Source organism: Dendrobium catenatum, unplaced genomic scaffold (assembly GCF_001605985.2).
Source record: "Dendrobium catenatum unplaced genomic scaffold, ASM160598v2 fragScaff_scaffold_621, whole genome shotgun sequence".
In the NCBI taxonomy this organism is placed as follows: Eukaryota; Viridiplantae; Streptophyta; class Magnoliopsida; order Asparagales; family Orchidaceae; genus Dendrobium; species Dendrobium catenatum.
Window position 1 is genome coordinate 26,266,445 of NW_021319083.1, and position 54,379 is coordinate 26,320,823.

The 54,379-nt window shown below is 34.6% G+C and overlaps 3 protein-coding genes and 2 long non-coding RNA genes across 6 annotated transcripts; all 5 read left to right on the top strand.

Moving 5' to 3' along the window:
* The first annotated feature begins 570 nt into the window (after positions 1–570).
* On the top strand, positions 571–4,807 carry LOC110102162 (putative disease resistance protein RGA4). The gene is made up of 3 exons (XM_028695022.1): positions 571–941; positions 1,169–1,474; positions 1,641–4,807. Exons 1-3 carry the CDS (start codon positions 645–647, stop codon positions 4,746–4,748), a joined length of 3,711 nt encoding a protein of 1,236 aa, XP_028550855.1. The 5' UTR covers positions 571–644; the 3' UTR covers positions 4,749–4,807.
* An 8,853-nt stretch (positions 4,808–13,660) lies between these two features.
* On the top strand, positions 13,661–17,062 carry LOC110102159. 2 transcript variants are annotated; one of them, XR_003700894.1, is made up of 3 exons: positions 13,661–14,171; positions 14,211–14,491; positions 16,651–17,062. It is a non-coding gene; the product is annotated as an uncharacterized LOC110102159 (long non-coding RNA). The 2 variants fall into 2 exon arrangements; XR_003700893.1 differs by having other exon boundaries at positions 13,661–14,491.
* A 4,103-nt stretch (positions 17,063–21,165) lies between these two features.
* Positions 21,166–21,909, top strand: LOC114579692. Its single transcript, XR_003700775.1, has 3 exons — positions 21,166–21,329; positions 21,423–21,551; positions 21,824–21,909. It is a non-coding gene; the product is annotated as an uncharacterized LOC114579692 (long non-coding RNA).
* An 812-nt stretch (positions 21,910–22,721) lies between these two features.
* Positions 22,722–24,409, top strand: LOC110102160 (disease resistance protein RGA2-like). The gene has a single exon (XM_028695023.1). It carries the CDS (start codon positions 22,722–22,724, stop codon positions 24,321–24,323), a length of 1,602 nt encoding a protein of 533 aa, XP_028550856.1. The 3' UTR covers positions 24,324–24,409.
* A 17,653-nt stretch (positions 24,410–42,062) lies between these two features.
* Positions 42,063–45,040, top strand: LOC110102164 (putative disease resistance protein RGA3). The gene is made up of 2 exons (XM_028695024.1): positions 42,063–44,772; positions 44,926–45,040. The coding sequence occupies exons 1-2, from the start codon at positions 42,194–42,196 to the stop codon at positions 45,038–45,040; spliced, it is 2,694 nt and encodes an 897-aa protein (XP_028550857.1). The 5' UTR covers positions 42,063–42,193.
* Positions 45,041–54,379: the final 9,339 nt, after the last annotated feature.

Here is a 54,379-nt window from a genome sequence, read left to right on the forward strand (position 1 = left end):
ATTAATTTATTACGATATTTTTTTAGAATTATTAAATATTCATAATATAATGAATGGCTAGGATAATATTTGAAGAATTAAAATGAATGGCCAAGATTGTGTAGGGGTGGAAACTCAAGCCCCTTTTATAATAGTAGTATAGATAGTATAGATATAGATTTATTTGCTTAATTGAAATATTATTATGTGTTTAAATATACTAATCAGTTTTATCTTTGTAATTTATTGCATTTAATAGGGGGTGAAAATATAATTAATGATTAAAACGTTCATAAATTTTAAAATTAATTTAAAATGAGATATACATAAAGAGCATTAAATTATATAAACATTATTTTCTTGAATTATTAATTATTTATATCATAATGGATAGCCAAGATAATTTAAGAAGAAATAAAATGAATGGCCAAGATTTACTAGGGAAGGAAATTCATGCCCTTTTTATAATAATAGTATAGATAATATAGATATTATAGATATATAGATATAATATAATTTAATCAGAATGTGATCCTGATCAAGTTCATTTATTTATTTTCTTATCAAATTTGAATCAAATATACTATCCAATCTGCATCTCTTCCAATCTCCTTTTTTTCTTACTCTTCAGTTGTTCTGCTCTACATTGATCGTCGAAGATTGCCATGGCGGATATGTTTCTTGATCCAATCATGGAGAAGCTCATCAGCGCTGGCTTCCGTTACCTGAAAGATCAAGTCAGATGGCAGAAACGCACGAACAAGGAGCTGGAAAAGCTGAAAGAGATTCTCCCCCAGATCCAAGCAGTCGTCTGCTTTGCTTCCAGCCAAGAGCAGATCACAGAAGAATATCCGGATCTTAACAAATGGCTATGGCAGCTACGTGATGCCATTGATGATGCAGATGACGTGTTTGATGAGCTGGAGTACATGGAACTTGAAAAACAGCTGACCAAATACATAATAATCTAATCTCCATCGATCTGATAGGCGGCAGCTACATCTTCGCGGCAGCTTCGTGTTCCCATCAAAGTCAAGTCAACTTACCGACTACGACGAAGCTTCATCTTCTCTCTCAGTTAATCTCCGTTTACTTGACTTAAGCTGCACGAGACCATTTCCCGCTGGAGTTCTTTCTCTTCCGAGATCTGTTTCTCCTACTGTTCAGTTGCTCTACCCTCTCAACCTAGATCGTCGGTGCCATGGCGGAATTAGCTGTAGGTCCAATCATGAAAAAGATCATCGACACTTGCTCTGTTTTCCTTGGTAACGATTACCTTAAAGATTACGTTAAAGATTACCTAAAAGATCAATTCAGATGGCAGACAGGCATGAAGGAGGAGCTTGAAAGGCTGCAAGTGAACCACCCCAAGATCCAAGCTGTCGTCTTTGCGGCTAACCGAGCACAAATCAGCGATCAGAACCCCGATCTCAAGGACCCGGCTCTCAACAAATGGATATGGCAACTGCGAGATGCTATTGATGAGGCAGATGATGTGCTCGATGAGTTTGAGTACATGAAGCATAAATAACAGCTCACCAAAAACACGGAAGGAACAAAGGTGCGTTCGGCCACCTGCAGGAGCTTCCTATTTGATTCTGCTCGCGAATATATTTACTTATTTATTTATTTGATAATATATTTCTAATTAATTTGACCAGAAACGAAAGGTCACAAGCTTCCTATTCGAAAGAGCTCGTAAAATTCTCAAAATTGGCGAACGTGGTCTCAAAATGGATCCCAACTTGAAGCGGCTGGAGGAGGCTGTGCGGAAACTTGATAAAGTTTCGGCTGATGTTACTACTTTCCTTCATCTTTTAGACAGCGCGAAGCAGGAACAGAAGGCGCACGAGGTTGATTTCTACAAAACACGTGAAACAGGATATTTGCCTAACAATGATCTCATCGGGCGGCGCAAGGAGAAGGAGCTTGTTATGGAGTGGCTGAGGAATCCATCAAATGAGCCTCGGGAAACTGATTTGTACAGAAACATTTCTCTTCTATCTATAGCGGGCCATGGTGGTATGGGGAAGACAACTCTCTTACAACATGTCTATAACGATGAAATCACACAGGAATTTGATCTTAAAATGTGGGTTTGTGTTTCCGACAACTTTGATGTGAAAAAAGTCATTGCAGATATGTTGGAATGTCTTAAGAATGAGAGGCCCCGTTTGGAAACACTTGGGGCACTTCAAAGGCGTCTCGAGGAGGAGGTGATGTCCAAAAAGTTCTTACTTGTGCTGGATGATATTTGGGAGCAGGATGCGGAGAAGGATAAAATCAAATGGGAGGATGTGCTCGCCCCTCTAGCTTCTGGGGGTTTTGGCAGTAAGATTCTGCTAACAACTCGAACGGACTCAGTTGCACTAATGTTTGCAAAGGTAATTAAAAATAAGAAGGAAATAGTTAAATTACAGGGCCTAGAGGAAGATGAGTGTTTGCATCTCCTCAACTCTCATGCATTTGCTGGCGTAGAAAACCCCCCTGATGATCATAAAAAATTAAGAGCCATTGCTGGAGAGATAGTTAAAAAGCTTTTAGGATCTCCATTGGCAGCTAAAGTCATTGGTGGTATTCTGAATGACAACTTAGATGAAAGGCATTGGAGGACAGTTCTAGAAAGTAATTTATTGAGTCAGAATTCTATCCATTCCATCTTAAGACTGAGCTATATAGTTCTGTCAAATCATCTACAAAATTGTTTTGCAATTTGTTGTATGTTCCCACACGATCATAAGTTTGATAAAGATGATTTAGTCCGAATGTGGATTGCATTGGGTTTCATTCAGCCGTCTCAAGGAATGATTATGGAGGATATCGGAATAAGGTATTTTGATGTTTTAGTCAAAAAAGCTTTATTTGACAAGGTCGGATATGGCTACAAGGTCGGATATTACTACAAGATGCATGATTTAATATATGAGTCAGCATCTAATTTTTTTGCACAGGAATGTGGTAAACTTGTGAATGATGAAGAATCATCTCTCAAAATTTATGAGACTATTCGACACTTGTCTGTTCAAACTATAAATCTAGACATCATAAGAAAGATTGAGAAGTTTAAACATTTGCATTCTCTTTTCTTGTTCTATGAATATTTTAATAAGGATCTTTGGAGTGCACTTATTGAAATATTCAAAGCACCAAGAAGCCTACGTTTATTATACGTATATGCTCCAGGCTTCAAAATGTTACCTCAGGAGATAATGTTACCTCAGGAGATTGGAAATTTGATACATCTTCGATACTTAAATATTAATGCTTTTGCTTTGATTGGGCTACCAAGATCTCTAAGTAATCTATATCACTTGCAATACATAATCTGTGATGGATGGGTGTCAAGCAAATCTGAAGTGGATGGTTTTTTACCAAGTGACTTTAATAACTTTTCTAACTTGCGTTACATGAGATTACCCAACAATTATATTTCATTGATATATGGGATTGGGAAGCTAAAGTATCTTCAAGAACTGAATAAGTTTGGTCTTAGAGATATGAGTGGTTATAGAATTGGGGAGCTGGAGAATATGAATGATCTTTGCAAATTAGGAATCAATTGCCTTGAAAATGTTAAAGATGCCGAGAAGGCTTGTAGTGCCAAATTATGTGAAAAGAGGAGGCTCACAGATTTGACCTTATGTTGGAGTTGGAGTCACACTGATTCGAGGAACACCGACTTAGATGAGAACGTGCTCGACAACCTTCAGCCACCAAAATGTCTAAGGAATCTGAGCATAGAGAGATACATAGGTGCAAGGTCTGCGATATGGATGAACAATGTCAATCCGATCTTCAATCTAGAGAAAATCAATTTGACAGGTTGCATGGAGTGGGAAACTCTTCCACCTTTTGGGCAACTTCCCTTCCTCAAGTCACTGGAACTTTTTAAAATGCCGAAAGTAAAATGGCTCGAAAGTAAATTTAATGGGAATTATAAATGCCATGCCTTTCCATTGCTAGAGAAGTTATATATTGAGAGATTAGAAGCATTAGAGGATTGGTTTGAGGCAGGAATAGCTCCTGAAGATGGATCTTTGTTTCCTTGCTTAATTGAATTGAAGCTAAATTACTGCCCGAAGTTGAAAGAGTTGCCCTGTTTGCCTACTAAGCTCAAGAGCTTGAGGATAGAATTTATGGAGTGGAAGACTTTGAATTTTTGTAGCAATTCAAATCCTATTCCCCTTGAAACATTAGAGGTCTCTCGCTGTCCTAACATTACATCTCTTCCTCTGGCTGATGAAATAGCAAGACTTGCAGCACTAAGATACTTGACAATTAGAGATTGCCCCAATCTGATCTCACTGGGAAGATATCGAGAAGTGGAGACCACTAATAATTGTCATCTCATACTCAACAATCTCAGTATAAGTGATCCATCGGTGTTGCTAATGGATCCATTGAGAAGTATCGCCTCCTTAAAAGAGCTGAGTATTGAGTATAATGATAAGCTGGTTTCATTTCCAAATGAGGCGGAGCAGTGGCTTCTGAAAGTTAGGCCTTCTCTTTCTGAGCTGGAATTTAGATGGCTGAAATCCTTAGAGTCTCTCCCTTCCTCCTTGGAAAGCTTATCTTCACTTCAGAAACTATCTATTGGTTATGATGTTCCTATGCTTCGGGAATTACCGAACCTTCCTCCCTCTTTGAAAAGTCTAGAAATTTTGGGGGGATGTCATCCAGAGTTGAAGGAGCGCTATCGAGAGGATGGAGGCGCCAATCGCCACAAGATTGCTCACATTCCGAATATCCATATTTCTACCGGATATTAGGTCCAACTACTTCAATGAAAATTTCAAAATACAAAAGCAAACTTCTTTTCTTCTTATCTTAATAATTTGTTTGATATATATGAAATGTGAAGAATACAAGGGCAGCATGAACCAGTTTGTATCAATGATATCGATGTCCTCAATTTTATTTATATATCACTTGGTGGTCCTTTTATATATATATATATTCTTTTTTAATATTTCGTTATATATGTAGCTCGATTTTCGATTTTAATCATTTTTTAGAATGGCTAAAGTTGGTCTGATATAGGGATTTAATCTTAAAAAGCTGCAGGTTAAGCTGTTAAGTGATATACAATATATTATAAGCTATCAACATCATGATCAGTTGGCTCACTGATCCGCTTTGGTTGTACTCAAAATAGAATATTGCTTTTCGGAGACCTTACCTTGAAGCCGTTGGATGAATGTCCCAAAAAAAAAAGCCGTTGGATGCTCTGCTGCCAACTGCGTCAGCACCATTGAGTGCTTAACGGCTTCTGAGTATTTTTGCACACTACTGATTACTCTAATATACCCATTATATATTCTGCATACATTTTGTAATTCGGAGAGCGATGAATGCAATGGTTCACCTTTCCTCTCTTCTGCTTTCTCTACTTTCTGTATTGATCTATAGGCTTTGATGGCTACGCATGAGGTGGTTCCATCTGTTGCTTGGCCTGTGATGCCTACTGTTCAAGTTGTTTCGGCTCCCTCCGTGGAATAGCTTGTCGATGTTTCAGTTGCTCTACTTTCTTCCAATGCCTTTTATACACGTGGGCGTCATATCGGGGAAAAGTGTTAAGATGCAAATTAATTGGCTTGAAAGCTCTTTATTAATTGGCTTGATGAAGAGGAAGTGTTTGAACAACATGATGTTATGCGAGATACTATCTTTCGAGTGGATAAACGTATAAAAAGGAAATCCAAAAAATAGCTATTTTTGGTGGTTGCTTGGCGGTTGCTGACTTGGCTTATTTATTTATTTTTTTAGTTTTATGTGGCTACTTACCGTTTAGATTTTCCTGGATGTGTTTGTTTCTCGTTAGGTTGATTTGTGCTTATGGGGGTTGGCTTTACGGTTGCAGCTATCATTTTTGGGCTATGATGTGGCATTTGTCTCACCATTTGGATCTATGGCTTGTTGGCAACCTTTGGGGGTGCATCTTCTTGTTCTTTTGGTGGCCTTATTTCGGTGTTGACTGTTATTTGACTTTTTGGTGGACTTTTGCTCTTTTCTCCCTCTAGATGGTCCGTGCCTGACATCTGAGTGGTTGGAAGCTTATGCTAAAAACTGAGCCCGATTGGCGATTTTGCATTCTTTATCTTCAAGGCTCTTAGTTATACTCTCTCTTGATTCACTCTCTTTGTGTTTGTTGGGTCTTACATATATCATTGCTCTTTTGATGGAATAAAATTTTATTTTCATGAAAAAAAAAAACTAATATACGTTGGTAGATAACTTTCAATTTTTTGTAAATTATAACTTTTTGATTTCGCTTAAATTTCTTATATTCTCTTATTTAAAATATTTTTATGATTAATTTTTTAATTTATTTTCTTAGATAAAATTACAATTATTAACTTGGCTGTTGATAATACGTACAACATGGAGAAGAAGATATATATATTGAACATAATTGATTGCAAATTTTATTTTATTTTTTAATTACAAACTTGTTATTTATAATGTAAGATATTAATTATATTGTTGGATGTTAAATTTTATACTTAATTATTTATTGTAATTAAATTTTTTAAGAACAAATTATTTTATTTTTATGAGTTATTTAAAAAAATTAAAATATAATATTTTTTAACTATTTCAATTTAATTAAAACTGAACACAAACCATATGAAAACAAATGAATAATAAACAAGCATAATATTCATGAATAATTTAGAGCATGTGCCATACTCTTAACAAATAAAATTTTGAAGTAATCAAATACCAACAAATAATGAGCTCGTCAAATTAGCTCGGCTCATTTACAACCCTATAACCCATTTAATTCATTTTATTATTTGTTGATGTTTAGGGCTATAATGTAAACTAAATTGAGTTTAATACTATATTGATCAAATCAATTCATTTATTTTCTTATCAAATTCAAGTACAGTTTATACATTCCTTGAATCTTAAATCTTTTACAAACTTAATAAGTTTTCTTTTCAATTCAAATCATAATTAAGGCTCAATTAATTATATACTTGATACTATTAATTTAAATATATAACTCAATTATTTAACATGGTCAAATTTATAAATTTTAATAAAAATTAGTGCAATTCATTAAGTATTATTTAATCTAATGGATAAAAATATAAATATTAATAAAAAATAATTCATATCTATCTATCCAACTATTTATTTGATATTTTCATTTCATATATAAATATCAAAATATAAATAACTTTTAAAACTTATAAATTATAAAAAAATTAATATTATAACATAAAAAATAAATCAACAAATAAATAATCAATTATCATTTTATATTTTTCTTATTAAACTATTTATTAAATATCAAACTAGCATATTCATGAATATAAATAATCAAGCTTCAATCTCTTTATTATATGAAAAATTTTCAAATATTTATTCAAATTTATTTAATTTTATAAATAAAAAAATATTCTAGGAATAAAAATCAAATTAATCATAAAATACATATATATTTGCACAGCCATATAAATACTACACTGTTTATCATTCAAAGTCTAAAATACTAAATTAAAAACTTGGAGGATTTTAACATTTTTCTATCCCATTATATATGCAAAGTTATAGTTCTCACAAACATTACAACCGATCTTGAAGTTTGATAGATTTCAAAATCTTTGACTTTGGATTAAAATTAGTGTTATAAATGATATCATAGGATTATACTAATCCGAGTCTAAGGAGTGGCAAAGTTGAGAGAGAGAGAGAGAGAGAGAAGCTATGAGGAGAGAGAGTTCTTATACTCATAAGTTCAACATATTTTAGCACTCAAATATACCTATGAGCATCATCTTATGTACTGAGAATAAACAGAATAATTTTTATGACATTGTGTTTTGATGTCGTTAAAAATAAGTTCTAATAGCATGTTGTGAAGAGCATATTTATGAGAAATGTTTTCTACATCTACTCAAATTAACATATTCAATATCAATTCAACATAAATGTAAACGAAATAACGTTTAAGTGAAAGAGGCAGAATAGCGTTAATAGAGCTGTTGGGGTTGTTGGCATTTTATTGTCAAGTATATCCACTTTCTATGGAGTTCAGCTATTTGAGTATCCTCTTTCACATTTCTACTGTGTACAAAATTGGTGGAAGTTAAGAAGAAGGGAGATAGACGATGTGGAAGCAAGCTTTTTTATCTAAGGAAGAGTTGAAGGAGAGGAGCTTGGACTTAACAACAAGACAACCTTTTGTCAGATTACATAGGATCTCATGGTCTGTGAAGACAAGAAAGTTTTAATTTGATGGCAAAAGCAGAAAAAATATTCATTAAGGCTTTGTTTGGGACGGCTTTTTTATTACTTTCTAAAACGGAGTTTAAATACAAATTTTTTAATTTTTGTATTAAAACTCCATTTTAGAAAGCAATAAAAAAACCGTCCCAAACGAAGCCTAAAGCTAATATATCCTTACAAGAGGAAAAGTCCTTACTTCTTAGTATGATGTATGCTCTGCAGAACACAAAATAATATTGCTATAGAGATTATATAAAATGAAAAAAAATTATGTTGATTAAATATTGGTCATAATAGGTCTGAATATTATTAGATTTGTTTTGAAATTAGTAAAATATATAAATTATTTGTATATTTGCTTAAGGTTTCAATTAGGGGTTAGTTTAATTTGTTGACATATGTTATGTAATGCCCATAATATTAATAGAAGTAAGATGATTTTTTTCAATACATCTATAACAAATAATATTTTAAGTATATTTCTTTTATTAGACTGATATCTAATTAACAACCTATGTAATCACTATGAAAAATAAGATTATAATCATCATTCATCTTTTTAAATACCAATCTCAATGTTTTCCCCAGAGGATATTAATGCTATTTAATTTGAATAGAATTGTTATATGAATAAGTCTATAATTCAAGCAACATTGAATCAAACCATCATAAGATAATGGCTAATTGATTTCTATCTTGCAGATGATATATAATAGCTTGAAGGATACCATAAAGAATATATAATGAGAAGAAGAACTACCATAAAGAATGCTTCTGAGAGCCCATCTCTTTTCAAAACTTTTGCTACCATTACTACCATCACAATGCAACTCTCAAGCAATTAGGAAGCAAACAAAATGAAGAAGGAAGGCTCAACAACTAGTGTGGTTAAATTCATGACAATTCACTGTGCAAATGCTTATCTAGATATTAAGTTGAAAATTTCAATAAGAATAATTTAGTCTCATCATGAAAAATATTCAACCGTGAAGCTTCAATGCATTCAAAAAGTTAATTTGCACCCTTTTATTGTTGAAGATGAGTGAAACTATTGGATTAATATTATGTATATAATCAATCTTTATCTACTCTTATATTGACGAGAGAGAGTTTTATGTATTAGATATTATATTCTTACAAATGTGTCTACTTTTAATTATCTTAAGAATATTTGAGTGAGCTCGACAAAGAGTTTTATATTAGTTAACAAAACATAATCATACAATTCAATACAGAAAATGGTAAAAAACATTAAAGCAACAAGTTAAAGATTATACATACATTGCTGAAATATATAGATTATTTGCCAGATTTACATAACCACATTCTTTTGTTTGGTATCAAAAGGGAAGATTATTGAGAAGACAAAAGTATGGAAATAAGTTGAAGAGCCTAAAAGAGAAAAAGAAATATTTAGAGCGTAGTCTAGGAAATTGGAAGAATGATATGTAAGACACAAATACAAACATGAATAAATGTATACGAAGAGTTTAGATTTGATGAACACAGTATCTTTTGAAAATAAAATAGTGAAAATTTGAGGCAGGTTGAGATTGTTCAATAAATAATAGGAAAAATGCTAATAAGTTGAATGAATGAAATTACAAGAAAAGGATTAGTAAGATATAAGGGGATTAAAGAAAACATGAGCAATTGTTGTGCAAAAATATTTCAATAATTTTTTTTTTAAAACCTCATGTAGTATTTAACAGAGATACATAGAGATTAAGAGTACAAAAAGATAATTATAAATGATTTAGCTTATGGATGCAAGCTCAGGCTCATAGTTAGATCTAAGTTTAGAAAGAACCTCAATCAAATAGATATAGAATAATATTTCTTTTATTAGGATTAGTTTTGTTTAAATTAGGTATAATAACCCATTAGAATAATCTAATTTTTAAATTTAAGTTATGGGATAAGATTTTGTTTGAGTATGAATTAGATGATATGATTTGTTTTAGAATAATCTATTTCATGCTATGGTGTGCTTATTCGGACATGATACAACCCAACATAAAATAAATTAATTATTGAAAATATATGACACAAATATGAGAGATTATTCTATGTGGACACCGGATGGGAGAACCGTCTGGTACCCGCTTGGTACTGAGCTCGATACCAAGCGCGGTACACTTTTGGGGTGACATGGCGTATTTTTGTTGGTCTCTGGACGATGTCCCAACTCTGCACAGAATAAAATTTTCACAAATAGACATGTGACCATTTCCAGCTAGAATTCTTTTTCGTTGTTCATATATCTTCACGAAACGATCGGATTACAAAGGAACCATTGAGATGAAGAATGTCAGAATTTCTCTTATCTTTTCCAAGGATCATCCTAAGCCTTTAGGGGTTGTTTGGTAAAAGTAGGATTTAACTTAGTAGGATTTAGTAAACCTTGTAAATCTAGGATTTGATAAATTATGGATACATTAATTCTTGAAAACTGTTTGGTAAAATAGTTGTTAAATCCCATTAAATCCTATGAAACTATTTGGCAATATAATCCTAAATTTAAGACAGACTATAACTGCTTTCTTCCTCTACTTCTTCCGTAGCGTTGATACAAAGGAGATTTCCAAAAAGTTCTTATTTGTGCTAGATGACATTTGGGAGGATGAGGAAGATCGGGACCAAAGTAAATGGGAGCATGTGCTTGCTCCTCTAGCTTTTGGGGGTAGTGATAGTAAGATTATGGTAACAACTCGAACGGACTCAGTTGCACTGATGCTTGCAAAGGTAATTAAAAAGAAGAAGGAAATAGTTAAATTAGAGGGCCTAGAGGAAGATGAGTGTTTGCAGCTCCTCAACTCTCATGCATTTGCTGGTGTAGAGAACCCTCCTGATGATCATAAAAAAATTAAGAACCATTGCGGGAGAGAGAGAAAAATCTTTCAGTTAATATATAGTTAATACACATCCAAGACTCAGCTAACATATAGTTAGTACACAATGAGTATTGGCACGTGTCGTCATTTGATCGGAGTTCAGATGTAATTCTAAGTCTAGTGTCCACACGTAATAACTTATCCATTCGGCGACTTTCCTTCTTGTCGAATTGGATGTCGCTAAAGTCTTCTTCGTCTCCTTCGACATTCTTTATGTCGAATCGGAAGTCATGAAAGTTAGCCATTCTTTATGTTGGATCGGACATAGTGACTGGAGCTCGCTCATTGTGAAGGTGACTATCGTTCTCCCTTTCGCACACTTCTTCAGCTAAATCCCATAAATCCGCCAACCTCGAGGATTTAGTAAATCCAAGATTTATCCCAAAAAAGAGCAAATGGAGGATCATGAGACCGTGAGATTTACTGCTGCTTAAATCTTGTTTGGTCAAATCTTGCATAAATTTTATTATCGAACAACCCCTAAATGTAGAGAATATGTAAATGAATTGTGCTTTTTAACATCAATTAATGTCATGTTACAAAAATATGTGGCTCATATCTTTTAGAAAGATTAATATTATTTGTTAGTTTGACATAATCACATTCTCTTAAAGGTGACTCGTAGCTTACCCATTTAATAATGCCATGACTTGCTTGACTCAAAATGCAATCTTCTTGAACAATATCCTTAGGGGCTCTTTGGCAACCAGTAGGATTTAACTTAGTACAATTTACTAAATCTTGTAAAATTTGGATTAGTAAATCTTGAGACTGTTAAATTCTAAAAAGTTATTTGGTATGACATATTTAAATCCTAATAGATCATGAGAAACTATTTGACAACTTAATCTAGAATTTAATGCGGTTGGTTCATTTAGAAATTAAATTTAATGTGCCTTGAATTTAAATTTCGTGTTAACTACAAGTTACTTATTACTTTTAATTTTCATTAGCTTTAATAAGTTATAATGTTAAATATTATAATTAGAAGCTAGCTTAATTATTACTAATCATCAAATAAATTATTTAGGTGTTAATTATAAAATTACTTATTATATTACTTATTATATTACTAATCATCTAATTATATTTTTAAATCATAATTAACTAGTTAATCTTTTTTTAAGTTATAAGTTATTTAAGTAATACCCATATTTATGATTTAATTAATTTTTTAAGTATTAAAATAATTCAATGATAATTATACTACTAATAACTATAATAACCAATGAATTATAAAAATTAATTAAACTAATTTAATGCCAATCGTACTTCTACTTTTTAATTTAAAAATTAAATTATTTAAGTATAGTATTAATTATTTCATTAATCTAATTAATTATAATATTTAAATTATATCAAATAATGCTAGTTTGAATTAATTTATAATTTAGGAGGTCGTAGGGTTTGCTTTTCATCTCGTGCTTCGTTACTTTTCCTCATCATCATTTCTCATTTCTTGGTGTCTGCTTCACTTGCGCGTGCTGTGTGGGCTTAACACGACGGGGAGCTAGTTCATTGCTTTTCCTCCTTCAAAGGCGTCGAATCGGTAGTCACAACAAAAGCTCCCTCAGTGCGTAGGTAATAATATTTGCCTTCTCCTTCCTTCTGGCTCACAAGCTTGTAAATCCCTTAATTCGTAAATTCGTCGAACAAAGAGATTTAATAAATCTAGGATTTATGAGGGATTTATATTTACAGTATGCTATAAAAACTATTTAGCATAATTTACCGTAAATCCGGCACAAATCATGCTACAAATTTAACAACCAAACATTCCCTTAGGGATTGTTTGGCAACAAGTAGGATTTAGTAAATCCTGTAAATTAGGATTTAGTAAATCCTAAAAGGGTTAAATCCTAAAAATTGTTTGGTATGTCAAATGTTAAATCCTATTAAATCTTGAGAAATTACTTGGTAACATATTGCAGTATTTATGTTAGTTAGAGAAAGGGTGTTCATATTTGTTTCATATTCGGTTCATGTTTGAATCGTTTAATGCTTATCGAGCATTAAACAAAGAAGTTTTAATGAGCTATGTTCATGAACATATTTAACAAACAAACATTAAATTTGTTTGGTTCGCTTGGTTTGCTTGCAGCCCTAATTTAGATCAATTAAGTAAAACTTATACATACATCATATATGCAAGACTCCAACACAAACCTCTTGGCCTTTAATTTACGTAAATTATATTAATTAAGTTAATCAATAATAACTTAGGAGTTATTTGGTATGCAGAAATGGGAGGGTAACATTCAAAGTTTATAAGTTAATCTATTAGACTTTTTAGTTTATTATTTATTTTATTCATAATATATTATATTTAATTTACATTGCATTTTTTTTGTTCATTCAACCAAACAGCCATCTTGTCGTCCTTGCTGTTCGGCTTCGATGCTTCGCAGGTGTAGAGGTTGCCCGCGTCGCTTCTTCGGCTACTTCATGGCTGTTCGACTTCGCTCGATGACTTTCCGTTCCTTTCGGATCGGAAGTTATGACATTTTGATCGGAAGCAACAACAGGAGCTCGCTGGCTGTGAAGGTAACTTTCTTCTTTTGGCGCGCTTCTTCGCCCAAATCCCATAAATCCGCCGAACCGAGGGATTTAGTAAATCTCAAATTTATGCCGTAAATCCCTAAATCCAGGATTTATAGAATCCCGGGATTTAACGCGCGCTGTAAAACCATTTGGCTGGATTTAGCGTAAATCCGACTTAAATTCAGGAATAAATCCGATACGAAGCAGCCCCTAAATGTTTTTGCTAATTCATCTGGGCTTCATACAAACCAGGTAAAAGGTTATATTTTGTTTTTTTTTAATCACTTATTCCTTCCCTGCTATTTGTATTCTGTTAAACATCCTCACCCCTCTAAAAAATTCACCTATCTTGGCCTCCCGATTTCTTCTTACAGGTTGATTTCCTCTGACTTTCAGACTCTTACTCAAAAAATGTCTGGATTATTAGATGGTTTGGAAGCTCGTCTTTTGTCTTTTGCTGGAAGATTTCAGTTCTTAAGTTTTACTATCTATAACACTGTTGCTTATTGGTTAAGAGGGGTTATTATATCTAAAGCTGGGATTAAATTCATAAACAAGGTATGTTCCAGATTTTTTTCATGGTGATTCTTCGGGGGAAAAATTACATATCCTCTTTTGGAATGATACTTGTAAAACCAGATGGTTTGCGGGTCTGGGTGTACCGACAATTCCTGCTTTGTGTCATGGCTTTGGCTGCTCTTTAATATGGTGTATAATTAATGGGAAGAATCTCTTGTATTATGGACTGAAGCTCAAGTACAAATCCCCTTGGAAGCATCCTCATGATAGAGCTTCCATATATTGGAAGCTTCTTTTCTCAGTGGCCTTGAAGATTAAAGGTTTGATTTCCTTCTCAATTGTGTAAAATAGCAAATTGTCTGGAAAATTCCTCTTCATTTTCTTCTGACTATCAAAAACGCTATCTCCAATATTAGCATCTCTGAACATGGCTCCTCTACTATCTACTGGTTGGGATCTTCTAATCCTACTTTTAAAAACTTCTACTTGAATTTTTTTGATGAGTCTCAGAAGGTTGCTTGTTGCATGTTGTTTGCTGGCAATATTCTTCTTGTTGATAAAACTAGAGAGGGAGTTGAAGGTAAACTTGAGTTATGGAGGTCAACCTTAGTGTTTAAAGGTTTTTGTAAGAGGTCTAAAACCGAATATATGTAGTGTAATTTTAGTAGTCATAGATCTATTGAGGGGGTTGCAACTTTGAGAAATCAAGTCATTTTATAAGAGTACATATTTTAGATATATTGGGTATGTTGTTCAAAGTGATGGTGAAATAGATGGGGGATATTTTTAGTAGAATTCTTGTTGGATGGTTGAAGTGGAGGAATGAATCTAGCTTATTGTGTAATAGAAAAGTACCTCCTCAAACTTAAAAAAAAAAAATCTATAAGATGGTGGTAAGACCTGCAATGCTTTATGACGTATAATGTGGTCATTAAAAGAGAATCATAATATTAAGTTATGTGTTGCAAAGATGAAAATGCTCAGGTGGATGAGTAACATTACTTTTAGAGATATGATACCAAACGAGCATGTACGTGAAAATGTTGGATTAGATTTTTGTAGCATATAAGATTAGAGAGAGTTGCTTTAAGTGGTTTGGTCACATAAAATGGTGTTCTTCCAATAACTCGATTAGGAGAATAGATCTGTTAGATTTAACTTATGTTAATAAAGGTAGGTGTATACCTAAAAAGACTTGGTTAGAAAAATATTATAAATGACCTTTTTTATTAAATTTAAATGAGAGTTTGACTCTTAATAGGACACAATGGAGAAAAAAGGATTCATGTTGCTGATCCCATATAGTGGGATCTATGATGCACCGACACTTCTCCTCAAAGAAGCGTGTAGTGTCCAACATGACACGTGTCTAACACTCCTTCAACACATGTCGGACACGCCGAAAATGTGTCCGATTAAAAAATATTAAATACAAATTGGGCGCGCATGTCAAACACTTTTATCTAATACATTTTATGATCTTTTTTAAATATAGTTTCTTGTATTTAAAATATTTACTTATTTAAAATATAAAAATTAAATTTCTTATTTCTTATCCACAACACAAAATTATTTAGTCGCACTTAATACCCCATTCATCAAATATTCTCATTTTCATTTCTCTTTGGTAGTACATGTATTTTCATCTCCTCTCTCGATGACTGATAAACAACATCTTTGCCCAACTCTCGGCATTCTAATATTAATCATTTTAAGCACAAATTCTAGTTAAATGACTTATTATTTCTAAATTATTTTTAAAATTATATTTATTTATTTTTATACACTATTTTTAAAATATAAAAACTATAATACCGTGTCGAACCTGTTTATGTGTCCTATATTTTCAATAATTAATGTGTCTCGTGTCCGTATCGTGTTGTATATGTGTCACCATGTCCATGTCTGTGCATCATAGAGTGGGATAAATACTTGATGTAGTTGTTGTTGGTCTCATAAGGTTGTCTAGCATGATTTTATTTGGCATAAGAGGTATGCCATTCGTTATTCATGATTTCTTTGGATGGCCATTGTCATTCCTCCTGCTCCTTATATTATTCCTACCCCGGAAACACACTCTCACTTGTTCTTTGGATGTGTTTTTTTTGTTCCATATTATATCTTCTTTTCTGCCTTTGGGTGGAGGGAATTTTATTGAGACCAAACTTGCTGTTCTATATAGTTTATTTGGAAAGAAAACAATATTAGAAGGGTTGCTTCTGATTTTAATTGCTGGACCTCTTTGAAATTGGGCATCAAACAAGCTGTTTTGAAGAAGATTTCATGCTGGAAACATTTCAATGACATCAATCAATTCATCTCTTAACTGTGGATAGTTGTTGGCCTGCTGCTTTTTGTGGTTTATATTGGCTTGCCTATTTCGACTTTTTTGGGAGTATGGCTGGTGTTTCAGGATTTATGAGCAAGGACTACGATGAATGTTGATTTTAACCATTATTTTGTTTTTGCTCCTTGGAAGGTCTTTCTTTTGGCAACCAGTGGCATTTCCTCCCCTTGGAAGGTCCCCTCGGCAACCAGGGGAACCGGCATCCACATGATGATATCCAATTTTTGGGTTAATTTTGTTTCGGTCATTCTGAGTCCTTCTAGCTTTGTTGTTATTTGTTCCCCTTATCTCTAATGTCTTCTATTTCTTTCCTTTCACTTTTTGGTTGTTTTTTAGTTTTAGGATCACTTTTATGTGCTCTTTTGGATTTTGAGCTCATAATTTTTTGGTAGATCAGGTTACTGGTTTCATTTGTATTTTCTTTTTCTTTGAACCTTTGCTCTTTGTAATTTTTCTTTGTACTTAAATGGATATGGGCTAAGCCCTCCCCCTAATTTCCCACCAAAAAATAATCAAACTACTTTGTACGGCAACATTTCTCTGCTATGCATAGTGGGTCATGGTGGTATTTTCTTGCATTATTTGCCTTGTGATGTTAATGTGAAGTAATATTGGGGGTTTATCTTGTGTTTAAATTAATTTGCCGGAAGGGGTTTAAATGGTTTAGTTTTCGGCTTACTTTTCTTGTTTGGGTTTGTGACTCAAATATAATTCTCTTATTGTTGTTGTGAATCTTTTAGATTTAAGTAATAGTTTTTATTTCATCTACTTCTCATATTTGTGGGTTTTTTGTTTCATAACACTTAACACACAAATTGAATTGGAACATGATATTCACAAATAATTTTGAACATGAGATCAGCTCTAATGGACAAATTTTCAAAGAAGTCAAACACAAATAAACAATGGGATCGCTCTAGTTAGGATTATTTACAACCCTAAAGCCCATTTAATTCATTTTATAATTGATTTATGCTTAGTACTTGATATATCATCAAAAAATTATCTTGATCGGGCATGAATCTCGAGGCAAAATTATGCTGGAAACTTCAAAAATTAAATTTGGGATAACCTAAACTCCGATTTCAGCAAACTTACAGTCAAAATGAGCGTTTCATAAATACGAACCCAACGACACCAAATTTGACTTAATCCGAGCCCAAATCAATTCAAATCAAGGACTCGAAGCGTTGTTGAAAAGTTTGTACCACTAAAAATTTTGAGTTATCAAACGGTTTCCGAACTTGATGAACTTATAGTTGAATCGAGCGGTTTGACAACACAAATCCAACGAGCCCAAGATCGCTGAATTCCGAAGTCATTAAGACCTTCAAATGCTTGATAAACGGTCCATGATCGAATGATTCAATATTGGTCATTCATCCGAATCACTCCATATTTGCCCTTGATCTCTCATATATTTACGGGCCAAGTCACTCTATAAAATTTTTGAATAGACCCCTCATTTCTCTTGAGAGGGAATCTTAGCAGGAGGAAGAAGAGAAGAAGGAGAAGAAAAGAGAAGAAACTCATCGACTATCGTTGTCAGAATTTTGCCAGAGCGTCGCCAGAATTCTACCCGAACGCCGCCGGACTTCTGCCCGAAGGCCGCAATTCTGCCAGATTTTGGAACGACGCTGGAATTCTGCCCGAACGCAGTCGGAATTTTGCCTAATTTCCGAACGACACCAGAATTTTGCTCGATTTCCAAGTTACGTCGAAACTTTGCCCGACATTGTAGTTGGATTTCAATCCGGAAGTGTAGCATTGTAATATTATGGTCCTAAATTTTAGTGGCGAGTCAGCCTCTTGTACCTCAAACAAAACACTAGTGGAATTATTTCAACTGGGTGTGACCCCGTGTTTTTTTCCCTTTTTAGGTTTTCCACATAAAAATCCTAGTGTTTATTTCTCTCCTATTTGTGTGCTGGATATATGTACAACGCTGAGACGAAAATTTTCTAACTCTATCGCCGCATATATTTTAGCTAGTATGGCCTGTAAATAGGTGAGAGATCAAAGGTAAATGGGAAGTGGTTGGATGGACAACCGATGTTGAACCCCTTGATCATGGACCGTTTGATGGACATTTGAACGTCTTAATGATGTCGGAATTCGGTGATCTTGGGCTTGTTGGATTCGTCTCGTCGATCCGCTTGATTCGACTATAAGCACGTCATGTTTGGAAACTGTTTGGTAACCCAAATTGTGGTTCAATCCCTCCAATAGAGCTTCGGACCCCTGATTTGGACCCAAATTTGGCTCGGATTGAGTCAAATTTGGTGGCGTTGGATTTGTATTTACGAGATGCTCAATTTGACTGTAAGTTTGCTGAAATCGGAGTTCAGGTGATCTCGGATTTAAATTTTGAAGTTTCTGGCTTGATTTTTGCCTCGAGATTCATGCCCAATCAAAATAATTTTTTATGATATATTAGGAATAATAATTGAAATGAGTAAATGTCTTAAGTGAAGTTTTTGTTTCAGCTTCGTCTATTGCTTACGTGAGGTTTTTGCTTCAGTCTAGTAAATGTCTTAGAGTTTTTATTTTCTGATTGTTATTTACTTATGGTCGCATTTTAATAAGATTTGTTGTTCTTCTAATGATTTGGTTTTAAATAGCTATTGGTTAAACTACATAAGCTAATCAGCTAATGCTCGTTGGTAAATAACTTCTAGTTCTTGGAATATTTAACTTTTTAATTTGGCTGAAATTTTCTTACATTCTCTTATTTAAATTAATTTTGTTTCTAAGTTTTTAAATTTCTAGATAAAAAATTGCAGGTATTAAATCGACTTATGGATACGTCATCAAAAATCGCCTTGATCAATCACAAATCTCAAGGAATGTCTAATTTGGAAATTTTCAAAATTATATTTAGGATCATCCTAATTTTTATTTAAGCAAGCTTATAGTCAAACTGAACTTCATCAATTTATTAGAAGATAGGAAAGCTTGTTAGCAAAAGCAAAAAAAATATTTAATAAAACTTTATTATTATTATTTTCTTGTACTTGCTTGATGCTACATAAATTATCATGATCTTGTGAAAAAACAAGAATATTATGTAGCAGAGAACTATGTTTTTCTGCATGTGACGTTCTTTAGACTTTATGCAACTTTCACATGATTACTTCTTGAATGGGGGGATGATAGATCCTTTAGATTGCTTGAATAGGGGGGATGGCAGATCCTTTATTTGCAACCGGATTGCTTGAATGGGGGGATGAAAGATCCTTTAGATTGCTTGAATGGGACCCTACAAGCTAACATTATTCCTGTTTGTTTTCTTTAAATGGCAACCGGCTTGCCTTGAGAGCACAAGCTTTTGCAAGGTTGGGAGGAATACAAAGTGAGAGTTGAGAAATAGACAAGGAAAGTGAAGTTTCTATCATCTTTAAGGTTAGTTCTGAAGAATTTTAAAATGTGTTGATTTTTTTAATATGCTGTTTAAAATTTTTTGTTATTAATATTATTGCAATTTTAATATTAAATTAAATGTTATTATGTTATACCAAATTTAATAATATTTAAAAGCATATTAATTAGTAAAGTATATTACATATATATTAATTTATATTTAAGTTAATTAAAATTACATCATTTAAATTTATATTAATTAATTAATTAAATTTAAGTTAAATTTTTATATAAGTATATTAATTTGAAGTTATAAATAAATTTTAAGTTAAATTTTGATAATATTTAAATGTATATTAATTAATAAAATAATTTTTAAGTTATTTTTATATTTAGGTTATTAAATACATAAATAAATTTTAATTTATGTTTACTAGTATCTTGATTAATACTTAGGGCTATAAATGAATTAAATCAAGATAATAACTATAATATTTAAAGTAGGGGTGATACCGAGTCAAGCTAGCTCGGACTCGACTCGGTAACAGTTTCGACGAGTCGAGCTTATCGAGCTCGAACAAAGTTTCAAGCTTGAAGGCTTATCGAGCTCGAGCTTGAATAGGCGTCAGATTCGACTCGTCAGCTCGACAAGGAGCTCAACTGGGAACGTGAGGGCGGACACAACCTCGATAGCCAACGCAACGACGGATCCAACCTCAATTGGGAACCCGACGGAGAACGACGACGGACCCGACCTCGATTGGGAATGCGACGATGACGAACTTGACCTCGATCGGGAATGCGACGACGGACGACATTTCTAAGCTCGACGAGTTGCTCGACAGCGGAATGAGTCGAGCTCGAGCTCGATATCTGGTAGTTGAGCTCGACTCAACTCTTTTACACATCTAATTCAAAGTCATTCATTTATTTTTATAGCAAATTACTTGAATTGTGAATCTTTAATTTTTTTTTAAATATTAAAAAAAATTATTTACAAGTTTTCTTCTTGAGTTCAAGAGAAAATTTGACTAATTATATATTTGATATTAATAATTTAAATATATTAAAAATAAATCAATCTCAGAATTTAACTCATTTTAAAATGTTTAAATTTTTTTAAATATATTAAATTATATTATATACAAATATAAATTAGTATCAAATTATTCATCATCATCACATAAAAAAACATTAATTTTTCTTAGTTTATATATTATAAGAAATGGTCATTTAAGTCATTTGCCCCCCTCATACTCTTATCTTGCCCCCTTTTTGCCCTAATTGCTTGTAATAAAGCATTCACGCTCACAGCCGCTCTTCTTCGTGTGTCGTAGCCCGCAGGAAGTTCTTCTCCCGGTCTCTGTGCGGTGCCCGGACGTTAGCCTTCCCAAGGTCGTCCACAGTCGCAGTTTCCGTCGCCGGCGTCGTGTCTCTCTTCAGCTTCTCCGGTGAGTTTCAGATTTATTTTCCATTGATCTTGTCTCTTTTCCATTTTTCGCATACAAGCCCGCAGTTTCAGATTTTTTTTTTCGTTCTTTTAGGCAAGCAAAGACAGCGGCGGAACTACGTTAGCAACAGAGGGGGCATAGAACTTTATTTACTTACTCGTGCTTCGTTATTTCTTTTGGTTTTTCGAGCAGGACAGCGGTGCTTCTCAGCTAAAATTTCAGGTATATTCTACATTCCCATCACTGCTATGTTTTCTAAACGAATTCTAGCGGTAGAGTTTATTGGACAAATTTTAGTATTCCTGCTATTTTTTTCCTTGAGTAATTTTTTTTAATTATGCATGATTCTACTTTTTTTTTTGGCTTGGTAGACGTATGTGTTGAGGTTTAAACAATTTAAGCTCTGTACTGAACAATGTACTGCCTCAGTCACTATGTCGATGCTATCTAATCTTCATCTCTTCCAATCAATCTCTGTTTCTCCTATTGTTCAGTTGTTCTGCTCTCTCTACCTCGATCATGGGTGCCATAGAGGTGAAGGGATGGTTTGTTGGTCCATTCATGAGCAAGATCATCAACGATGGTTTAAAAATAAATATAATATTTATAATATTCATCATGTTAAATTTTTTTAATATCTTTTTTAAATTCAATTAAATATTTAAAATATTATTAAAAAGTTTAAAGTTAATTAAATATTAAAAATATAAAATTAAATTATTTAAATTTTAATTGATTTCCCTCTCTCCGTTTCTCTCAGCCTGCCCCCTTCCTCTCTATCCGACTTTCTATCTCTATCTTTTCTTTGTGCTTGATATGAATATTCATTTCTATGTCCTTCTCTCTAAAGCTAAAAACGAAAAAAAAAAATTAAAGGAAAGCGCAAAGCTCTTTTACGTGTATGTTCCTTTTTTAAATTTTCTTTTAATGGGATCTTTTTTTTCTAATTTAATCTTTAATAATAATTTTTTAAAAAAATTGTCCTTAAAAAATTTTTTTTGAGAGTAATAAATATTTCTGAAGGAAAATATTAATATGTTTTGTTTACTTATGAATTATGTTAAATATCTATGAATGAGGAAGCAAACAAGATGAAGAATGAAGGCTCATTTAACTGCTGGTTTGGTTAAATCCATCGCAATCCACTATGCAAATATGCGTATCTAAATATTAAACTGAATATTTCATTTGAATAAGAACAATTTAGTATCTGATGAAAAATATTCTATCTTGAAGCTTCACTTGCTTCCTTCCTTCCTTCCTTCATCCATTGCGCCGCACACTCGATCCCGATTTCCCTTATCTTAACCAGCAGGATATCGTCATCTCTTCCAATCTCCTTTTTTTTTTCTTACTGTTCAGTTGTTCTGCTCTACATTGATCGTCGTTTCCATGGCGGATATGTCTCTTGATCCAATTATGGAGAAGCTCATCAGCGCTGGCTTGCGTTACCTGAAAGATCAAGTCACATGGAAGAAACGCACGAAGGAGGACCTGGAAAAGCTGAAAGAGATTCTCCCCCAGATCCAAGCTGTCGTCCGCTTTGCTTCTAGCCAAGAGCAGATCACAGAAGGCTATCCGGATCTTAACAAATGGCTATGGCAGCTACGAGATGCCATTGATGATGCAGATGACGTGTTGGACGAGCTGGAGTACATGGAACTGGAAAAACAGGTGACCAAAAACAAGAAGCTGAGAAGGGTGCGTTCCATCATGAAATCCATGAAGAAAAGACTTGTCAAAATTATCAAACGTGCTCTGAAAATAGATCCCAACTTGAAGCGACTGGATGAGGCTGTGCAGAAACTTTATAGAGTTTCAACTAATGTTGCTTCTTTCCTTACTCTTGTAAAAGACGCAAATCAGGAGCAGCAGCTTGAGCAGTACAGAGCGCGTGAAACGGGATCCTCGCCTAAAAATGATCTCATCGGTCGAGGCAAGGAGAAGGAGCTTGTTATGAAGTGGCTGAGGAATCCATCAAATGAGCCTCGGGAAACTGATTTGTACAGAAACATTTCTCTTCTATTTATAGTGGGCCATGGTGGTATGGGGAAGACAACTCTATTGCAACATGTTTATAAAGATGAAATTACAAAAGAATTTGATCTTAAAATGTGGGTTTGTGTTTCCAACAACTTTGATGTGAAAAAAGTCATTGCAGATATGTTGGAATCTCTTAAGAATGAGAGGCCTCGTTTGGAGACACTTGTGGGACTTCAAAGGCGTGTCGAGGAGGAGGTGATGTCCAAAAAGTTCTTACTTGCGCTGGATGATATTTGGGAGGAGGATGAGGAGAACCGCGATATCAGCAAATGGGAGGATGTGCTCGCTCCTCTAGCTTCTGGGGGTTTTGGTAGTAAGATTCTGGTAACAACTCGAACGGAGTCAGTTGCACTGATGTTTGCAAAGGTAATTAAAAAGAAAAATGAAATATTTAAATTGGAGGGCCTAGAGGAAGATGAGTGTTTGAAGCTCCTCAACTCTCATGCATTTGCTGGTGTAAAGAACCCCTCTGATGATGATCATAAAAAATTAAGAGCCATTGCTGGAGAGATAGTTAAAAAGCTTTTAGGATCCCCATTGGCAGCTAAAGTCATTGGTGGTGTTCTGAATGACAACTTGAATGAAAGGCATTGGATGACAGTTCTAGAAAGCAATTTATTGGATCAGAATTCTATCCATTCCATCTTAAGACTGAGCTATATAGTTCTGTCAAATCATCTACAAAATTGTTTTGCAGTTTGTTGTATGTTCCCACAAGATCATGAGTATGATAAAGATGATTTAGTCCGAATGTGGATTGCATTGGGTTTCATTCAGCCGACTCAAGGAATGACTATGGAGGATATCGGAGGAAGGTATTTTGATGTTTTAGTCAAAAAAGCTTTATTTGATAAGGATGGAGATGACTACAAGATGCATGATTTAATACATGAGTCGGCATCTAGATTTTTTGCACAGGTATGCGGCAAACTTGTGGATGATGAAGAGTGATCTTTCAAAATTCCTGAGACTCTTCGACACTTGTCTGTTCAAACTACAAATCCAAACATCTTTAAAAAGATTGAGAAGTTTAAACATTTGCATTCTCTTTTCTTTTTCTATGAAGATTCTAATGATCAGGATCTTTGCAAAGTGCTTATTGGAATATTCAATGCATCGAGATGCCTACGCTTATTCTACTTACTGCGTCTAGAGCACTTGGAAATAATACCCGAGGAGATTGGAAATTTGATACATCTTCGATACTTAAAGATTGATGGATATGATTTGATTATACTGCCAAGATCTCTAAGTAATCTCTATCACTTGCAATACCTAATATGTGATGAGCGACATAATTGTTCAGTTTTTTTACCAAGTGACATTAATAACCTTTCTAACTTGCGTTACGTGAAATTGTTCGGTGGTTATAATTCATTGATATGTGGGATTGGAAAGCTAAAGTATCTTACAGAACTGAATAACTTTGTTGTTATAGATGAAAGTGGTTATAGAATTGGGGAGCTGGAGAATATGAATGATCTTCGCATTTTAGGAATCGACAACCTTGAAAATGTTAAGGATGCCGAGGAGGCTTGTAGTGCCAAATTATATGCCAAGAGGAGGCTCACAAATTTAAGCTTAGAGTGGAATAAGACTGATTTGAGGAACATCAATTTATATGAGAAAGTGCTCGACAACCTTCAGCCACCAAATTGTCTAAGGAATCTGAAGATATATAGATACATGGGTGCAAGGTCTGCTACATGGATGAACAACGTCAATCTTATCTCCAATCTAGAGAAAATCGAGTTGATGTTTTGCAGTGAGTGGGAAACTCTTCCACCTTTTGGGCAACTTCCCTTCCTCAAGTCACTGACACTTTGGAAAATGCCGAAAGTAAAATGGCTCCAAAGTAAATATAATGGGAATGATAAATACCGTACCTTTCCATTGCTAGAGGTTTTAGATATTACGGGATTAGAAGAATTAGAAGATTGGTTTGAGGCAACAGGAGTAGCTGCTGAAGATGGATGTTTCTTTCCTTGCTTAATTGAACTATATATTGAAGATGTTCCTATGCTTCGCGAATTACCGAACCTTCCTCCCTCTTTGAAACTTCTAGAAATTTGGGGATGTCATCCAGAGTTATATGAGCGCTATCGAGAGGATGGAGGCTCCGATCGGCACAAGATTGCTCACATTCCCGACATCCGTATTTGACCCTGATAATAGGTCCAAATACTTTAATGAAAATTTCAAAATACATAAGCTACAAACTTCTTCTTATCTTATCTGTTTGATGTATATCAAGTGTGAAGAATGCAATCTCAGCATGAACCAGCTTGATCGATGTACTCTTATGTATCATTTGGTGGTCTATTTATATATAAATCTTTTCTTCTTTTAATATTTCATTATACATGTCGTTAAATTCTAGATTTTGATTATTTACAAGTTAGAACTGAAATTTATATAGTAAAAACAATTCAACTCTTCGATTTTTTTTCTTATTGATAACTTTCTGTTATTGAGAAATTTTAAGTTTCTAATTTGACTGAAATTTTTCATATTTTATTTTATTTAAATTAATTATATTGCTAATTTTTCAATTCCTTGACAAAAAAATTGCAGCTATTAATTTGATTGTTGAAGGTTATTATAAAAAATGAATATTTATTTATAATATAAGATATTAAATTATTAGTTGTTAAATTTTGAGCTTAATTGATTATTATCACTTATAAAAATTTCCTTTTTTTATAAGTTATTTAAAACTTTTGAAATTTAATGTTCTTAAACTGAATTGAGTAAATCGAATACATTACAAATAAATCAAATAAGAGAAAATAAGATTAATAAATTAAATTAGCAATAACAAATAAGAATAAATTGAAGATCGTTGATTATTATCACAAGAACAAATAAATCAGCCAAATTCTAAGGAATACAATTTCAAAACAGCCAAACATGGGAACAATTATTACGTCTTCCGACCGGACGTAGAGGAACGTTCGGTCGGAGGCAAAATCCCGCCAAAAAATGAGTTGTACCGAGCAATATCAAACAATAACGAGAAATACTATCATTTGAAGACCCAATACCGAGATATATCGAGCTATACCGAGTTATATAAAAGTTGTACCAAGTTTTTCCTAGAAAAAACTCGGTACAACTCGGTATTTCTCGGTACAGCTCGGTATAACTCGGTATTGGTCTTCAGAGAGCGGTATTCCTCGTTATTATCAAATAATACCTAGTTGTATCGAGCAAAATACTATATATATATATATTATCATCCTCTTGATCCGGCATGAATCTCGAGGCAAAATCAAGTTGGAAACTTCCAAAATTAAATTTGGGACCATATGAACTTCGATTTCAGCTAACTTTTAGTTAGACTAAACATCTCAAAAATACAAACCCAACGACACTAATTCAACTCAATCCAAGCCAAAATGGGTCCAAATCGAACTTGAAGCGTTATTGGAAAGTTCAAACCACAAATTGGATGAGCAAATGACTTTTTGATGCGGAGCATATTAGTTAAATCATGGCTTAGGAATAGTTTATCTAATTTAGTACCTTTTTTCTAGAGAGTTCTTGGCATTTCTATTATTTTGTTATAAATAGATGCTATAGGTAGAAGAAGATATGAATATTTTTGGAATTTATAACAGTTTAGCTGTTTTGGGTCCCCAATAGCTGTTTAGCTCTTCTTCTTCTTCTTCTTCTTCTTCTTCTTCTTGCTTCTCCATGTTTCTCCCCACATCACTTTTAAATGTGACATGCTTATAGTCGAATCAAGCGGCTCGATGAGACGAATCCAACGAACCTAAGATTGTCAAATTCTGATATCATAAATCTTTCAAATGACCAGTAAACAATCCACTAGCAAGGGGATCAATATCGACCATCCATTCAAACCACTATCTACATAACCTTGATCTTCCTTTATTTACTGCCTATGTCACTCTCAAAAAATTATAAATAGAAAGAGGGAGGGAGGATGTGGGGCCAAGCAAGGAAGAGAAGGAAATGAGAGAAACTAGATTTCTCTTGCCACCAGACTCCTCCTCGACCACCGTTGACCTTTCGCCCATCTGTGTACTAAAGCCGGACTTCTGCCCGGCTACCAACTGAAGCCAGATTTACACCGAAGGATAGAAGAAAAAGAAAGAGAAATAAACTTGAGTTCTCTTACCACCAAACTCCTCCTCGACTACCGTCAAACTACTGACTGTCGCCGGACCATCATCGAACTTCTGCCGACAACCGACTAATGCCAAATTTCTACCAGGCCAACAACTATCATCGGACTACTGCCCGACATGCAACAAAAGCCGAATTTATACCTGGCCATTGAATGACAACAGTCTTTTTGGCTTCCGTCACCCATCGACTACGATCCTTCTAACCATCATCGCCCGAGTACGATTTTTCTGACCTCCTTGGCCAGAGAATAGTCTTTTTGACCACTGTTGTCCACCGACTATGATCTTTTTTTATCTCTATTGACTATGATCTTTTTGATCTCTATCACCTGACAACGATCTTTCTAATCATTGTCGCTTGTTGACTATGGTCCTTACGCCTCCGTCGCCAAACTACCATCCTTTCAACCTCCTTCGCTAAACAAAGGTCTTTTTAACTACTATCGCCCGCCAAGCATAGTCCTTCCAACCTCCGTCGCTCGACTATGGTCCTTCTGACCTCCGTCACCATAGAATGGCCCTTCCGACCTCTGTTGCTAAACAACAGTCTTTCTAACTAACGTCGCATACCGACTACAGTCTTTTCGACCTCTGTCTCAAAACAACGATCTTTCTAATCACCGTCACCCACGGACTACGGTCCTTCTAACCTCCATCACCTGATAATAGTCTTTTTGACCTGTCGAATGCTGATTTTAGTCTTCTAACCTCCATCACCATACAAAGGACCTTTTGACCTCCGTCGCCCGCCGACTATGGTCCTTTTGACCACCGTCACATGAATATGATCTTTTCGACATGTGTCATTAGTTAACTATGGTCATGTAAACTAAATGAACATATCAATACTAATTTTTTCAATTCCCACCATGTAATACACTCTATATGATATATAATTATTGCATGAAGCCAAGGTCTTCCTCCTAAGGAAGGGCTTCATTTGTAATTGACTACAAATACCAGTGGATGGAAGGGCTTCATTTGTAATTGATTGCAAATACCAATGGATTCATTCAGACTGGTCTAGGCCCTATAGTTTTCTCACCTTTTTCAGGGGTTTCCACGCAAAAACTTTGGTGTCTCTTATGAATCCTACACCCTCCCTTTTATTTGATTGTGTGATGGATCTTCGTACAAAACTAATATATTAACTTTTATATTTCTCTATATGAAAATATTCCAGGACGGCAACATCCTGACATCAACTATCACTAAATCAATTTTATGAGAATCAAATTTGGACTGGGGGGACAACCTTGACTGTATCTGTGGTCAAGAAGATTCCTCCAACACTTTCAACATCCAAGACAATATCTTGGGAAAGTATTTTTCATAAAACTTCAAGAAAATGCAAGGATGCTTCCAATAAATTACAAGCATTATACAACCCCTAGTTGGACTTCTACTCATAAACCGATTACCGTCCAAATCCATCTCTAACCAAATCCCTTTTCAGCTCCTCACCGGCAACCCGCCATCCTACAAACATCTGCGATCTTTTGGATGCTTATGTTACCCGTGGCTAAGACCTTACTCCAAGGACAAACTAGCTCCCCGATCACACCCGTGTATCTTCATAGGCTACTCACCCCAGCACAAAGGCTATCTCTGTCACAATACTGTCACAGGACGAACTCACATCTCCCGGCACGTTATCTTCCACGAACATATGTTTCCACTCAAAACTACAGCCAACTCGCACCTCAATGATCACCAGCCTTCTCACACACACATACCACCGCTCCTCCTAACACGATCTTCAACTATCCCTCACCCTTCTGTGCCTTACCCTCCACCTAGAACGGGATCCAGCACCGACCCTGCCACACCGAACCCACACCGCCCTCCTGTCAAATTACCTCAACCTGCTCCTGACGTATCAAGCAAATCTCCTCAAACTCATAACATCCCTATGCAGGGTCACCCCATGCAAACACGTCTGAAATCTGGAATTCAGAAACCGAAGAAAGTGTTCAATCTCCTCGCTCACCAAACTCCGCACGACACACCTACAACTTACACTCAAGCGCTCAAAATAAATCATTAGCGGGAAGCCATGCAAGCTGAAATAGATGCACTCAAACAGCAATCAACATGGACCCTCGTCCAACCTCCCGTTGACAAACCAATATTAGGGTGCAAATGGACCTACAAGATCAAACTCCTACCCAATGGCCAAGTCGATCGATACAAAGCTCTTCTGGTTGCACTCGGTTACGATCAAAAGTTCAGTATCAACTACAATGAGACCTTCAGCCCAGTAAAGAAGATGCCTACAATTCGTCTCTTACTGACGCTCTCCCTACACCGAAATTGGTCGGTCTATCAGCTTGACATATCAAACGCCTTTCTTCATGGCGACCTACCCAAAGACATCTACATGCGCCAGTTGCCGGGCTTTATCGAACAAGATCAACCTCATGCGGTTTGCAAGCTCCAAAAATCCCTCTACGGTCTAAAGCAAGCACCGCGGCAATGGTTCCAAAAACTCACCAGTTTCTTATAACAACAAGGCTTCCGGTTTTGTCGCTTCGATCCCTCTCTTCTTCTTTTTACTCAAAATAACATTCAAATATACATCCTTATTTACGTTGATGATTTCTTGGTGACAGGCAACAACGAACCAGCGATTCGCCTTCTCCTCAAGCAACTCCAAACACAATTCGCTCTCAAGCAACTTGGCCACATCTCGCTCTTCCTTGAAATCCAGGTGACCCGATCCAAACATGGCTATTTTCTGTCTCAAGAGCATTACGCTACTAAGCTTCTTAATGAAGCAGGCTACAAGGATTGCAAATCTGCTCATACTTCCGTCACACCTACCACAAAACACAAAGAACCGAACCTGCACCCACATTCGGATCCAACTCTATACCGCCGCCTTGCCGGATCACTACAATACCTAACCATTACAAGACAGGATATCGCATTCGCAGCGAACCAAGTCTGTCAACATATGCAATCCCCCACCGAACACGACTTCAAGGCCCTCAAGCGCCTACTTCGCTACGTCAAAGGCACCCTCTCCTACGGCCTGCCGATCATAGCCAGCTCCCTAGACTTACGGTCCCACTTCGACGCAGACTGGGCGTCCGATACATCCGACCGGAAGTCAAATCTCCGGCTTCTGTACCTTTCTCGGTCCTAACCTCATCTCATGGACAATCAAGAAGCAGGTAACCGTCACCAAATCTTTGACTGAAGCTGAGTACCGCTCCCTCTCCGCAGCCGCATCTGAGGTGATCTGGCTCCGCCGTCTAGCCACAGAACTCAACCTCACGCAGCACTCACTGACTATCATCCATTGTGACAACACCTCGGCAATGGCTATCGCCAAAAACCCGGTGTTTCACGCAAGGACGAAACATATTGAGATCGACTACCATTTTATTCGTCAGCAGATTGGCTCCGGCAACATCACGCTCGAGCACATTCCATCCAAAGATCAAATCGCCGACATTCTCACAAAGCCTTTTGCAATCTCTCGATTCAATGAACTACGACACAAATTAAACATTCGGACAAGCGACTGCTCAATTTAAGGGAGGATAATAGCATATAATTAAAATGTACTTATGTCTGTTACTGTTATTTACAGCTTTAACATAGGATTAGTCTATAAATACACTCTGTATCAGCTCTTTGTTGAAGAAGATAACATTTTCTCTTGTCCCGTTTTCTCTGGCTTCTCCGAACTCCTTCCTTCCCAGGCTTTGCTCTCAGTTGGACGGGTAGAGCAGAGGTTGGGTTGGGCAGATCTCAGGCCACTCTCGGAAGTGGAGCTGACTTCGGACAGAAGGGAGACGGGCCTACAGGTGAAGAGAACCAGTTGGTAGAAGCTGGATTCTACTAACTCGAGGTGGAGGAGGAAGCTTGAGGGGCTGTAGCTGGGGTCGCTTGAAGTTCGAAACAGCAGAGGGGAAGCAGCCAACGTCTCCTGGAGGTTTTGCTGGATTCGCTCGAGTGGAGTGAAACAGGAGGAAAGGTTGTGGGAGGAGATTCGGCCTTAGCAGTGGAGGAGGGATTTCACGGCCAGGACGAGGGCTCTTGAACTCCAAGAAAAACTGAAATGAATGAACTCTTTCTCTGTTTAACGAGACTATCTTGTGTTTAAACAAAGCAAATGACGTTTGAGGACAAGATTATTTCTGCGGGATATCAGGGATTTCGTTCAGAGATTTAGAGCAGGGTTCAGAGAGCTAATACGAGATTTGCATCAAATGGGCTCCTGATTTTACATATGACTTTTGATTTCTTTTTTCCACATGCCTTAAAAGAGTAAAATCCATTAATTAAGCTTTGTAATGGCAGAAAATTGCTAATCGACCAGAACAAATCATCAATTTGTGTGATTTCCTCGGTTTGCGAGCACTGTCTCGTTTTTTTTGTGTGTATTTTGTCTTGTTTTACGTGTCAATTCGCCGAATATCGGAATTAGACAAATTAATAGTGGAATTAGGGTATTGTCGATGTCTCGATCGCGATGACACAGTCCGTCTCGAGATCGGACTTCATTTAAATATCATCGAGGCCTGATTTTTATCAAAATGTGTATTATCGTATTCGAATCATCTCGGAATTTGTGCCACTATCTCAAACAATCCAAATTTGCAAAAAAAAAAAAATTTCTTAATGTTGACGATGTTTCAGACATAATGGCACTGTCCGTTTTGCAATCAAACGTCATTTCATCGCCGACGAGGCTAATTTCCCTCGTAAAGCGTGCATTTGCATCATATTTGACTCGCCTTTGAAATTTGTGACATCACCTCAAACAACCCAATTTGATCAAATAAAATATAGATTCTTAATGCATACGATGTTCCGGACGTAACGACGTCATCTGTTTTGTAATCGGACATTGTTTCATCACCGACGAGGCTAATTTTCCTCGTAACACGTGCCTTTGCTTTATATTTGGACCGCCTTTGAAATTTGCAACACTATATCAAATGATTCAATTTGATCAAATAAAATGTAGACTCTGAATGTCGACGATGTTCCGGACGCAATGGCGATATCCGTTTGTCAATCGGACGTCGTTCGAATATCGACGAGGCCTCATTTCCGTCATAACGCAGGCCTTAATATCATATTTGCATCGCCTAGAAATTCACCAACATCTCAAGAAATCCAAATTTATTAAATAAAATGTATATTCTAAATGTCAACAACGTTCTGGACGCAATGGCGATGTCCGTTTGTCGATCGGACGTTGTCTGAGCATCTTCGAGGCCTTGTTTCCGTCGTAACGTATGCCTTTATATCATATTTGAATTGCATAGAAATTCGTCACCATCTCGGATGATCCAAATTCATTAAATAAAATATATATTCTGAATGTAGACGACGTTCCGGACGCAATGACATAGTATGTTTCATGATCGGACATCATCTAAGCGACGTCGAGGCCTGATTTCCTTGAAATACGTGTTGTCTCGAAATTCATGTCACTGATTAGGATGATCCAAATTGAACAAATAAAATATAGTTTTTGAGTATTTACAATGTTCTGAACATAATGACGAAGTCCGTTTGTTGATCCGACATCGTTTGATTAGCCTCACTGTTTAATTTCGGGTGTCGGTCGTCTCTTTTGACCAATTTCATTCAATTCAATTACGAGGGGCCTCGACCTAGCATAATTCAATGTCCTGATCGCAACGATACTATCCGTTTGGCATTTAGAGGTCATTTGACCTCTTAAGTGATGTGTTTCATCAATGCACATATTGCTTTATTTGTCAGTTTGAGTCCTTTCTCGCGTGGTCTGATGTGTAGGGGTCAACAACCTTCCTCTGATATCCTCCATAGTTTCTTCTTGAATATGAGACGCTGAATGAAAACCAATGCAATCCAGATTTGGACTAAATCATCGTCATTGAACACATGATTTTGTGGAAATATAAAACAAAATAAAAAACAAATTTGTGGAGATCTGGGAGATCTATATAATTCAGTCTTAAGATCGAAAAGATATAATTCTAGCCCATTGCTTTTAGTACTTAAATTGCTTTCTAGAACTATCATCACTTGCCTTTCATCCAAATTAGAATTTAGAACGCAACAAATGACCTTTGCCGCCAATGGTGATCCTGAAAGCTTTTTTTATTACCTCTCCAGCAATGGCTCTTAATTTTTTAAGATCATTAGGGTTCTCTACATCATCAAATGCATGAGTTGAGAAGTTGCAAACACTCATTCTTCTCCAGACCCTCTAATCTAAATATTGTCTTCTTTTTAATGACCTTTGAGATTCGTCCTTAAATATCAATTCAAGTTTTAACCAAAATCCTACTAGATAAATTCCAATAAGGCAGAAGGGCGATCACGTTCTCCAATTTACTTTTATCTATAGGCCGATTTTTTTTGCCCCCCCCCCCTCGCCCCCATCCCAAAAAAAAATCCTTTATAGCGTGCGGTCCATATTTTTTCTACCTACCTTCTCTCTACTCTCTCTCTCTCTCTCTTTATTTTTCATTTCCATTATGCTTTTATATAGCTGGCAATCTCCTACTTTGGCCCCTCTCTTTTTCTCTCTCTCCATGAGATATGAGACTACTTTTCTCTCTCCATTCTCACATTACTATTTTTTTAAATTAAAAATTTCATCAAATTTTTTTATTTTTTTTAAAACTCCAAATTCTAGTTTATAGGAGATTTATGTAATTAAACCCAATAAATTACATTAAGGAGAATTATAATATTTAAATTTAAATCAAGTAGCTTAAAATATTCTTATTATAAAATTTTATATATTTTTAATATACTTTTATAATAATAAGATGCAGTTTTTTTATAAATTTATTATTTATTGTAAAATATTTTTTAGTTATATTTTTATTTAAATTATATATGAAAATATAATATATAAGAGTAGTTGAAATAGATGATCATAATAATATATAGTTTAAATAAATTTGTGTTGAAATTAAGGCTTCGTTTGGGTTAGCTTTCTTACTGCTTTCTGAAACAGTTTTTTATTATAAATTTCCTAATTCAATAAATTTTTACACTAGAAAGCTATTTTAAAAAACAATAAAAAATCTGTCTCAAACGAAGCCTAATTTAGATGAGTAAGACAATAATTTCTTTTTCATTATAATAAAATTTATCATCTTATAATTAAAAAAGAAAATTAAAACTATAATATCAATTTCGAGCTAAAATGAAAAAGCTTGAGATTATTTTTAAAGACAAAATTTTGTGCCACCGATAAAAAATATTGGCTCCTCCACTGTTTTATCCTGCTCATCATTCTCCCAAATGTCATCCAGCACAAGTAAGAACTTTTTGGACAACACCTCAGTCCCAAGACTATCTTGTAGGGCCTTAAGTGCCTCCAAACGAGGCATCGCCTTAAGAGATTACAACATAGGTGGCATTGGATGAAAGAATTTGAATTGTTGTAGCATTTCAAATTATATTCCTGTTGAAATATTAGAGGTCTTTGGCTGTCAAAACATTACCTCTCTTCCTCTAGCTGATGAAATAGCAAGACTTGCAGCACTAAGATACTTTACAGCACTAAGAATTATGGAGAATGATGAGCTGGTTTCAGTTCCAAATGAGGCGGAGTGGTTTCTGAAAGTTTGTTCATTTCTTTGTAAGCTGAAATTTAATTGATCTCGCGTCCTTAGAGTCTCTCCCTTCCTCCTTGGAAAGCTTATCTTCACTTCAGAATCTATCTATTTATGAAGATCCTAAACTTCGTGAATTACCAATTCTTTCTCCCTCTTTGAAATTTCTAGCAATCGAGAAATGTCATCAGAGTTTGGTTGAAGGCTCGGTTTGGTTCAAGATTGCTCACATTCCTTATGTTGATATTTCTACAGATTTGGACCAACTACTTCAATTAATTTTCAAAGTTTGTAGGAGAAATAAAAAACTAGAAGCGAACTTCTTTCTTCTTATGCTATTTTCAAAGTTTTTCATGTTCTCTTGCTCTAGTCACATAACTCAAATATATTGTTCAATATTCTCTTACTATTGTGAATCTCTATGATTTAAGTGGAGTTTTTGTTTCAGCTAAATCTCTTGTTTGTGTGGAATTTTTGTTTCGGTTTAGTGAATGTCTCAAATTTTTTTTTCTGTGGCACTATCGGCTAACCAACTTATCTCCAGGAACATTTCTGCTCACCCAGTCTTTTTGATTATTCTTTGAGTGTGATTTCTATTTTAGCATTCTGAAGGTTCTTTTTTCTTGGGCTGCTATTTTCTTTGCTTAGACTTAACATTATAAAGGTTTTCAACGGCATCAATGATAATTCCCAACTTTTTATGAATACAATTTTTTTTTCTATTTGGTTATCTGTGCTTCTATTTATTATGTTTGCTGTGAAAAAAGGGGAGAAGGTATGCTGGCTCTATCTACTCTCTAAATATTATTTTAGTTTTGATTAAAAAGGCCATCAAGGCTAAAATTAGCTGTTGGAAGAATTATTATAAATTTCTAACTTATCTATGCTAATTTTCTTTGTCCTTATTTTCTTTGGACTTTGGGACTGGACATCTATATTTGTTTATTGTAATTGGGACTTCTTCCTGCTTGACTCTTTTGTGGTTATCCTCTGTATGGTTTTTGGGCTGCTCCCTCCCATGGATGATTCTTACTTGGCAATCGGGTGACAAACTTTTCTATTGGTTTTGCAGGAAGCCTCCTGCCATATATATCTCCTGAGTCCGGCAGGCCTCTCCTGAGTCTGGCAGACCTCATGGCCTTCTTAAGTGGTTTTTGGTTATTTTTGCTGCCTACATAATGACTAAATTTTGGGTTTTTTTGTCATTTTGAGTTTGCTTTGCAACCTGTGGTTTATTTTGGTGATTAAAGCTTTGGGATCTTAGTTTTGGCCTCCTTTTGGGCCTATGTTTATAAATTCTGTTTTTTTATTTAATGAAATTTAAAGCCGTGGTAATGGATTTGTTATAAATGCTTTCCCCCCTATAACTTTTTCAAAAAAAAAAAAAAAAAACAACCTTGATTGCAACTCATAGTAATGGAGTTCAAACTAGTGGAGGGCATGCTCTTTTGGAATTTACTGTTGCATGTGTTTGAATATTCTTCTGCTAGATGTTTGCTTGGTTAGTTTTTTTTCGTAGATACTTTGATTAAATATGTGATTATTACTGCTACAGAAGATTGTAAAATTGAAATTAGTGTTGCAGTTACCTTAGTTCTCTAGTTTATATTTATGCTAAAAAAAATGTTTTTCTTCTACTGATTTGTTGTTCTATCTACACATAATGATCTTGCTCAAATTACGCTCTCATTGAATTTATTTTATCATTAGTGGATGCTTTAAGGCTATAAATAATATAAATTAAACTGAATGTTATCCTGATCAAGTTCATTTATTTATTTTCTTATCAAATTTGGATCAAATTTAAAGATTACCAGATTTTAAATCTTTTTAAAACTTATTTTTAAGTATTTTTTTTTTCAAATGTTTAAATTTCTAATTTTTATTTTCTATTGTAGTGAGACTTAATTGGGGCTAATTGATTTATGGTCTTAAAGTAGATTGAAGAGTCTTAATCAGTATCATTAAAGTTAAATGAATTGCAGGCATTAAGTAAAAAAAATTATTTACAGTACACATGCTTAATTATAGTATAAAATTTGTTGGAAAGCAACAGAAGAAATGGTCTCAAAAGAAGCTTTAGTATTGTAGATCCACAGACTACTCTTCTACATTAATGAGGGAAAAAAATTTATGAGAGCCAATACTGCAACAGTCTTTTTATAGCTATCAGAATTAATTTCATAAGTGAAGAATGAAATTTTATAAAGAAGAATTAATTTTACATCTAAAAAAATTGATGAATTATATATAAATACATATTTATAATGGAGAATTAATTTTATATTTAAAAAATTTGCATATTGCAAATTGATACATCATCAAAAAATTATCTTAATTGAGCACAAATCTTGAGGCAAAATCATGTTGGAAACTTCCAACATTAAATTTGGTGTCATCCGAACTCCGATTTCAGCAAACTCATAGTCGAACTGAGCGTCTCAGAAATATAAATCCAACGACACCAAATTCGACTCAATTTGAGCATAAATGTGTCTAAATTAAGGACCTGAATCACTATTGCAATGTTCAAACAACAATTCGGATTACCAAACAACAATTTGGATTACCAAACAGTTTCCAAACATGATATCCTTATATTCTAATTGAGCGGCTTGACGAGACGAATCCAACAAGCTTAAGAGCATGGAATTATGACATTATTGAGACCTTCAAATGGCTAGCGAACAATCCATGATCAAGGGATTCAACATCGGTCATTCGGTCGTCCATCCAAACCACTCTCTATTTATACTTGATCTTCCTTTTATTTACGGGTCATGTCACTCTAAGAAATCTATAAATAGAGCCCCCCTTTCTCTTGAAAGAGGGACCCAAGCCAGAGAGCAAGAGAGAGATTAGAGATTGCTCTTGCCCCCTAGATTCTCTTCAACTACCTAATGGTCGAACTTCTGTCAGACCAACACCTTGAGACTCGAACTTCTATCAAACCCCCACCTGAGACTCGGACTTCTACCGGACCAACACCTGACGGTCGTACTTATGCCGGACCACCACCTGATGGTCGAACTTCTACCGGACCACCACCTGAGGCCTGAGCTTCTGTCGGACCACCACCTAAGACCCGGGCTTCTGCCATACCATCACATGAGGCCCAGTCTTCTGCCAGGCCACCACCTAACGCCAAGACTTCTATCGGACTTATACCTGGACATACTACAGTCTTTTCGACCTCCAACGCCTGTTAACTACGGCCCTTCCGACCTCCATTGCCTGCAGGCAACTGTCTTTATGGCCCATGCTTCCTATCGACTATGGTCCTTCTGACCTTTGTCACCTACTACGGTCCTTCCAACCTCCATCACCAAGCAGCGTTCTTTCTAACCCATATCTCATGTCGACTACTATCCTTCGACCTACATTGCCAGGCAATAATCTTTCTGACCCCTATTTCCTGTCAAGTACAATCTTTTTGACCTCCGTCGCCAGCCGACAACGATCCTTACGACCAAACAAACACGTCAGCAATGACTCTTCCAATTTCCACCATATAATGCCATTTGTATGATGTATATTTGCTACATCAAACTATGGACTTCCCCCCAAAGAAGGGCCTCACTTGTAATCGATTGTAAATACTAGTGGATCATTTCAAATTGGGTTAGGTCCCAAAATTTTTAACCCATTTTAAGGGGTTTCCATGTAAAAACTCTGGGGTCTCTTATGAATGCTACACTCTCTCTTTTATCTGTTTGCGTTTTGGATCTTCATCCAATGCTAAGACGTTAAGCTTTATATTTCTCTACCGTCGTGACTACTCCAAGACACAACACAAATAATTAATTTTTCAACCAAATTTTTTGAAGGAACAGAATAATAACTGAAATGAGTAAATATCTTAAGTGGAGTTTTTGTTTCATCTTCGTATATTGCTTACGTGGGTTTTTGTTTCAATCTGGTAAATGTCTTAGAATTTTTTTTCTTCGATTGTTATTTACTTATGGTCGCATTTTAATAAGATTTGTTGATCTAATGATTTTGTTTAAAATAGCTATTGGTTAGGCTATATAAGCTAATCAGCTAATGCTCGTTGGTAGATAATTTCTAGTTCTTGAAAACTTTAACTTTTTAATTTGGCTGAAATTTTTTTACATTCTCTTATTTAAATTAATTTTATTTCTATGTTTTTTAATTTCTAGATAAAAAATTGCAGGTATTAATTCGACTTATGGATACATCATCAAAAATCGGCTTGATCGAGCACAAATCTCAAGGAATATCCAATTTGGAAATTTTCAAAACTATATTTGAGATAATCCTAACTTTTATTTAAGCAATCTTATAGTCAAACTAAACTTCATCAATTCATTAGAAGATAGGGAAGCTTGCCAGCAAAAGCAAAAAATATATTCAATAAAACTTTATAATTATTATTTTCATGTACTTGCTTGATGCTACCTAAATTATCATGGTGTCTTGTGAAAAAACAAGAATATTAAGTAGCAGAGAACTGTATCTTTCTCCATGTGAAGTTCTTTGGACTTCATGCAACTTTCACATGATTACTTGAACGGGGGGATGAGAGATCCTTTAGATTAATTGCTTGAATGGGGAGGATGGCAGATTCTTTATTTGCAGCCGGATTGCTTGAATGGGGGGATGAAAGATCCTTTTGATTGCTTGAATGGGGGGATGACAAATCCGGACCCTACAAGCTAACATTATTCCTTTTTGTTTTCTTTAAATGGCAGCCGGCTTGCCTTGAGAGCACAAGCTTTTGCAAGGTGTGCGGAACACAAAGTGAGAGTTGAGAAATAGACAAGGGAAGTGAAGTTTCTGTCATCTTTAAGGTTAGTTCTGAAGAATTTTAAAATGTGTTGATTTTTTTAATATGCTGTTTGAATTTTTTTGTTGTGAGTACTAAGTGTTTCTGAAGGAAAGTATTAATGTGTTTTGTTTAAGTAAGAATTATATTAAATATCTATGAGTTAATATTACGAAAATTAGTGTCTATGAATGTTAACTATTTGTGAATTTCGATAATTAGTTTTAATATGTTAATGTTTGTGAAGAAAAATAACAACAAAATTATGGAGAAAAAATTAATTAATTGCGCATATACATTATAAAGTGTAACTTTATTTACATTATATTTAATATTTTTTATGTTAACATAATAAATTGGAAAAAAAATTAAAACTGCAGAGAATGTATTAGAGAAAAAAAATTTAGAAATATGTTTTTAAGAAAACAATTTTAGAGAAAATGAAATTTTAAAATAAGAAATTGAGAAAATTCAAAAACTTAATATTTGCAAAACTAAATGCAAGAAGAGAGAGAGAGAGAGAGAGGCTTAGAGGGAGAAAATAGGTAGATTTTAAATATTAAAACTTTCATATATTTAATGAAATTTGAATTAACTTTCAGATATATTTAATATTATGTAAAAATCATTATATTTAATATAAAATATTATTATGTGAAAATTAATATTTAATATTATGTTTAACTTATTAACTTTCGTATATTAATTTGAAGTTATAAATTAATTTTAAGTTAAATTTTGATAATATTTAAATGTATATTAATTAATAAAATAATTTTTAAGTTATTTTTATATATTAAGTTAATTAAATACATCACTTAAAAAAAATATAATAGACACAACTCTCCTTGGCCTATTGGTTGAGAGCTAAGGCTTCCAACTAAGAGGTCTAAGGTTCGAGTCTCTGTGTATGCGTTGTGTGTGTGAGTTTGCCTTAAATGGCCTAAATGTCCAAAAAAAAAAAATATAATAGTTAGAATATTCACCATGTTAAATTTTTTAGTATCTTAAATTAATTTTATTAAATATTTAAAATATAATGAATTACATTAATTTTGTCTCACATTACTTGGAGGTTTTAACCGAAAACAGAATGAGCTTTTGCTATTATGATGGAAAACACCAAAAAAACAAAAAAAAAACAGAAAAAGCAATTACTATCAAATATCTTATTTAAATTATCATTTTTTCTAAAAATTTCTTCTTAAAAGTATATTTAAGTGATTTAATTTACATTTACAGAAAAAAAAATCAAATAGAGGTAAATAAAAGTTACAGTTATAAATGAGTATGTGCAAAAAACGCAAGATGCGGTTCGGTCAGCTTTGGGAAAAAAATTCTGTTTTAAGCAAAAAAATGCAAAGCATAAGAGGTTTGTATCAGATTTAATGTAGAATTTAAGAAAAGAAATTTGATAGTGCGTTTTGCACAAATTGTGACTTAGAATTATTTTCACAAAAACATTTTATGTAAAGATTAATTGCGCTTTGAATAGAAAACGTGAATCAGGTATGCATTTTCTTCTCAAAATGCTAACATACTTTGCATTTTTTCCTTAAAAACAATTTTATTTTTTTCGCAAAGCACACCCGACCTCTTTTCGCAAAGCTGTTTTACGTGTATGTTCCTTTTAAAATTTTCTTTTAATCGTGATCCTTCTCCTAATTTAATCTTTAATAATGATTTTTTTAGAGTAATAAATATTTCTGAAGGAAAGTATTAATATGTTTTGTTTATTTATGAATTATGTTAAATATCTATGAATGAGGAAGCAAACAAAATGAAGAACAATTTAGTCTCATGATTAAAAATATGCAAATATGCATATCTAAATATTAAACTGAATATTTCATTTGAATAAGAACAATTTAGTCTCATGATTAAAAATATTCAATCTTGAAGCTTCAAGGCATCCCAAAAATTAGACTTTCTATAACGATTTTTTAATAAATAAAACATTTTTATTTAAAAAAAGTTTTATATTTAAAGACTGATTTAAAAAAATTAGTTAACTAATAATTATTCGGCAGCTTAGACTTTATTTGACACTGCTTTTTTACTATTTTTAAAAATAATTTTTCAATACAAGAATTTTTTTAAACGAATTTCTTTTTTCACAAAAAAGTAATAGGATTCGAGCCTGCCTTGGGTGAGAGGGAGGAATACACTTGCTTCCTTCCTTCCTTCATCCCGATTTCCCTTATCTAAACCAACAGCAGACAATCTAATCTGCATCTCTTCCAATCTCCTTTTTTTTTTCTTACTGTTCAGTTGTCCTGCTCTACATTGATCGTCGTTACCATGGCGGAAATGTTTCTTGATCCAATTATGGAGAAGCTCATCAACGCTGGCTTGCGTTACCTGAAGGATCAATTCAGATGGAAGAGACGCACGAAGGAGAACCTGGAAAAGCTGAAAGAGATTCTCCCCAGAATAAAAGCTGTCGTCCACTTTGCTTCCAGCCAAGAGCAGATCACAGAACAAAATCCGGCTCTTAACGAATGGCTATGGCAGCTACGAGATGCTATTGATGATGCAGATGACGTGTTGGATGAGCTGGAGTACATGGAACTAGAAAAACAGGTGACCAAAAACAAGAAGCTGAGAAGGGTGCGTTCCATCATGAAATCCATGAAAAAAAGACTTGTCAAAATTATCAAACGTGCTCTCAAAATTGATCCCAACTTGAAGCGACTGGAGGAGGCTGTGCAGAACCTTCATAAAGTTTCAACAACTGGTGTTGATACTTTCCTTCATCTTGTAAAAGACGCAAAGCAGGAGCTTCAGAAGCAGCAACTTAAGCAGTACAGAGCGCGTGAAACGGGATCCTCGCCTAAAAATGATCTCATCGGTCGAGGCAAGGAGAAGGAGCTTGTTATGGAGTGGCTGAGGAATCCATCAAATGAGCCTCGGGGAACTGATTTGTACAGAAACATTACTCTTCTATCTATAGTGGGCCATGGTGGTATGGGGAAGACAACTCTATTGCAACATGTTTATAAAGATGAAATTACAAAAGAATTTGATCTTAAAATGTGGGTTTGTGTTTCCAACAACTTTGATGTGAAAAAAGTCGTTGAAGATATGTTGGAATCTCTGAAGAAGGAGAGGCCTCGTTTGGAGACACTTGAGGCACTTCAAGGGCGTCTCGAGGAGGAGGTGATGTCCAAAAAGTTCTTACTTGTGCTGGATGATATTTGGGAGGAGGATGAGGAGAAAGATAAAAGCAAATGGGAGAATGTGCTCGCCCCTCTAGCTTCTGGGGGTTTTGGTAGTAAGATTCTGGTAACAACTCGAACGGACTCAATTGCACTGATGTTTGCAAAGGTAATTAAAAAGAAGAAAGAAATAGTTAAATTAGAGGGCCTAGAGGAAGATGAGTGTTTGCAGCTCCTCAACTCTCATGCATTTGCTGGTGTAGAGAACCGCCCTGATGATCATAAAAAATTAAGAGCCATTTCTGGAGAGATAGTTAAAAAGCTTTTAAGATCCCCATTGACAGCTAAAGTCATTGGTGGTGTTCTGAATGACAACTTGAATGAAGGGCATTGGATGACAGTTCTTGAAAGCAATTTATTGGATCAAAATTCTATCCATTCCATCTTAAGACTGAGCTATATAGTTCTCCCAAATCATTTACAAAATTGTTTTGCATTTTGTTGTATGTTCCCAGAAGATCATGAGTTTGATAAAGATGATTTAGTCCGAATGTGGATTGCATTGGGTTTCATTCAGCCGTCTCAAGAAATGACTATGGAGGATATCGGAGGAAGGTATTTTGATGTTTTAGTAAAAAAAACTTTATTTGACAAGGTCGATGATAACTACTACACTGGATATTACTACAAGATGCATGATTTAATACATGAGTCAGCATCTAAATTTTTTGCACATGTATGCAGTAAACTTGTGGATGATGAAGAGTTATCTTTCAAAATTCCTGAGACTCTTCGACACTTGTCTGTTCAAACTACAAATCCAAACTTCTTAAGAAAGATTGAGAAGTTTAAACATTTGCGTTCTCTTTTCTTGTTTTGTGAAGATTCTAATCAGGATATTTGCAATGCACTGATTAAAATGCTCAAAGCATCGCGAAGCCTGCGCTTATTATACTTACTGCGTCCAGAGCACTTGGAAATAATATCTGAGGAGATTGGAAATTTGATACATCTTCGATACTTAAAGATTGATGGTTATGATTGTACTATGCTGCCAAGATCTCTAAGTAATCTCTATCACTTGCAATACATAATCTGTGATGATCTACATAGTGCTGATTTTTTACCAAGTGACATTAATAACCTTTCTAACTTACGTTACGTGAAATTCTTCGGTGATTATATTTCATCGATATGTGGGATTGGGAAGCTAAAGTATCTTACAGAACTGGATAACTTTGTTGTTAGAGATGTGAGTGGTTATAGAATTGGGGAGCTAGAGAATATGAATGATCTTCGCATTTTAGGAATCTACAACCTTGAAAATGTTAAGGATGCGGAGGAGGCTTGTAGTGTCAAATTATGTGCCAAGAGCAGGCTCACAGATTTAACCTTAGGGTGGGGGTGGGATGACACTGATTTGTGGAACATCTATTTATGTGAGAAAGTGCTCGACAACCTTCAGCCACCAAAATGTCTAAGGGTTCTGTGGATAAATAGATACATGGGTGCAAGGCCTGCTCTATGGATGAACAACGTCAGTCTTACCTCCAATCTAGAGCAAATCATATTGAAATATTGCAGTAATTGGGAAACTCTTCCACCTTTTGGGCAACTTCCCTTCCTCAAGACACTGACACTTTACAACATGCCGAAAGTAAAATGGCTCCAAAGTAAATATAATGGGAATGATAAATACCGTACCTTTCCATTGCTAAAGGAGTTATCTATTTACGAATTAGAAGCATTTGAGGTTTGGTTTGAGGCAGGAGTAGCTGCTGAAGATGGATGTTTGTTTCCTTGCTTAATTCAACTGGACCTCTTTGACGTTCCTATGCTTCGGGAATTACCGAAGCTTCCTCCCTCTTTGGAAAGTCTAGAAATTCGGAAATGTCACCCAGAGTTATATGAGCGCTATCGAGAGGATGGAGGCTCCGATCGGCACAAGATTGCTCACATTCCGAATATCCATATTTCAACCGGATATTAGGTCCAACTACTATATTGATAGATAAGCAAACTTGTTTCTTTCTTCTTTATCTTATTTGTTTTATATATATATGAAATGTGAAGAATGCATAATATTTCAGCATGACCCAGCTGTTTGTATCACTTGATCGATGTACTGTTATGTATCATTTGATGGCCTATTTGTATATAAATTTATTCTTCTTTTAATATTTCATTATATATGTCATTAAATTCTAAATTTTAATCCTTTACCAGTTACAACTAAAATCTATATAGTAAAACAAATTAAACTCTTCGATTTTTTTTCTTATTGATAACTTTTCCTTCTTGAGAAATTTTAAATTTCTAATTTGGCCTAAATTTTTTATATTTTATCTTATTTAAATTAATTATATTGCTAATTTTTCAATTCCTAAACAAAAAAATTTGCAGCTATTAATTTGACTATTGAAGGTTATTATTAAAAATGAATATTTTATTTATAATATAAGATATTAAATTATCAGTTGTTAAAATTTGAGCTTAATTGATTATTATCACTTATAAAAATTTCCTTTTTTATGAGTTATTTAAAACTTTTGAAATTTAATGTTCTTTTACTAAATTGAGTAAATCGAATAAATAACAAATAAATAGAATAAGAGCAAATAAGATTAATAAATTAAATTATCAATAACAAATAAGAATAAACTGAAGATCAATGATTATTATCACAAGAACAAATAAATCGAATAAGAACATGCTATTCACAAACACTTTCGAACTTGGGCCAAACTCTAAGGAATACAATTTAAAAAGAGCCAAACACGGGAACAATTATTACGTCCTCCGACCGGACGTTCCTCAATGTCCGGTCGGAGGCCAAATCGCATCAAAAAACGAGAAATATCGAGCAAATACCGAGCAATACCAAACAATAACGAGGAATACTATCACGTGAAGATCCAATACCGAGTTATACCGAGCAATACCGAGTTATACAAAAGTTGTACCGAGTTTTTCCTAGAAAAATTCGGTACAACTCGGTATTGCTCGGTATAGCTCGGTATTGGGTCTTCACGTGATTGTATTCCTCGTTATTATCAAATATTACCTAGCAATGCCGAGCAAATACCGAGTTTTTTAGTAGGATTTTGCCTCCGACCGGATGTTCCTCTACGTCCTTTCACAGGATCAACACGGACATGCAACGAGCTCACTCAAAATATGCTCATTTACTATTAGAGCCCTTTGAACCCTTTTTTTTTTAGGAAGGAAAACAGAAAGAAAAGAAAAATCATCTAAAAGATACAATCACAATAAAACAGATTAAATAATCCCAAAAGAGGGCTCCGTGAAGGCCGAGACTCCCAGCATCCTCGAAGCCGCGCAAGGACCATCCAATTGGGTGAGACACCAAAGGTTGCCATAAGATAGAAAACGAGGACACGAGCCCCAGCCACATCATAGCCCCGCAACCTCCAATCCACACAAAATGGACAGATGAGCAATCCGATCAAAAGAAAGGAACAATCAAAATTGAAACCGGATTATCTTCTTCTACCGCCTCTACCCCAAAATTTCCCACGAGAAGCAATAGCAAGAGGTCTATCACGAACCAATTTAAACTCGTTGCGAGGATCCAAACCACCGCAAAAATCTGAATATGACTCAGAATCAGATTCATACTCAGACGAACAGTGCAACCAATCACCATGGGACCATACATCCAATCCAGAAGTACCACCCACCTGGTTCATTAGAGTTTTGGGAGCCATTAAGTTCACTGGAATATTAACCAAATTTTGAGAATTGACCAACATGTCTTGCACATCCGAATTTACCACCCATCCACCCGCCTCACTTGGAACCCCGTTTAAAGCACAATTCTGTAACTGATCATAATCCTCCAAAACACCCAAAACAGGCGAATCAACATTAACCACCCCACCAGACTCACTCAACCTCGCGGCAGAAACAGACGCAACATTAACAGGAGAAGAAACCAAAATCTCACTAACTTTCGGCACCAGAACAACAGCCGGAATGCCATCAATCACAGCACCGGACAAAACATCAGAATTAACACCATACAATTGAACAGAATCGCCCTTAGCAACAGGGGAAACAGACGGTAAATCAACAGAGGGTAAAACGACGGTTACAATCTCAATGTTAGCATTCTCACATCCCACAACATTCTCACTGGAAATGAGATTGTTACTAGGAGAGCAAATCGGATATGGTTCATCACAAATAGTTAAAACCGCCGGAACAGAAGGAGCAACAACATTACCAGCTACATTTAAGCTATCAACAACAGGAACAGTCTGAGCTCCCGATCTCATTTCCGATTTTAGAATACCCCAAAGAAGAACAGTGCATACAATAATCCGGGAAATCTTCAAAAACCACAGATTGAATATAACCTGAATTTTCCGGCCCAACCCAAATTTTATCAGGAAATTTTTTGGACACATCAATTTCCACCAAAACTCTCGCAACTGAAGGACGGGAACCAGTAGAAGTAGCGTTATCAGTTTTTAAAGGATTTCCAAAAATCCTTCCCAAGCCATGGAGAATTTGCGAAGCAAACATATGAGGCCTAAGATTTGGAAAAGAAATCCATATGGGAACAACAAGTGATTTGATTTCCACATCTAAAGTAGGAGACCACTTAATCAATTTCATATAACAATTGTTCACGAAATAGGATCTATGAGCGAATACCCTACAATAATCCAAATCATTGAAAAGTTTAATCAAGACATTCCACTGATTAAGAACAGTGACAGAAACATCCCCATTTAGTTTAAGATTAAAGAAAAAATTCCTAATAGCATCCAAAGAGGGACGACGGCCAGGAAATTTTTCGACAAGGGCAAACTCAAACGGGGCAGCTAAGGATTTGATTTCCATCTCCGAAATCCACAAATAAATTTAATAAAAATTAGCATAATTTATTAAATATTATTTAAATTGTTGGATAAATTTAAGTAATAAAAAAGTTTAAATCTTCCAATCCAGCTATATATATATATATATATATATATCATCCTCTTGATCGGGCATAAATCTCGAGACAAAATCATGTTGGAAACTTTCAAAATTAAATTTGGGACCATATGAACTTCGATTTCAGCTAACTTTAGTCAGACTGAACGTCTCAAAAATACAAACCCAACGACACCATATTCAACTCAATCCAAGCCAAAATGGGTCCAAATCGAACTTGAAGCATCGTTGGAAAGTTCAAACCACAAATTTGATGACCAAATGACTTTTAAATGTGACATGCTTATAGTCGAATTGAGCGGCTCAATGAGACGAATCCAACAAACCTAAGATTGTCATATTCTGATATTATTAATCTTTGAAATGACCAGTAAACAATCCATTAGCAGGGGATCAATATCGACTATCCATTAAAACCACTCTCAGCACATCCTTGATCTCCCTTCTATTTATTGGCTATGTCACTCTAAACAAACTATAAATAGACCCCTCTTTCCTCATGGAAATAGTGAAGGAGGATGTGGGGCCAAGCAATGAAGAGAAGGAAATGAGAAAAACTAGAGTTTTCTTGCCTAAAAGGGCTAGTGGATTGGGGCTTCCTTCTATCAATGCTATTCGGTTTGCCTATAATTGCTTTGTTATATCCTGGATGTATAACTCTCTATCTCCTCTCGCTACCTGGTTGTCTCACAGGTATTGCTCTCCTTGGAAACCTGCTTCTTCTATGGCATCCTCTATGTGGAAATCTATATGTGCTACTGCTATTAATGCGTAAGGGAGTTTTGTCTTCAAAGTGAATGCTAATTCCCACATCCCGCTGATTTGGGATCATTGGTGTCATGGGTCCTGCATATCTGAACTCCCTCTTAGTTCCTCGATTATTAATGCTTTCACCCATGATTTTCCTCTTTCAGTTATTATGGATCCTAATGGTTGGAAACTTCCCATGGCTACTCAAGACTCCATTTCACTCATAACGTATGTTCCCATTAGCTTTGATGCTGATTCGTTGTTATGGAATAATGGGAGGACTGGTAGCTTTAGTGATTTTCTGCAGGAATTTTATTCTAATGATAGAGAGGTGGCTTGGTATAAAATTGTCTGGCACAAACATGCTGCAACAATGGCTGGCTGAGCTTGGTTGGTGGCCTTAAAACTTCTGATGAGTTGATTAAAAGGAATATTTCTGTTGACCCTTTATGCTGCCTTTGCTTTGCTAAACCTGAGAGTTCTTCTCACCTATTTTTTGAATGTGATTACACTTAATCTGTCATTACTGACCTTATTCCTGCCTTAAAATGCTTTCTTTTGCGCCCAAACTTATACCAAATTGCTAACCTTTTTGCTGATGAGAATGTTACCCTGCTGGGTAAGGCCTCTTTCTATCCGCTATTGCTTTGGTCTTCTGTCTATCACTTGTGGAGGGAAAGGAATGCTAGAAAATTTGGCAACAAGTATTGTAGCAAAGCCACTATTTGCATTATTATTACTAAGGCTATTTCTCTTAAAATCTCTGCTTGGAAGAATGGGGAAAGATTAAAACATTTGCTCAATGGCTCTTAGTTTCTTGTTGGATGCTTTGGATGTCCTGATGGTTTTTAATGCCTCTTTGGCATGGTGGATGCCTCTATGCCTTTCGGTTGCTGTTAGTTTGGTTTATTGGATGCTTTTCTGTCATATTTGTTCATGTTGACATGGTTTATTTTTTATGATCCTGAGGATGGAAGCTCTGGGTTTAAACGGTTTTTTGCCTATGGGATATGCTGCTTTCGAATTGATGATGCCGAACATGCTCTCGTTTATAAGGATGGGATTTTTTTGTCATGGACGATGATGTTATTCGTCCCAACTCCCTTTGGATGGTCTTCGAGCAACCAAAGGTGCCAATACCATCTGATTAAAGCTGCTCAATTATCCTTATTCCTGAGTCTTGGGATGTTTTTCTTTATGGCTTCATTTTTCTTGCTTTTCAAATCCTGATGTAATTTTGTGAGGGCACCTTTGTGGCTGCTGCTTTTTGTGGAGCCTTGCCTTTGCTCTTTTTTTTGCTTGAGCACTCTTTGCTCAATTTGCTTTTTTTCCTTTTACATGCATTTTCTTCTTTAATTGTATTTTCTTTACTCAATGAATGGGCTTTGCCCCTAATTTCCCCCCCTCCAAAAAAAAATCTGTTGGTTTTGCAGGAAATCTCCTGCCATTTTTCCTGAGTTTGGCAGGCCTCATGGCTTCTTAACATGTATTCTTGCTGCCCACAGAATGACTAAATTTTGAGTTATTTTTTCATGTAGTTTATTTTGGTGATTAAAGCTTTGTGATCTTAGTCTTGGCTTATGTTTAGAAATCCTTTTTTTTATTTAATGAAATTTATAGCCGTGATAATGGATCTGTTTATAAATCTTTTTTTTTTCCCTACAACTTATCCAAAAAAAAAAAATCCCTGATTGCAACTCATAATAATGGAGTTCAAACTAGTGGAGGGTTTGTTCTTTTTGAATTTAGAGCTGCATGTCTTTGAATATTGTTCTGCGAGATGTTGCTTTGTTAGTTTTTTTTCTTAGATACTTTGGTTAAATGTGCGATTATTACTGATACAGAAGATTGTGAAATTGAAATTAGTGCTGCCGTTATCTTAGTTCTTTGGTTTGTATTTTTCTAAAAATTTTGTTTTTATTCTACTGATTTGTTGTTTCATCTACAAATAATGAGCTTGAGCAAATTAGGCTCCCATTGAACTTATTTTATTATTAATTATTTAAATAATATAAATATATAATATAATTACAAAACATGATTAAATTTATGAATTTTAATAAAAATGGATAATTATAGGTTAATTTTCTAGTTTTTTTATAATGTTTAAATTTTTTAATTTTTTTATAATATTTAAATTTTTTAAATAATTAAATTAAAAATGATTTATTATTTTTAAATTTTTATTTTCAATTGTAGTTAGACTTGATTGGGGCTAATTAAGATTTATGGTATTAAATTTAGATTGAAGTTTTAATCAATGCCATTAAAGTCAAATGAATTGATGACATTAATGTAAAATAATAATTATTATTTACAATATGCAATTGTTTCCGGTACACACGCTTCATTAATTGTTATTAATCACAATTAAATAAACTTTCAAATTATGCAACCATTTATCAAATAAAGAATATTCGCACTATCTTTCAAAGCTCCAAAAGCATTTCACATGCAGAAAGGTTGCATTGTCTGCCACTTAGGTTTTGTTTGGGATAGCTTTCGTATTGTTTTTTAAAATGGTTTTTTAATAGAAAATTTAATTAAAAATTTTTTTTTTTTCTATGGCAATTTCATTGTTATTTATTGATGGTCGCATTTTAATAAGATTTGTTGTTCTCCTAATGATTTGTTGGCTTATATATCTACATGTCTTTTAATGATTTTCTTCGAGTGATTTGGTTTTAAATAGCTATATGTTAGACTAAATACACATTTACTACATATTCAAAAAAAGCTATGGGTTAGACTACATAAGCTAATCAGCTAATGCCCGTTGGTAGATAACTTCGAGTTCTTGAAAATTTTAACTTTCTAATTTGGCTGAAATTTTCTTACATTCTCTTATTTAAATTAATTTTTTTTTCTAATTTTTTTAATTTCTAGATAAAAAATTACATGTATTAATTCGACTATTCAATATTTCTAGATAAATTTAGGAGAATAGCATAGCATGTGATTCCTACATTACTAAGTGGGAGAAAAAGCTATCTTTGTCATGTGATATGCTTTTGGAGCTTTCAGAAAAGACAAGAATAGTAAGTGGCAGACAACCATGCCTCTTTGCATATGACGTTCTTTGGACTTTAATGTCATCAATTCCTTAGAAGATAAGGAAGGTTGGCAGCAAAAGCAGAAAAAGTATTCAATACAGTTTTTTAAATATTATTATTTTCATTTACTTGCATGATGTTACATTGAAGGATTGAGCATCTGCTTATCAAATAAAAACCAACTTAATTGTGATGAAATTTTAAACTCATCCAAAAGATTAATTTAGATTATTAAACAACATGAAAACGATATTAATTTTTCAGAATATATAAACCTAATAATTCATCATGATATAAGATGTAGCCACATTCTTTGATTATAATCTCAAAGAGCGTTAGGTTTGATTCTTTTAAGTTTTAACTTAATTTGCATTCATAATAATCCATCATTATCATCACAATGCAACTCTCATTCAAAAAGCAAAGCAATGAGGAAGCAAAGAAGATGAAGAATGAAAGCTCAATAACTGTGTACATGTGTATTGACGACGGAGCTATGCGTTGTATTAAGTTTTTAAATTCTTTTATATAACTTCAGGTTCATGTACTGTAGCACCCATTTTTTTTCTAGTTAGTTATCTCTCGTCTATGGCCTACTCTGTGGCCTGTTATGTGTATAAATAAATGACTTATGGAATAATAAAGGGGAGATGGTTTTAGTGCAAATTTTGAATTCCTTTCTGGAATTTGTTCTGTATCCTGACAAACGTCAGGTGGTGGTGTTCTTGTCCCTTCGGCGTTGGCCCCAGAGATTGGGCCCATCCTCTCTTGGCGAGTAGACGCTGTCTCTGCCGTCTACCTCATCTCCGATTCTTGCCGCAATTGCTTCTGCCCCAAGTCCGGTGTCATGTATCTAAATATTAAACTGAATATTTGAATAAGAACTTAGTTTTATGATGAAAAATATTCAATCTTGAAGCTTCAAGGCATTTCAAAAATTAGATTTTATATAACTATTTTTTAATAAAGTATTTTTATTTCAAAAAATTTTAATATTTAAAGACTGATTTAGAAAGTAGTCAACTAATGATTATCTGATAGCTTAGGCTTTGTGTGATAAAAATATTTTTAAAAATAATTATTTCCATTTCAATAATTTTGTCAAAAAATGAATATTTTTTTTCACTAAAAAGTAAAAACTATTTTAGGTAGGAAGCAATAAAAAACTGTCCAAACGAAATTTTAAGGCTTCGTTTGGGACAAGGCGCATTCTAATGCACAAATTAATTATTCTGTGCCCGAACGCCTTCCGAGTCGAAGAGCCTTGCATGTCGGCTTGACTCTACACGCCTAACTACGAGGCAGCTTCGTCTTCTCTCTCAGTTAATCTCCGTTTACTTGACTTAAGCTGCAGGTGACCATTTCCCGCTGGAGTTCTTTCTCTTCCGAGCTCTGTTTCTCCTACTGTATCAGTTGTTCTGCTCTCTCTACCTCAATCGTCGATGCGATGGAGGGATATTTTGCTGGTCCAATCATGGAAAAGATCATCAACACTTGCTTTTTTTTTTTTGGGAAAAAATCAACACTTGCTTTGATTACCTTGAAAACTACCTTAAAGATCAATACTGATGGCAGACAGGCATGAAGGAGGAGCTTGAAAGGCTGCGGGAGAACCACCCCAAGATCAATAATATTCAAAGTCATTCATTAATTTTTGTAGCAAATTATTAGAATTTAAAATATTTAAAAAATTTATTTACAAGTGATATATATAATCAAAAAAATTATTTTGATCGGGCACGAATAAATTTCCAGACTATGTAAAAGCTATTTCTCTATTTTTTTTTTATAAAAGCTATTTCTCTATCATTCTTCTTGTTGGCTTCGAATATGCTATGAATAAAATCAATGTTGAAGCGGAAGAATTCATTATCAGGAACCATAATGTTCTTGGCAATAGACAATTCTATGCTTAGCTATCCTCATTTAATTTTCGAGGATAAATTTATAATCCTCATCCTCTCATTTTTTTAGTTGAGACCGCTAATAAAATCAAGCAAAGTCTACTCAAATTGAGGATGCATAAGATTTCATTTGTATTAAATTTGTTCAAACTAAGCTCATTCAACTCGACAACTTACTGTTTCAATCATTAGGACTACGGCTTCGGCTTCTCTCTCACTTTATTCTCCATTTACTTGACTTAGGAAGACTTTCAGTCGTTGACTACGCGGTAACTTCTGTCTTCGCATCAAAATAAAACTTCTAATTTATTTTAAAATACATACACTTTCTTATTTTTAAACGGAGTCTTTCACTGTAAACTTACGATCAACTACGTGGCAGCTTCGTCTTCTCTCTCACTTATTCTCCGTTTACTTGACTTATGGAGACTTTCCAATCGCCGACTACAAGGCAGCTTCCTTATTCCTTTATTTATTTGCAACCGGACGTACTTACGAGCTAACATTATTCCTTTTTTTCCCTTTAAATGGCAGCTGGCTTGCGTTGTCTATATTCAAAGTGAGAGTTGAGAAGAGAAATAGACAAGCCAAGTGAAGTTTCTGCCATCTTTAAGGTTAGTTCTGAAGAATTTTAAAATGTTGTTTATATTCTTAGTA

Bases quoted from the DNA above. Each gene is read 5' to 3' on its own strand.
- LOC110102160 (XM_028695023.1), top strand. From the start codon at position 22,722: ATGGCGGATATGTCTCTTGATCCAATTATGGAGAAGCTCATCAGCGCT.
- LOC110102162 (XM_028695022.1), top strand. From the start codon at position 645: ATGGCGGATATGTTTCTTGATCCAATCATGGAGAAGCTCATCAGCGCT. The intron at 942-1,168 runs ATAATCTAATCT...CTCTCAACCTAG, and splicing joins AACAGCTGACCAAATACATA to ATCGTCGGTGCCATGGCGGA. The intron at 1,475-1,640 runs GTGCTCGATGAG...TAATTTGACCAG, and splicing joins CTATTGATGAGGCAGATGAT to AAACGAAAGGTCACAAGCTT.
- LOC110102164 (XM_028695024.1), top strand. From the start codon at position 42,194: ATGGCGGAAATGTTTCTTGATCCAATTATGGAGAAGCTCATCAACGCT. The intron at 44,773-44,925 runs GTTATCTATTTA...CTCTTTGGAAAG, and splicing joins ACCTTTCCATTGCTAAAGGA to TCTAGAAATTCGGAAATGTC.